The 72,089-nt window shown below is 41.3% G+C and overlaps 2 protein-coding genes and 1 long non-coding RNA gene across 4 annotated transcripts in view; 2 read left to right on the top strand and 1 right to left on the bottom strand.

The window, feature by feature from the left end:
- The first annotated feature begins 649 nt into the window (after nucleotides 1-649).
- Nucleotides 650-13,654, top strand: LOC120882400 (allergen Bos d 2-like). 2 transcript variants are annotated; one of them, XM_040266386.1, is made up of 7 exons: nucleotides 650-805; nucleotides 1,279-1,418; nucleotides 8,658-8,728; nucleotides 10,471-10,581; nucleotides 11,527-11,628; nucleotides 11,824-11,870; nucleotides 13,450-13,654. In XM_040266386.1, the coding sequence occupies exons 1-6, from the start codon at nucleotides 716-718 to the stop codon at nucleotides 11,844-11,846; spliced, it is 537 nt and encodes a 178-aa protein (XP_040122320.1). In that variant the 5' UTR covers nucleotides 650-715; the 3' UTR covers nucleotides 11,847-11,870; nucleotides 13,450-13,654. The 2 variants fall into 2 exon arrangements, with proteins under 2 accessions (XP_040122320.1, XP_040122319.1); XM_040266385.1 differs by having other exon boundaries at nucleotides 650-817.
- A 24,211-nt stretch (nucleotides 13,655-37,865) lies between these two features.
- On the top strand, nucleotides 37,866-43,839 carry LOC120882399 (odorant-binding protein-like). Its single transcript, XM_040266383.1, has 7 exons — nucleotides 37,866-37,988; nucleotides 38,482-38,621; nucleotides 39,487-39,557; nucleotides 40,382-40,492; nucleotides 41,658-41,756; nucleotides 42,057-42,096; nucleotides 43,642-43,839. The coding sequence occupies exons 1-6, from the start codon at nucleotides 37,908-37,910 to the stop codon at nucleotides 42,062-42,064; spliced, it is 510 nt and encodes a 169-aa protein (XP_040122317.1). The 5' UTR covers nucleotides 37,866-37,907; the 3' UTR covers nucleotides 42,065-42,096; nucleotides 43,642-43,839.
- Nucleotides 43,840-70,840: 27,001 nt separating this feature from the next.
- Nucleotides 70,841-72,089, bottom strand: part of LOC120882398 — a 2,035-nt gene continuing 786 nt past the window's right edge. The window contains exon 2 of the long non-coding RNA XR_005725497.1: nucleotides 70,841-71,048. This is a non-coding gene — a long non-coding RNA (uncharacterized LOC120882398). The remainder of the gene's footprint in view (nucleotides 71,049-72,089) is intronic.

Below are 72,089 nucleotides of genomic sequence, written 5' to 3'. Positions count from 1 at the left end.
AGTCAATGAGTGAATGATACATTACAGATTGGATGGGTAAAGGGGTGTCTTCACAGGGAGAGATGAAAATGTATTGCTGACATAGCCTCTCAGAGCATGGTAAGGCGCACTGCTCAGATCATGCCCCTGTTTACAAGGAGGACAGAGTCTGCTCTGGAGCAGGAGAAGGTGATTAACTTCGTGCCGATGTCCTCCTAACTGCAGAGAAGCAGCAGGCTTTCTAAGGTTCTCTCAGGAAATCACTTAACTACATGAAACCACACACTCAATCTCACTTTAAGAAAATAAATTTTGTACCACTTGCTCAGTGTTAAGGAAACAATGGGAAGCAACACAGGAGTGGGGGATGTGTGTCCTGGACAGTTTATCCTGTTTTGGATCTCAATACACAAAGGAAAATAAATCCTCCGGACCTGACATATTGGAAGTGTATTATGATTTCTCAGTCACCCTAAAGGACAAATGTCCAGATCCACTCAACCTTCTCCTAAAGCAATCTGCATGATTAAAATCATGAAATGTCATTGAAGGTCATCCCTACCAAGTAGGATATTGAAGATGACTTCTGTGTAACCCTGGGCTTAGGAGGAACAACCATTGGTTCATGACGTCAAGCCAACATAACGATCCTGTAAAAAGTGGCACCAATTCCCACCCTCTCCAACCACTGGGACACCCTCAGCCTCGACAGAAGAAGGACCACAAGAGGCACAAGATGAAGGTTGTGTTCCTGACTCTTCTCCTTGGTCTGGTTTGTTCTGCTCAAGAAGAGGATGCTGCGGATGCTGAGAAAATTGTCTCAGAAGTAGCAGGGAAGGTCTGATCTGGGAGGACATCTCGTGTGTGTGTGAGTGTCTGTGTGTGTGTGTGTACTTTCTCTGGGTTTGTTACATTGATCTATAAGCACGTTGTGTCCCTCCCACGCAACACTGCTCCATTCACGGGCTCTATGCCTGTTCTGTTTGCTGTATCCTCTCTACTGTGTATTAATTGACTCGTGCATTTTTACTGCTCTTGTAACAGAGAAACGGGATCAGAAAACTACTGTTGGATTTGAGATCTTGCATTTGACCTCAGAACTTAACCTATCTCTGAAATGTCTCAATTCCTTCTTTCACTCTGACTTCCGTTTTTACCTTATTTTATAAATTCTGTTTCATTCAGTCAAGTTAGATAATGTGTGCTGATTTGCACAAGGGGTGGGAAACCCTAGAGGGAGGACTCTGGATGAAATAAAGAGACAAGGAGGAAAATCTCTAAGGTGAGTTTTCTTGTTAGCTTTCAGGACAGTGGAGCACCACACACATTGCATCCAGTAGCCTAGTGAAAGCCAGTCAGAAAGTTTTCCTCATGCCTCACAGGATTTATATTGTGTTTTGCAAGAATTGCTTCATAATAATGTTCTACGTTTATGACTGGTAAGTAAAAATAACCTGGAAAGAACACACACATAAACCCGAGCCTGAGGGAGGGTGTGGCTTCCCCATCTGCAGGGAGCTGTCTGGGTGATGTTGAGAGCCGGACGCCCTGAGCTGTGGGGCTGAGCAGGGTCTCTGAGCTCGGGGGCAGTTCCCCTGAGCCTCCAGGTGATGTCCTGGAGCTCACAGTCCCCACAGGGGCTTGACTCTTCCTGCAGAATTTGTAAGAGATGGTTCCCACTAAGCGCAGATGCCGAGGGCAGGGTTGGGGTGGGGGAAGGTGGGTGGGGTAAGGTGGGTGGGTAGGTGGGAGGGAGGTGGGGGGCAGATCACACAGAGAGCTCTGCCCAGGGCTTCCTTACAGGAGGTTTCATCACCATTGAGTGTCCCAAAGCCTCACTGTCCCAAGGACCACTCAGGGAGGGTTATACTGCAAACACTTCACTAAGAACGTGGATGTATATTGAGGAATAAACATATTAATAAACAAGGAATTATTATATAGCACAGGAAATGCAGCTCAATATTCTGTCATAATGTAAATGGGAACAGAATTTAAAAAAACAACAGATTCATGTATATGCATGATAAATGCTGTCCTGAAACCTGACACTATCAAAAAATCCTTGATCAATTATGCTGCAGTATAATTAAAAAATTAGCCTTCCCAGGTCCCAGGTCATGCTAGAGGTAAAGAATCCGCCTGTCAATACAAAAGATATATGAGGTGCAGGATCGATCCCTAGGTCAGGAAGATCCCTCGAAGGAAGTGATGGCAACCTACTTCAATATTCTTGCCTAGGAAAGCCCATGGATAGAGGTGCCTGGCAGGCTACAGTCCATAGGGTTGCAAAGGGTCGAGCATGACTGAAGACAGGTAGCCTGCATGCATAAAAAATAAATAGAAAAATAAAAGAACTGAGAGGGTTATGCCAGGAAAGACTGGTGTATAAATGTATCTATAATTCATTATTTGTCACACATGGTATACAGTTGGGGCTTCCTAGATGGCTCATTGGTTAAAAAAAAAAAAAAATTCTGCCTGCCAATGCTGGAGATGTGGGTTCGATCCCTGTGTCAGGAAGATCCCCTGAGGAAGGAAATGGCAACCCATTTCAGTATTCTTTTTTTTTAAAATTATTTTTTAACGGAAGGATAATTTCTTTACAAAAAATTGTTGTTTTCGGTCAAACCTCAACATGAATCAGCCATAGGTTTACATATATCCCCTCCCTTTTGAAACTCCCTCCCATCTCCCTCCCCATCCCCTCTAGGTTGATACAGAGCCCTGTTTGAGTTTCCTGAGACATACAGCGAATTCTCATTGGCTCTCTATTTTACATATGGTGATGGAAGTTTCCATGTTACTCCCTCCATATATCTCACCAGCTCCTCTCCTCTCCCCATGTCCATAAGTCTGTCCTCTTCGTCTGTCTCTCCATTACCACCTGTAAATAAATTCTTCAGTACCATTTTTCTAGATTCTATATATATGTGTTAGAATATATTTACTTTTCTCTTTCTGACTCACTTCACTTTGTATAATAGGCTCTAGGTTCATCCACGTCATTAGAACGAACTCAAAAATGTTCATTTTTGTGGCTGAGTAATGACTTCACTTTCCCTTTTCACTTTGATGCATTGGGGAAGGAAATGGCAACCCACTCCAGTGTTCTTGCCTGGAGAATCCCGGGGATGGGGGAGCCTGGTGGGCTGCCGGCTATGGGGTTGCACAGACTCGGACACGACTGAAGCGACTTAGCAGCAGCAGCAGCAACATTCCATTGTGTATGTGTACCACAACTTCTTCATCCGTTCATCTGGCGATGGACATCTGGGTTGCTTCCATGTTCTAGCTACTGTAAATAGTGCTGCAGTGAACAATGGGATCAGTTCAGTTCAGGTCAGTCGCTCAGTCGAGTCCGACTCTTTGCGACCCCATGAATCGCAGCACGCCAGGCCTCCCTGTCCATCACCAACTCCCAGAGTTCACTCAGACTCACGTCCATCGAGTCAGTGATGCCATCCAGCCATCTCATCCTCTGTCGTCCCCTTCTCCTCCTGCCCCCAATCCCTCCCAGCATCAGAGTCTTTTCCAATGAGTCAACTCTTCGCATGAGGTGGCCAAAGTACTGGAGTTTCAGCTTTAGCATCATTCCTTCCAAAGAAATCCCAGGGCTGATCTCCTTCAAATTGAACAATGGGATACATGTGTCTTTTTCAATTTTGGTTTCCTCAGGGTCTATGCCTGGGAGTGGGATTTCTGGGTCATATGCAGGTTTTATTCCTATTTTTATTAAGGAATCTCCATACTGTCTTTCATAGTGGCTGTATCAGTTTACATTCCCACCAACAGTGCTAGAACATGCCCTTTTCTGCACACCCTCTCGTGCATTTATTGTTTGTAGACATTTTGATGATGGCCATTCTGACCATTATGTGACCTCATGTGAGGTGATATTTCATTGTAGCTTTGAGTTGAATTTCTCTAATCATGAATGATATTGAGCATCTTTTCATGTGTTTGTCAGCCATCTGTATGTTTTCTTTGGAGAAATGTCTTTTTTAGGTCTTTTTCCATTTGATTGGGTCATTTGTTTTTCTGGTGTTGAGTTGTATGCTTTTTTTGGAAGTTAATCCTTTGTCAGTTGTTTCATTTGCTATTATTTTCTCCCATTCTGAGGGTTGTCTTTTCACCTTGCTTATAGTTTCCTTTGCTGTGCAAAAGCTTTTAAGTTTAAACAGGTCCCACTTGTTTACTTTCACTTTTATTTCCGTTATCTAGGAGGTGGGTCATAGAGGATTCTGCTTTGATTTATGCCATCAAGTGTTCTGCCTATGTTTTCCTCTGACTTTTATTGTTTCTGGTCTTACATTTGTTTAGGTCTTTAATCCATTTTGAATTGACCTTTGTGTCGGGTGTTAGGAAGTGTTCCAATTTCATTCTTTTCCATGTAGCTGTCCAGTTTTCCCAGCACCACTTACGGAAGAGTCTGTCTTTGTCCCATTGTATATTACTGCCTTGTTTGCCAATAATAAGGTACCCCTGGGTGCATGGGTTTATTCCTGGCCTTTCTATCTTGTTCCATTGGTCTGTATTACTGTTTCTGTGTCAGTATCATACTGTCTTGATGACTGTATCTTTGTAGTGTAATCTGAAATCAGGAAGGTTGATTCCTCCAGCTCCACTCTTCTTTCTCAAGACTGCTTTGTGTATTTGGGGTCTTTTGTGTTTCCACCTGAATTGTGAAACTTTTTGCTCTAGTTCTGTGACAAATGCCATTGGTAATTTGAGAAGGATCACGTTGAATCTGTAGATTGTGTTTGGTAGTCTAGTCAATTTCACAATATCGAGTCTTCCCACCCAGGAACATGGAATATCTCTCCATCTGTTATGTCATCTTTGATTTCTTTCATCAGTTCAGTTCAGTTCAGTTCAGTGCTCATTTGTATCCAACTCTTTGTGACTCCATGAACTGCGTCATGCCAGGCCTCCCTGTCCACCACCAGCTCCTGGAGTTTACCCAAACTCACGTACATTGAATCAGTGATGCCATCCGACCATCTCATCCTCCGTCGTCCCCTTCTCTTCCTGCCCTCAATTTTTCCCACCATCAGGGTCTTTCCCAATGAGTCAGCTTTTGCATCAGGTGGTCAAAGTATTGGAGTTTCAGCTTCAACATCAGTCCTTCCAATGAACACCCAGGACTGGTCTCCTTTAGGATAGACTGGTTGGATTTCCTTGCAGTCCAAGGGACTCTCAAGAGTCTTCTCCAATACCACAGTTCAAAAGCATCAATTCTTCAGCACTCAGCTTTCTTTAAAGTCTAACTCTCACATCCATGCATGACCACTGGAAAAACCATAGCGTTGACTAGACAGACCTTTGTTGGCAAAGTAATGTCTCTGCTTTTCAATATGCTGTCTAGGTTGGTCATAACTTTCCTTTCAAGGAGTAAGTGTTTTTTTAATTTCATGGCTGAAGTCACCATCCTAAGTGATTTGGAGCCCCCAAAAATAAAGTCAGCCACTGTTTCCACTTTTTCCCCATCTATTTGCCATGAAGTGATGGGACCAGATGGCATGACCTTAGTTTTCTGAATGTTGAGCTTTAAGCCAACTATTTCACTCTCCTCTTTCACTTTCATCAAGAGGCTCTTTAGCTCCTCTTCACTTTCTGCCATTAGGGTGGTGAAATATGCATATCTGAGGTTATTGATACTTCTCCCAGCAATCTTGATTCCAGCTTGTGCTTCTTCCAGCCCAGCGTTTCTCATGATGTACTCTGCATATAAGTTAAATAAGCAGAGTGACAATATACAGCCTTGACATATTTCTTTTCCTATTTGGAACCAGTCTGTTGTTCCATGTCCAGCCCTAACTGTTGCTTCCTAACCTGCATACAGGTTTCTCAAGAGGCAGGTCAGGTGGTCTGGTATTCCCATCTCTTTCAGAATTTTCCACAGTTTATTGTGATCCACATAGTCAAAGGCTTTGGCATAGTCAATAAAGCAGAAATAGATGTTTTTCTGGAACTCTCTTGCTTTTTCCATGATCCAGCAGATGTTGGCAATTTGACCTGTGGTTCCTCTGCCTTTTCTAAAACCAGCTTGAACATCTGGAGGTTCATGGTTCATGTATTGCAGAAGCCTGGCTTGGAGAACTTTGAGCACTACTTTACTAGCCTGTGAGATGAGTACAATTGTGCGGTAGTTTGAGCATTCTTTGGCATTGTCTTTCTTTGGTATTGGAATGAAAACTGACCTTTTCCAGTTGTGTGGCCACTGCTTAGTTTTCAAAATGCTGGCATATTGAGTGTAGCACTTTCACAGCATCATCTTTCAGGATTTGAAACAGCTCAACTGGAATTCCATCACCCCCACTAGCTTTGTTTGTAGTGAATCTTCCTAAAGCCCACTTGACTTCACATTCCAGGATGTCTGGCTCTAGGTGAGAGATCACACTATTGTGATTATCTTGGTCATGAAGATCTTTTTTGTACAGTTCTTCTGTGTACTCTTGCCACCTCTTCTTAATATCTTTTACTTCTGTTAAGTCCCTACAATCTATGTGTTATTGAGCCCATCTTTGCATGAAATGTTCCCTTGGTATCTCTAATTTTCTTGAAGAGATCTCTAGTCTTTCCCATTCTATTGTTTCCCTCTATTTCTTTGCATTGATTGCTGAGGAAGGCTTTTTTATCTCTCCTTGCTATTCTTTGGAACTCTGCATTCAGATGGGTATATCTTTCCTTTTCTCCTTTGCTTTTCACTTCCTTTCTTTTCACATCTATTTATGAGGCCTCCTTGGACAGCCATTTTGCTTTTTTGCATTTGTTTTTCTAGGATAGGTCTTGATTCCTGTCTCCAGTACAATGTCATGAACCTCTGTCCATAGTTCATCAGGCACTCTGTCTATCAGATCTAGTCCCTTAAATCTATTTCTCACTTCCACTGTATAGTCATAAGGGATTTGATTTAGGTCATACTTGAGTGGTCTAGTGGTTTCCTCTACTTTCTTCAATTTCAGTCTGAATTTGGCAATATTCAGCATATCCCAAATCAAGATATAAAAATGATCCATCATTGCCAAAGTGTCCTTCTTTCCTTTATCATTAAATGTCTTCCCCTCCAGGCACAGGTAACAGTGGATCTGATGTTTATCACCTAGACCCTCAGAAAACCTCATTTTCCCCTGCTTCTATGACTCAGCTCATTTGGGAAATTTATCCACAGGACGGCCGACACAAGGAGTCATTTATTTCAAAGCCATGTGAAAGGACTTGGCAGGCTTATATAAGACTTTGTACATTTTCTATTTATTGGACAACGGTTTTCTTCCCACTGTGGCTGTTTTGAGTAACTCTGATGCAGTTCCCTAATGACTAGTAACAAGTCATTCAGCGCTATTCATTACGGCCAATCTCTTGCAATGTGTCTCCTCAGTTCAGTTCAGTTCAGTTCACTTCATTCACTCAGTCGTGTCTGACTCTTTGTGCCCCCATGGACTGCAGCAGGCCAGGCTTTCCTGTCCATCACCATCTCCTGGAGCTTGCTCAAACTCACATCCATTGAGTCAGTGATGCCATCCCACCATCTCATCCTCTGTGGCCCCCTTCTCTTCCTGCCCTAAGTCTTTCCCAGCATCAGGCTCTTTTCTAAGCTCTCAGTCTCTTCAGTAACTTATCCAGTTCTTTCCTTTTGAATATATGTTTGGTGTTCAATCTTCATATGTGCCAAATATATGTATTTTTCTCACGTATGTGTAGGAAGAGATATATAAGACCACAGAGTTCTTTGTTATACAGGTGATACACACATAATTATCAGATATTTGACTATCATTTACTGTGTGAAATGTCATATGTACTTTGTATGTCTGTGTGTGTATAATGTGTCTGTACACACAGGTGTGTATAATAAGTCTGTACACACAGACGTCCTTTCATGTTAATTCTTCTTAAGCTGTTTTATTTATTTATTTTAAATTATTTTAGTTGTGCTGCGTCTTTGTTGCTGCACCCGGGCTTTCTTTAGTTGCATTGAGCGGGGGCTACTCTCCTGTTGTGATATGCAAATTGCTCACTGCATTGGCATTGCTTGTGGTGGAACACAGGTATAGGCAAGCTGGCTTCAGCAATTGTGGTGCCAAAGGTGTAGTCTGTCCTGCAGCTTATGGGATTCTCTCTGACCAGGGTCAAGCTTGTGTCCCCCGTGTTGGCCGGTGGATTCATATCTACTGGACCACCATTGTGGTTCTCTTCTGCTGTTTTATACAAGAAGAGTCTGTTTCTGATAAAATTTAGAAATGTTTCCTCTAATTTCTTGTACTTTTGTGCTATTATATCATCAAAGAATACATGGAAAGGGTTGAGAGTTAACTAAGGTCTGTCTAGGTATCTGTGCATCTCAGGTTCAAGGAAAGGATTACAAGCAAGGTGTTAACTTTTTTTTCTTCTTCCTTCCTAAAATTCTGGATCTCTTCATGTTTATTTGTTTGTAAACATGACTTAGTTTGTATTTGCAGTTAATCTTTGGAACTATGCTCAGATTTAATGTGTTCACATGACAGCCTTGTCATTTGATACTTGATGTTACACATATTTCTTCTCTGGTGAATGTCATACTGTTCAGAGACACAAACACGGTACATGACATGGGGCGTCAGAAGGGTGAAACGAATGACTTGTCACATTTTTATCAGTTTCATCCACCAACCTAAATATCTTTTGTTTTTAAGCAACTGTCACGTGTGGAGACCATTATTCATTTGTGGAAAACTGATAAAACCCTATATTTACACATATGAATGTAAGTATGAGCATTTCAGTGGTAAGCAAATGTTTGGCTGGAAATCTTGGTTTAGCTTCCCTCAGGAACTCCATATTTCTAGGTGTACTAACAATTACAAGTTGCGCCAGGTGCTGGTCCTAAATCTTCTGACCATCTCATTTGTCATGAACACAGGGTCCAATCACAGAGCTTGGACGGCCCCTTACAATGATGAGGGACCTGTTGCTGTTGTCCTTTAGTCCCTGAGTCATGCCCGACTCTTTGTGACCCCCTGGACTGTAGCCCAGCAAGCTTCTCAGTCCATGGGATTCTACAGGCAAGAATAATGGAGTGGGTTGCCATTTCCTCTTCCAGGGGATCTTTCCCACCCAGGGATCGAAACTGCCTCTCTTGTCTCCCACCACGTTCTTTACCACTAGCGCCACTTGGGAAGCCCATGAGCAATCTGAGGACATGCATAATCCAACTTAAATTGTCCTGACGTGACCCAAGTCTCATAGACTCACTGCGGCCTTGGGCAAGCTGCATACACCTTGTCTGGGGCTATGAGACTATAAAGCGGCTTCAGCTACTAATTTTCTCTCTCTCAAGTAGACTAGTGAGTGTGTTTATACCCTGACCAGTGCTGTTTCCATATTTCGGGAACACAGGTGGGCGGTTTTTCCTCCCATCTTGTCTAGTGATTGCAGGAAGGTGTGATGGAGGCCAGGAGAGAGAGAATGGATGTAGAGGGTATAGAGGTGATACGCAGTAGGTCAGAGTTGCTTCTTGTTCAGATACATGGCATTAAGTAGACGGGCAGTGCAGAGAGGAGGGGCGGCCTTTCAGGTGGGGATGGAGCTCACCGCTAGCAGGTCACTGGCTGCATTTCCCAGCAGGTAAAATGTCTTCACACCAACAGAGAAGGCTGCGGGCTCTGTCATACCCCAGAATGAGGGGCAGGGAAAACACAGCAATTAAAACAAAGTGTTCAGAAGCTTGCCTGGTCCAGTGTAGGCATGCAGGAACACAAGGTTATGAATGGTAAATTGATTTTGGTCAGGAGAAATCAATCTCATGCCTGAGAAATAGAAATACAAAGACCTTTTGAACTGGGTTTCGATAATATGCTCATGCTGTTTAAAAAGCTGTTGGGGACTTCCCTGGTGATGCAGTGGTGATGAATCCACCTGCCAGTGTAGGCGAGACAGGTTGGATCCTTGGTCTGGGTCGATCCCATATGACTTGGGGCAATTAATCCCGTGCACCACAACTACTGATCCTGTGGTCTAAATCCCGGGAGTTGGGAATACCGAGCCCCAATCCACAACTATTGAAGCCTACAATGCCTAGAGCCCGTGGTCCACAACAAGGGAAGCCACCGCAAGGAGAAGCCTGGGCACTGCAGCTAGAGAGTAGGCGCTGTGCGCTGCTCGTGGAGAAAGCCCACACAGCAGCAAAGGCCCAGGAGAGCCAAAAAGAAACAGACTAATTGAAGATATTTTTAAAAAACCTGCTAGGTCCATTACACCACATGTTCTAGAAAGCATCCTAGAAGATAGCAAGAAGTAACTTGTTAACTGTGGGATTAGGTGGGGATGAGGAAATATATCGCCTGCTCTCCTTGTTGTCATAAGAATGGTAGTGTTCAGAGCACCCACGAACTGACACACACATCAACACAGCACGGACTGTTGTTAATGCCTGAAACATGTGACAATACATCTAAATGAGAATAAATTAAGGCGGTTGTGTGTATGTAACTTTTCTCTCTCTCACAGATAATGGTACAAATACAATTGAATTTATTCACATTTCCAAAAATGCTCTGATAGCAGTTAATGTCAACGAGGATGAAACAGGCAATAAGACAGAACAAGTTCTACTATTCGGTATGTATGACATCCTATAGTTCTCATAGTCATTATCACAGAACAGGTCCACTGTCAGGACTTTCATTCAGAATCTCAGGAGGTTCTGACAGTATTCAGTATTCAGTGTATAAGACCTGCATCTTTCACAGTTAAGGATCCGGGAAGGTAATCTACCAAGAAACAGGTCATAGGGTTTGTATGTCACATATTCAAACATTTCTAAATAATTCCTACCTGTTGAAACAACAACAAAAAAAAATTGATTGCTATTAGAAGTTGTTTTTAACATGTCAATTAATTGCAAGCTGTGACTGTAATGAGTCTGACCTCACTGGCTTTATTTTATATAAGTTTCCCTATGCACTCTAAGCCTTGGAATAAAACCTTTTAAAATTAATCTTTATCCTGTTAAATTATCCACATACATTGTCTTGTCCATACTGACATCATCTCAAATAACTACAAAGAAGCACTAAGTGCTGTGTGAACCAATAGGCTATCAGGTATCTATACCAGAAAAGGTACTGGGTAGAATGGTGCAGTATTAAAGAATAAATCATCTCCCATTATCTTCTGTGATGTAGTAAATATGTCTGTCAGGGGAGAACCCTGTTTCCTATTTATTTGGATTCAGAACAAGACCCGAGTGGCAGGTACAGACACTAGTAAGTTGGTCTAGGAGTAAGTTGGTTCCTCACCATTACAGAAGGACCCCCAAATTCACGGAGCTCTATGAGTCTTTGAGGTTCTGTTTCTGATGCTGGGGTGGGGGACTAGTTACAGAGCTGGACAGGGGATAATTTTTCAGACAAACACCAGACATCTGTGTCATGGGAAATGGTAACTGAGACTTCTTAAACTATTCCAAGTGAAATCTGATAGGCATGTTGTTTTTATTCAGTATGAAGACAATTTTAGGACTTCTAACATGTAAATTTCTGCCTCTTGCATGGTGATATTCAGGCAAAGAAAATGACGTTGATGAGGAGTACTTAGAGATATTCAAGAAGGAGACTCTAACTCGGAAGTTTTCAGAAGAAAACATTAAGGATTTAACCGAACCTGGTAATGGAAGTATATTTTTTTCTGAACATACCTTTCGCCTCATATGTAACTATGCTGTCAGGAAACAAATCAAATTATTGACAATATGTTCTTCCATAAGTAATCATTTATATAATCTCTAAAAAAAAATCCAAAAACACTTGCAAAACTTAGGGAATGGTATTAATTGGTGGATTTTTCATTTTGTTCCCCCAGATAAATGTCTTGCTGTGGCATGAAAATAACTTCGAAACGCCCTAATTGTAAGTAAGCATAATCTGTTATAAGCGCTGTTTCATCAACTAAATCACCAAGTAAACTTTGTGATTTCATACCTTCCAAATTTTGCAGGTAACACTTTTTTGGTGCCAATAGCTTTCTTTCTATCACTAGTGACGTTTCTCTTACATTAGATAATTTCTCTTCTCCTGAGCCATATTAAATAGCAAAAGAGTTGGTTGATTTTTGCTAAGTAGCTGTGGTGGGAAAGCCTTCACATGCAGGAATCTTGCAGACTAGACTCATCAGAGAGAAGCAGGAATGGCCACAAGCTGGTGAAAACTAACTAGTATTACTGTCAGGACTAACCTCATGGTTGTTCACACACATCCCTCCTTCAGGAGAACTGAAAATAAAGAGCGCACGTTTTCTGCAACACCTGTGTGTAATCTCACATGATTCTGACAGAACCAGTAAAGTCCTTCCACCTGGACTATCTGAAACATGCATTTGAATTATATTCCCATTTAGAAGGTGATTTTCCTAAAATGAGATCTTTAAACTTTCTCAACTAAGACAGCCTCAGAAAAACAATACTGATAAGGCTAAAGTGTGGCTTATAAGTTTCTGTGGAGAAAGAAAAAGAACAAAGAAAAATCCTCACTTCCATGTGAATATAATAAGAAAGGTGTGGTACATATATATTCCATGCACTACTACTCAGCCACAAAAAGGATGAAATCATGCCATTTGCAGCAACATACATCATCCTAAGAGACTGTCATACTAAGTGAAATCAGTCAGACGGAAAGACAAACACCATATGATGTCACTTATATGGGGAACCTAAAATGTGACCCGAAGGACCATATTTACAACACAGAAAGAGATGCACAGACCTAGAGAAAACACTCGTGGTTACCAAGGGGGAAGGGTAGGGCAACAGAAGGATTGCGAGTTTGGGGTTATCCGATGCAAACTATTCTATGCAGGATGGAAAGACCAAAAAGGCCTGCACTATAGCACAGGGAAGTATGTGCAATACTCTGAAAAAACCTAATTGGGAAAATCATCTGAAAAAGAATAGCTATATGTATGCAGAAACTTCACATTGATGAACACCTAAAACAAATACAACATTAATAACCAATTAGACTCCAGTGTGGGCTTCCCTGAGAGCTCAGTTGGTAAGAATTGACCTGCAGTGCAGGAGACCCTGGTTCAGTTCCAGGGACAGGAAGATCTGCTGGAGAAGGGATAGGCTATTCACTCTAGTGTTCTTAGGCTTTTCTTGTGGCTCAGCAGATAAAGAAGAGTTAAAAAATAATAATTCTTGAAGACCCAAAAGACAAAACGTGGGTGATTAGAGGCATGTATTCTGAAATCAGTACTCCTAGAATCCATCCCAAATGGGAAAGGTTGCCCCATATGTACTTCCTGGCGAAATTCTATATGGACCCCCACCTACATTGTTGAGATGTGGAGTAAGAGGTCCACCAGGATTCTGAGGTTGGATTACCTACCAGCTCCTGTACCCTGGACGTCGACTGTGTGAGGCTCATTCCTGTCAGCCATCACACAGCCAACTCTACTAAAGCTCTGGTTCTGTTTTGTCCCCTACAGAGAGAGTCACTGAGACCAGACACGTCCTCTTCCCCATGGAATCAAGATCAACAACATGAAGATGACTTTCCTGTTTCCTGATTATCATGATCCTTCTCTCTTCACACTCACACTCCTTTCCCATCTCATCTCTCCTGGTCAATAATCACGTCCTGTGTGGCGGTATATGATTTCTGAGCGTTTCAATAAATTGGTTTAATATAAACTGGATACACTTGAGTCTTTACTGAATATCTCTGTTTTAAAACACACAAATATGCACAGTAAATTTAACTCTCTGGAAATATATGCATTTCCTAAGATAGGTGTTTATCAGAGACAGTTCCAAGAAGGATGAACTGGACATGCGCTAGAGGTGTCCAGGGCAGAAGGAGAAAAAGGACTAAGCAATCATGGGTCACGGGACAGGGTTCTGATTCTCATACTGTAATGGGAGGGGGCAGTCTGGTCAAGAAACACGTCCCTAGAGAGCATCTCATTCATAACAGGGTGGGAACCTGAATTCCAGTCTCTGAGCTTCATAGAGAGGAAGCGTAAGAATCCATGGGCCACAACTGAGAAACGTGTGTATTCTGAGAGCACCAGCACTTCTGCAGTTGAGCTGAAGGATGGATACTTCTTGACCTTTGGGTCACTGGGCATCAAAGGTGGAGCAGCCCCTGGGCCTTGGTCAGTTCACAGGACCACGACTCAGGGCAGTGTTCACAGGTAAAAGATGGCTGACAGCGCAGTCAAGAGGTTGTGAGTCTTCATAACATTTAAAGATGGTCTTCCAGCCTCTTATGTGTCCAACGCCTGTGGATGCTAGGATTTCCAAGGACCGGCATTCCCAGTGTCATGGACAGAAGATACCGGTCAGCTCCCCATGGTGGTTGAGCTGTTTGCAGTCTACAAGAACTAGCCCCCTCAAGATGTAGAACTGATTCCAAGGGTTGGGGCCACAGCTCCGATATTTGATCTAAGAGCTGGGAAAATAATACTAGAAGTAACATAACAGAATAAATGTTTTAGATGTTACATAGATATTGGCCTCCAAATGGGCTACAACTGGCCAATGTCAAAGCACCACTATGTTTTCTTGGCTTACTGTTTAGTAATGGAGGTCAAGGACAATGTTTAATTGTATAGCAGATTGTATGCAGTTGGAATTGTGACTCTGGTCTTCACAGAATGTCTGGAAATCCTGGACTGGATGAGTGGATACACAGAGAGGTAACTGAACACACATAGAGGGGGTGAATCTTTTAAGAAAATTTAAAATGAAAGACCTGGCATGAACAACTCAACAGTTCTGAAACATTATATACACACATTTGTATATTTTTGGTATATATATATATACATATACTTATACATACATAAATATATACCTATACATATTTGTGTGACTGTGTGTATATGTAAAAACTATATTAATAGAAATGGGTTATTACCACCAACTCAAAAGATAAAGAGTATAGGGAAGCTATGAACAGAATTGTGTTTATGAAATTAGTACTCCTGATGAAATGTACAGATTATTTGCACAACGTACTAAAAAAATTAATATATTTTAAATCCCCAAATTTCTAATGTCCTTTACTGCAGGGGTTAATAGTCAGCCACCCGTTGCTCTGGCTAAGTCATGAAAAAATCACCATGGAAAAAGAATAAAAGCAAAATACAGCAATACGGCATAACCCAAATAAAAGTACATCAGGTTGATTCGTTGGGGTCGGCATATCCTGCTAAGCTAAGGGAAAACGTATAGTGTCGACCTTGGAATGCTGGGGCCAGCGCAAGTTCAGAACACTGCTTGTGAACACACTAAGATGTTTTCCCAAGGCATATGCAGGCCAATGACCTCCAGCTAGGTGACAGTCCTTGTACAACAAAATAACAAGGATAGTTTAAAGTAATCAGTAAAATGGGAGGCGTGACCGGGGACACCTGAGCCCAACGTCATTGTAGCACAACAGAACTTTCTGTGGGTCAAGACACTAAACGTGGCCCCAAGGAACAAGGTTCTTGATCCAACAGGTCTTGAGTCCCCTGGCCCCGTCTTAAAAACTACAATTATATCTCTAGTTTCTTTCTCCCAAACTGTGTGTCACCACTTTCGATGCCTACCTGCTGAACTGGCTTCAGCCCTTTGGCTATCAAAGACATTGAGTAGAAATGTTCCATAAATTTGCAGGTCAAGAAGAGGTAATAGAAAATTATTGAAGAAGTAAAGAAGAAATATCATTGAACTTAGAGAAAGCCGTCCATAGACACAGGATCATAGTTCAGTTCAGTCACTCAGTCCTGTCTGACTCTTTGCGACCCCATGGACTGCAGCACACCAGGCCTCCCCGTCTGTCGCCAACTCCCAGAGGTTACTCAAACTCATGTCCATCGAGTCAGTCATGCCATCCAATCACCTCATCCTCTGTCGTCCCCTTCTCCTCCCGCCTTCAATCTTTCCCAGCATCAGGATCTTTTCAAATGAGTTAGTTCTTAGCATCAGGTGGCCAAAGTATTGGAGTTTCAGCTTCAGCATCAGTCCTTTCAATGAACACCCAGGACTGAGCTCCTTCAGGATGGACTGGTTGGATCTCCTTGCAGTCCAAGGGACTCTCAAGAGTCTTCTCCAGCACCACAGTTCCAAAGCATCAATTCTTCGGTGCTCAGCTTTCCTTATGGTCCAACTCTCAGATCCATACATGGCCACTGGAAAAACCATAGCCTTGACTAGACAGACCTTAGTTGGCAAAGTAATGTCTGTGCTTTTAAATATGCTCTCTAGGTTGGTCAAAACTTTTCTTCCAAGGAATAAGCATCTTTTAATATCATGGCTGCAGTCACCATCTGTGGTGATTTTACAGCCCAAGAAAATAAAGTCTGTCACTGTTTCCACTGTTTTCCCATCTATTTGCCATGAAGTGATGGGACCAGATGCCATGATCTTCATTTTCTGAATGTTGAGCTTTAAGTCAACTTTTTCACTCTCTTCCTTCACTTTTATCAAGAAGCTCTTTAGTTCTTCTTCACTTTCTGCCATAAGGGTGGTGTCATCTGCATATCTGAGGTTATTGATATTTCTCCCAGCAATCTTGATTCCAGCTTCTGCTTCCTCCAGCCCAGAGTTTCTCATGATGTACTCTGCATATAAGTTAAATAAGCAGGGTGACAATATACAGCCTTCACGCACCCCTTTTCTTATTTGGAACCAGTCTGTTGTTCTATGTCCAGTTCTAACTGTTGCTTCCTGATCTGCATACAAATTTCAGGTGGTCTGGTATTCCCATCTCTTTCAGAATTTTCCACAGTTTGTTGTGATCCACACAGTCAAAGGCTATGGTACAGTCAGTAAAGCAGAAATAGATGTTTTTTGGAACTCTCTTTTTCTATGATCCAGCGGATGTTTGCAGTTTGATCTCTGGTTTCTCTGCCTTTTCTAAAACCAGCTTGAGCATCTTGAAATTCATGGTTCATGTGTCGTTGAATTCTGGCTTAGAGAATTTTGAGCATTACTTTACTAATATGTGAGATGAGTGCAATTGTGCGGTAGTTTGAACATAATTTGCATTGCCTTTCTTAGGGATTGGAATGAAAATTGGCCTTCTCCAATCCTGTGGCCACTGCTGAGTTTTCGAAATTTGCTGGCATATTGAGGGCAGCACTTTCACAACATCATCTTTCAGGATTTGAAAGAGCTCAACTGGAATTCCATCACCTCCAATAGCTTTGTTCATAGTTATGCTTCCTAAGGCCCACTTGACTTCACATTCCAGGATGTCTGGCTCTAGGTGAGTGATCATACCATCATGATTATCTGGGTTGTGGAGATCTTTTTTGTACAGTTCTTCTGAGTATTCTTACCACGTCTTCTTAATATCTTCTGCTTCTGTTAGGTGCAGACCATTTCTGTCCTTTATTGAGCCCATCTTTGCATGAAATGTTCCCTTGGTATCTCTAATTTTCTTGAAGAGATCTCTAGTCTTTCCCATTCTATTGTTTTCCTTGATTTATTTGCACTGATCATTGAGGAAGATTTTCTTATCTCTTCTTGCTACTCTTTGGAACTCTGCATTCAGATGCTTATATTTTTCCTTTTCTCCTTTGATTTTCATTTCTCTTTTTTTTCCACAGCTATTTGTAAAGCCTTCTTAGACAATGATTTTTCATTTTTGCATTTCTGTTTCTTGGGGATGGTCTTGATCCCAGTTTCCTGTACAATGTCATGAACCTTCATCTGTAGTTCATCAGGCACTCTGTCTATCAGATCTAGTCCCTTAAATCTATTTCTCACTTCCATTGTATAATTATAAGGGATTTGATTTAGGTCATACCTGAATGATCTAGTGGTTTTCTCTACTTTCTTCAATTTCAGTCTGAATTTGGCAATAAGGAGTTCATGATCTGAGCCACAGTCTTCTCCCAGTCTTGTTTTTGCTGACTGTATAGAGCTTCTCCATCTTTGGCTGCAAAGAATATAATCAATCTGATTTCGGTGTTGACAATGTGTAGAGTCTTCTCTTATGTTGTGGAAGAGGGTGTTTTCTATGACCAGTGCATTTTCTTGGCAAAACTCTGTTAGCCTTTGCCCTCTTTCATTCTGTACTCCTAGGCCAAATTTGTCTGCTACTCCAGGTGATTCTTGACTTCCTGCTTTTGCATTCCAGTCCCCTATAATGAAAAGGACATCTTCTTTGGGTGTTCTAGAAGGTCTTGTAGGTCTCATAGAACTGTTCAACTTCAGCTTCTTTAGCATTACTGGTTGGGGCATAGGCTTGGATCACCGTGATATTGAATGGTTTGTCTTGCAAACAAACAGAAATCATTCTGTTGTTTTTGAGATTGCATCCAAGTACTGCATTTCAGACCCTTTTGTTGATTATGATGGCTACTCCATTTCTTCTAAGGGATTCTTGTTCACAGTAGTGGATATAATGGTTGTCTGAGTTAAATTCACCCATTCCAGTCCATTTTAGTTCGCTGATTCCTAAAATGTTGACATTCACTCTTGCTGTCTCCTCTTTGAACACTTCCAATTTGCCTTGATTCATGCACCAATATTCCAGGTTCCTATGCAATATTGCTCTTTACAGCATCGGACCTTGCTTCTATCATCAGTCACATCCACAGCTGGGTGTTGTTTTTGCTTTGGCTCTGTCCGTTAATTCTTTCTGGAGTTATCGTCACTGTTCTCTGGTAGCATATTGGGTACCCACTGACCTGGGGAGTTGATCGTTCAGTATCCTATCTTTCTGCCTTTTCATACTGTTCATGGGATTCTCAAGGTAAGAATGTTGAAGTGGTTTCCATTCCCTTCTCCAGTGGACCACATTTTGACAGAACTCTCCACCATGACCCGTCCATCTTGGTTGGCCCTACACGGAATGGCTCATAGCTTCATTGAGTTAGACATGGCTATGGTCCATGTGATTAAATTGGTTACTTTTCTGTGATTGTGGTTTCAGTTTTTCTCCCTCTAATGCCCTCTCTCAGCGCCTACCGTCATACTGGGTTTCTCTGACCTTGTATATGAAGTATCTCCTCTCAGCCACTGCTCCTGATCTTAGACGTGGGGTATCTCCTCTTCACTGCTCGCAGTTCCAGCATCACGCACAGTTGCTCTCCATGGTGGTGATTTAACACTAAGTCCAACTCTTGGGCCCATATGAGTTTGTATTCAAGTACTTTCCATTTTAATTTGCTAATTAATCCTTTAGACAGAATTAGGGCCTTCCAGCAGATTTGTTTATACTCTTTATACTCAGAGAAGACCATAATTCCAAAATGTATATGCACGCCACCATACAACAGCACCTTTTACAATAAACAGGACACGGAATCACCCTAAATGTCCATCCACAGAGAAATGGAAAAAGATGTCATTGTTTTTGTTGCTGTTTACTCATCATGTCATCTGACCATGACCCCATGGACTATAGCCCTCCCGCCCCAGGCACCTCTGTTCATGGGATTTCCAAGGCAAAAGTACTGGATATACACAATGGAATGATACTCAGTCATTTGCAGAGATCTGCATGGAACTTCAGACTGTCAGACAGTGAAGGAAATCAAGAACAGAAACAAATATCAGATAATAATGCATGTATGTGGAATCTAGAAAAGTACACACACACCGAATTCCAGGGAAGAAGTAGAGACTTGGATATAGAGAACAAACTTATGGACACCAGTGGGGAAGAGGAGGCTGGGATGGATTTGGAGATTGGGATTGACACATATACACAATTGATGTTGTTGTTGTTTAGTCACTAAGTCATGTCCAACTCTTTGTGACCCCATGGACTGCATCACGCTACATTTCCCAGTCTTTCAATATCTCCTGGGGTTTGCACAAAGTCATATCACTGAGGCGGTGATCTCATTCTCTGTCGACTCCTTCTCCTCCTGCCTTTAGTCTTTACCAGCATCTTTCTCTTTTGTCTTTTCATACAATTGATACTATGTTCTCTATCTATTTTATAGAGAACTATGGAGAACCTCCTGCATAGCACAGGGAACTCTACTAGGTGATATTTGGTGACCCAATGGGAAGGAAATTAAAAAAAAAAAAGTTGATATATGCACGTGATCAGTCACTCAGTTGTGTCCAACCCTGTAATTCTATAGACTGTAGCTTGCCAGGCACCTTTGTACATGGGGATTCTCCAGGCAAGAATACTGGAGTGGGTTGCCATGACCTCTTCCAGGGGATCTTCACAACACAGGGATTGAACCCAAGTCTTCAGCACTGCAGGCAGATTCTTTACCATCTGAGCCACCAGGGAAGCCAAGAATACTGAAGTGTGTAGCCTATCCCTTCTCCAGGGGAATCTTCCTGACCCAGGAATCAAACTAGGGTCTTCTGCAGTGCAGATGGATTCTTTACCACCTCAGCTACCAGGGAAGCATATGGATAGCTGATTCACATTTTGTAAGCAGAAACTAATGCAGCAATCTAAAACAACCATACTCCAGCAAAAATTTAATAACAATTCTATACACATATGCCTGCTTTCTTGTTACTGCACAGACACAATAGCATACCAGAGAGCAGTCTTTGTTTTACACATACACGAGAATTAAATATAAAGAACATTGTATTTCTGTTTATTTCAAATACTAACAATTTTACAGATTGGGTTGATTCACGGAGAACTAATTTATGAATAAAAATTCCTTTATTTTCCACTATGAATGTTGGAAAATCCCATGGATGGAGGAGCCTGGTAGGCGGCAGTCCATGGGGTCGCTAAGAGTTGGACACGACTGAGTGATTTCACTTTGACTTTTCACTTTCATACATTGGAGAAGGAAATGGCAACCCACCCCAGTATTTTTGCCTAGAGAATCCCAGGGATGGGAGAGCCTTGTGGGCTGCCGTCTATGGGGTCACACAGTCAGACACACCTGAAGTGACTTAGCAGCAGCAGCGGCAGCCTAAATGTGTAATAACTATGAGATTGTTAAATTTATTTCTAAATGTTTCAACATCACAATCAACAAACCAGTTACTGGTTTTTGTCTGTATGGATTGTCTCATAATTCCTTTAAATGGAATGCCTTATCAAAGTGAGTAAACTTCTAGGGACTACCTACACGTCCAGAGATGAGGACTTCACTTTCCAGTGCCCAGGGTGTGGGTCTGATCCTTTGTTGGAGAGCTAAAATCACACATGCCTCAGCGGCAAAAAACCAAAAGATACAACAGAAGCAAAACTGCAACAGATTCAAAAAACAGTTAAAAAATGGTCCCCATAAAAATTTGTGTTTTTTTCTTTTAATTAATTAATAATTTTTTTTTACTTTACAATATTGTATTGGTTTTGCCATGCATCAACATGAATCCTCCATGGGTGTACACGTGTTCCCAATCCTGAACCCCCCTCCCACTGCCCTCCCCATACCATCCCTCTGGGACATCCCAGTGTACTGAACAAACTGGTAGAATTGTGAGAGACAGAAGCAACCAAGGCAACCTTTCAAAACACATTTGTACTTTGTGCTGTTGAGTCGTGCTGTGTTATTCTCACAGATACACGCTAAACTCTCTCTTCCAACTATCCTCAGGGCACCACTCAAAACCTTCTCTATGATTGTATTTCTTCCTTCCAAAATAGGATTCAAACACACTCTAAGTTCCACCATCTTTATCCTTCATCCCACAACTTATAAACAGTGATTTATTCGGCAACTCTTTCTTAGCTTATATTAATATGTATTGACTCCTTTCACAGAAAGGCTGTTCACTGGACGATGTTCTGACTGCTTCCTGCTGGATTCTGAGGCTTGGACTCTTGTTGGCACTAAATCAGTATTTACTGAGTTCAGAACAAAGGGTGGACATGAGGAATCTTACAGAACACTCGTTCTTTACGATGCACGTGTAGGTAACCTTTTACAGCATGTGGTACTGAACTGATTCTCCAGTCCGTTCCTGTCAGATAAAGGAGAAATCAAGACCTTGTGCAAAGAACGAAATGCTTCTTTCACTCGTGCACCCACCTTGAGAAGGGCGGGTCTCAGATTTACTGCTTATATTGGCTCTTGTTTCCAACCTAACATTAGTTAAGACTCACCCTTTATTACATAGGTTGGAGGGGTGGAAAACTTACATCTCTATCAGTTCAGTTCAGTTCAGTCACGCAGTCATGTCCAGCTCTTTGTGACCCCATGAATTGCAGCACGCCAGGCCTCCCTGTCCATCACCAACTCCCAGAGTTCACTCAGACTCGCGTCCATCGAGTCAGTGATGCCATCCAGCCATCTCATCCTCGGTCGTCCCCTTCTCCTCCTGCCCCCAATCCCTCCCAGCATCAGAGTCTTTTCCAATGAGTCAGCTCTTCGCATGAGGTGGCCAAAGTACTGGAGCTTCAGCTTTAGCATCATTTCCTTCCAAAGAAATCCCAGGGCTGATCTCCTTCAGAATGGACTGGTTGGATCTCCTTGCAGTCCAAGCCAGTGGATATTAATAACACACTTGGATCAAGGAGTGAGTCAAGAAGCAGACTGACTGAAATATCCACAAAGAAATTAACTGATCATAATTCAGTAAAACTAACACACGTGATGCAAAGAAAACAGACATTGACAGATAATCATCGATACTGGAACATAGAAACAAAGGTGTCCTGTGGTGAGATACAATCGGACTTTTATCTGTGGTACCAGTCCTTTCTGACATGTGTAGGAAATTTCCTCCTGCCCATGTCAACCTAAAAGTTTCCAAAGGATTAGGAAGCTCATGGATTTGTCACTTTTCTTTGTATTCACATCTCTCTGTCCCTGTCTACCTGGAGAGCTTCAAGAAGTTCTCAATGGCAATACGAGCTCAAAGGAAGCTCCGTGTGGTGAGAATTTCTAGCAGAAACCCTGAGATAAAGTATAGATGTTACCTGCTCTGTTCATATTGAGTGCTGATCTGTCTTTTATTGGACTGTGTGCACCTCAAAGTGTTTCCTTGACATTTAGTGGAAAACATGATAACTCTGTCCTTAGACTAATGGGGGACCCTTGGGAGTTATGCTGAAATGTTCAACCTGGGTAACCATCAGGGCAAACTCTACTCTGTATTAACATGCTTCTAGGTGGGGACTCCCTAGAGAACAAGATGGATGTCTTCCTTCTGTCCTTATACAATCCTGTTTGTCTAACTGGGCTTCCCTGGGTGCTCAGATGGTAAAGAATTTGACTGCAGTGCAAAAGACCCAGGTTAGATCCCTGAGTTGGGAAGATCCCCTGGAGAAGGGAATGACTACCCACTCCAGTATTCTTGCCTGGAGAATCCCAAGGAGAAGAGCCTGGTGGAATACATTCCATGGGGTTGCAAAGAGTCAGACACAACTGAGGGACAAACAGTGTCACTTGTCTAACTGAACCTTGATGACTGGTGTCACAGGTCTCAGGGACAATCAGTCACTCTCGGGGTGCTGGGTGTCTTCTAGAAACTCCTGGGCCAGTGTCCCCAGCCTTCTAGATCCTTCTTCCCTGACCACTGGACAGAGCCGACCAGGACCCCTACTTTTGAATCCACACTCCCTTGTGTGTGACTGAATGAACCTTGGACATGGCTCTGGATTCAGAGTCCTTCACACGTCCTTTAGTCTTTCTTTTCACCAAGAGATGGTCAACCCATGGTTGCCCAAATCTGCCCATCAAGAACAAACCCCCCAGGAAACACCCTGAATCAGGACTGCCCTGGTGGTCCAAGGGTGAAGACACCACACTTCCATTGCAGAGGCTGCTGGTCACATCTCTGGTCAGGGAACTAAGATCCCTGGTTGAGAAAATGAGTAAGAACAGATTCTTTGTTTGAGTGTGACCTTGAAAATAACTAGGCATTTAGAATTAGGAGTTTTTTTTTTTTTTTCCCTTCAAAATCCTAGATATTACAAGAACTACTGTCTTGCTTTCTCACTTGCCTGAGAAATAACTGAATCAATGAGTGAACAATACATTACAGATTGGATGGATTAAGGAGTGTCTGGGAAGAGAGAGATGAAAATGCTTTGGGGACATATCCTTTCAGAGCATGTTAAGGGGCACTGGTCAGAGCGTGCTCTTGGTTACAAGGAGGACAGACCCACTGTTGGGAAGGAGGAGGTGATTAACTTTGTGCTGAAGTCCTCCTCACTTCAGAGAAGCAGGAGTCTTTGTAAGGTTCTCTTAGGAAATCATTTAACTTCATGAAACCACACACTCAGTTTTACTTTAAGGAAGTAAATTTTAAACCACTTGCTCAATGTTAGGGAAAAAATAGGAAGCAACACAGGAGTGGGGGATGTGTGTCCTGGACAGTTTATCCCATTTTGGATCTCAAGATACAAAGGAAAATAAATCCTCCTGACCCAAAATATGGGAAGTATATTGTGATTTCTCAGTCACTCTAAAGGTCAAATGTCCAGATTCACTCAGTTCAGTTCAGTTCAGTTGATTTCAGTTGCTCAGTCATGTCTGACTCTTTGTGACCCCATGAATCACAGCATGCCAAGCCTCCATCACCAAATCCCGGAGCTTGCTCAAACTCATGTCCATCGAGTCAGTGATGCCATCCAGCCATCTCATCCTCTGTTGTCCCCTTCTCCTCCTGCCCCCAATCCCTCCCAGCATCAGGGTCTTTTTCAATGAGTCAACTCTTCGCATGAGGTGGCCAAAGTACTGGAGTTTCAACTTCAGCATCAGTCTTTCCAATGAACACCCAGGACTGATCGCCTTTAGGGTGGACTGGTTGGATCTCCTTGCAGTTCAAGGGACTCTCAAGAGTCTTCTCCAACACCACAGTTCAAAAGCATCAATTCTTCTGTGCTCAGCCTTCTTCACAGTCCAGCTCTCACATCCATACATGATTACTGGAAAAATCATAGCCTTGACTAGATGGACCTTTGTTGGCAAAGTAATGTCTCTGCTTTTGAATATGCTGTCTAGGTTGGTCATAACTTTCCTTCCAAGGAGTAAGTGTCTTTTAATTTCATGGCTGCAAACACCATCTGCAGTGATTCACTCAAACTTCTCCTAAAACAATCCTCATGATATATGACAAAATGCCATAAAGGTTCATCCCTGTGAAGCAGGATGTTGAAGATGACTTCTGTGTAACTTTGGGCTTAGGAGGGACGACCATTGGTTCATGAAATCACACCAACATAGTGATCCTATAAAAAGTGTCACAATTCTCACCCTCTCCAACCACTGGGAACCCCTCAGCCTTGACAGAAGAAAGTCCACGAGAGACCCAAGATGAAGGTTCTCTTCCTGACTCTTCTCCTTTGTGTGGTTTGTGCTGCCCAAGAAGAGGAAGGTGAGCAAAGTCTCTCAGAGGTACCAGGGATGGTCTGATCTGGGAGGTCTTGTGTGTGTGTGTGTCCCTTTTGTGATTTTGTTATGTGAATCCATAAGCTGAACCATCTCCCTCCAACTCAGCTCTGCTCCATTTCCTCTTCTATTTGGTCTCTGCAGCATCTCTACTCTGTATTAATTGACTCTCATGCATTTTTCCTGCTGTTGTAACAGAGAAAGATGATCAGCCAAACAGCTGTTGGAGTTCTTGCATTTGACATCAGAGCTCAAGTTATGTCAGAAATGTCTTAATTTTTTCTTTCACTCTGAGTTCAGTTTTAAATTTATCAGTTGCTTTCTTCAGTCAAGTCAGATAGCATGTGCTGATTTGCACAAATGGTGGGAGATTCACGAGGGATGATTCTGGATGAAATAAAAAGACAAGGACTGAAAGATGCGCCTTTCAGGGTTTACTTGTATTTGATGATACAAAGAGCGCAGTAGACTTCTACTTTTTTGTCAGGTAAGTAGAAATAACCCAGAGGGGAGACACCTACCAACCCTGAGCCTGAGGGAGAGTGTGTTTTCCCATCTGCAGGGAGCTCTCTGGACGATGTTGAGAGCATGACGCCATGAGCTGTGGGGCTGAGCAGGGTCTCTGAGCTGGGGGTGGGGGCGGGGGGAGCAATTCCCCTGAGAGCCTCCAGGGAATGTCCTGGAATCTTTGCTTACAATAAGGATAGGGGGGTCCCAGAAGCTCCACTTTCATCAACTCATTGAAGGAAAGAGGGACAGAGCAGAGGGAAGAGGCTCGTGTCCTGGAACCCACAGTCCCCACCAAGGACTTGACCCCTTCCTGCAGAATCTGTAAGAGACAGTTCCCACTGAGCCCAGAAGCTGAGGACGGGGAGAGATCACACAGTGAGCTCTGCCCGTGGGGCATCCTCATGGGAGGTTTCATCACCACTGTTTACCACAGCCCCAAGGACCACTCAGGGAATGTCCATTACACTGCAGACAGTTTACTAAGAACATGCAAACTCAGGGATGTATAGGGAGGAATAAACATATGAAGAAAAAAAAACAACTAAGAGATTTTTGCTTGGAGAGATTGGTTTAGAGACATATTAACATAAATTTTATATATCATATATTGCATATGTATATGTCTCTAGTACACTTGCAAACAAACTACAACCACACACGCAGATATACATATAGATATAGACGTCCATATATTCTATGTCAGGAGATGTAACAGTCTGTTTTCACTAATGTTTTTAAGAATACCACAGTATCTTTCTCCATTGTTTTTGCAAGTTTTGAGTTTTATGTTTCTATTTGCATGAGGCTGCTCTTTCTGAAATTCGCTTTACTGAAGTGTATTTAGGTGTTATTATATGGGCATAGTTCATTGTTTTTTATCAGAAACACAGCTTTTTCATGACCTCCACAGTCCAGATCTGAAATTCCGCCATCTTTGCCAAAAATCTCCTTTTCCTCGCCATTAAATATCTACCCCTTGGGCCACAGGTAATAATGGATCTAACTCTCCTCTTCTAAAACTTCAGATGACAAGATTATGAGCCCTGCACCATTTTCCCCACCAGCATGAATATTTAAAAGTTTTTCTCTGTGTCTGCATAGGTAGGGAGTCACATTTTTCAAGCCGAGTGAAAGGATATTGCTTGCATAGATAACATTTTGTATATTTTGCGGTTATAGCAAACTGGGTTTTTTCTTCCAAATTTGGTTATTTTGGGTAACTTCAACGCCGTCTCATAATGAGTAAGAACAGTGAACACAATTCCTTGTGGAAACTATTTTCCAAGGTATCTGACCAAAAGTTAATCCAATTTTGTTGGGTTATTGTCTGTTTAATATTTGTTTCACGTGTATGCTAGGTGACAAATACACCTTTTTTCACACATGATATATATGAAGTGAAAGTCTTTTGTTATATAGTGACAATATATATTTATCATATATTATTCATACATGTTTCCTCATGTCATATAAGCATATCAAGTGTGTTTGTGTGTTTGTCTGTTTTTGTCAATGTGCATGTATACATACAAGTGACTTTCAATATTTAACCCTCTTATGGTGTAGTGATGGAAGAATAGTGTGTGTTTTGATAAAATTAAATGTTTCTTTCTCTAATTTTTATGATTTTTTTCTCAATATATTCTCTGATGAATCACTGCCTGGGTTGTGAGAACCCACAAGGTCTGTCATGGGGGCGATACATGTCTGTTTCCAGGGACTCATTTTTAGAAGGTGTTTTCTGTTCATTTTTTCTTAACAGTCTACATTTCTCCATGTTCATTTGGCTCTCAACACGACTTGCTTTGTATTTGCAATTTATCTTTGGAACTGCTGCTCAGATTTAATGTGAGCACACAAACCATCCCTGTCACTTGATAGTGACTTGACCTTAGAGAACATATTTCTTCTCTTTGAAAAGGTCATATTGCTCACAGGCACTCTGGTGACACCTCACACATAATCTTTGAGGAGAAACAAAGAAAATTCTACTTATATGTCAAATGTTTTCATGACGCTGACTAACCACATTGCATATGTGTTGTTTTTAAGGGTGAATGGAGAATGGGTAGAAAAATATGTCAGGGGAACAAAGAAAGCCAGCAACACTTAAACTGATGAGTATATGTATGAGTGTTTCATTGGGGAAAGCATGTTTGGGTGGAAATTTTGGCACAACTATATTCAATAAGCTCACACCTCTGAATTCTACTAACAGTCACAGGGATGAGCAGGCTGCAGTCCCTAAGATTTCCAATCAATTTACTTTGGCATGAGACCAGGGTTCAAACACACTGCTTGGAGGTCTCCTCCCAGTTATGAGTGTCACTCATTAAGAATAACTTGTGCAGACCTCTATTTCCTTTGGTTCTCATAGACAATTTACAACGGCTTTACAAACTGACATCTCAAGAGTCCATTACAAGTCTGCCTGTCATTGTCATTCACTTTTTAAAAACAATCTTAAAATATCTTCATCCATCCAAGGGAAAGTGAATGAACCTGAGCCCAAGGAAATCATCCTGAGTTCAACCAAAAAGGTAGCTTCTGTTCAAAGCCATGGGAATGCTGGCTAAGATTTATATCCCTAAGTTCTTTCTAATGACATAAACAACATTCCTAATTTTACATGGCCTAAGGAGTACATATTTCACTACAATTTACGTGTATCAGGTCAATTGTATGAGAAGGTGGAATAAAAAAGTCCGTGATGTCATAACAATTGCAGCATTCAGCCCACACATGGAGTGAGACACAGATCAGTACAGGATATACCATTGCTAATATCCTCACTTTGCCACCATAAATCTGATTGACAATAAATGAAGGTAGGGTCATATATATGTATCTTTTCTCGCTCTCACAGATGCGGGTGCAAATGTATTTGAAATTGTTTAAAGTCCAACAAAGTTTCAGTAGCATGTATTGACAATGTGTATAAAGATGGAAAGACAAGATTTGCAAAGACAATATTTGGTATGTATGATACTGTCTTATTCACATCGAAATCCTCATGTAACATTTCCATTGCCAGTACTTTTATTCAGAATATCAATGTTTGGTGAAAATATCCATGATGCAGTCTACAAGGCCTGCCTCTTTGTTCAGTGAGTTAAGGACCCTGGAACAAAATCTACCAACAAAAAGGAGCTTGTACAGACGGGGAGACTCAGATCATCAGCCATTTCTAATAATTTGCACTCTCAATATTAAAACATGAAAAATTAACTTTTACTAAAAATATTATTTTTTTTTATTTTTAATAGGATAATTGCAATACTGTGTTGGTTTCTAGTTTTTCCTTTTTAACACTCTAATTTCAATGATGGCGACAATGAGGCTTCTCTCAGTTTCTTCATGTTATACCACTGTTCCAGTGCACTCTAAGCCTTGGAACAGAAACTTTTATAATAAATCTTCATCCTGATCAATTTTTTCAAATGCATTGTTCTTATAAACATTGACATCACCCCACATAACCACATAGAAGTACTGAGAAGTGTGAATACCAGTGGCAGAAGATTAAGCTATTTCTGAACAGGTATTGAGGCATTAGTTAATTAACCAATAAATTATCTACCATTATTACGTGTGACATGGTGAGTGTGGTTCTGTCAGAGCAGAATGGTGTTTCTTATTTATTTTGGTTCAGAACAAGACCTGCATGGCAGATACAGATATTAGGAAGTAGGTCACAGAGCAAGTAGGATCCATCCTGTGATGGATGGAGCCCCAAATTCATTGAGCTCCTTTGAGCCTTTGGGGTCCTGCTGTTGATGCTGGTGGGAGTCTAGTTAAAGTTCGACAGGGCTTAATTGCTAAGACAGGTAGCAGACATCTGTGTCATAGGAAATGGAAACTGTTTGAGGCTTAATTTACATCAAGGGAAGATCTGACTTGCACACTCAAGTTTCTGTTCTGCGTTCAGAAGTTTCTCTGGGTTCTAAGGGGCAAAAATTCTGCTTTCTGTGTGATGCTTTTCAGTTAAGGTAAATGATATTGAAGCTGAAGCCTTGGAGAAGTTCAATGAGTTAGTAAAAGAAAAGAAGATTGAAGATAAAAATATTTTGAAGATCACTGAGACTGGTAATGGAATTATACTTTTTCCTAAATATATAATTTCCTTGACATGTAAATATACTAACAGGAAACAAATCAATTTATTCAAATTTTCTTTGTTCATAAATTATGGTTTTTATAATCCCTTATTTAAAAAAAAAAAAACAGCCTTGGAAATCCAGGGCAATGTTAGTAATCGGTGGATCATTTCTTTCTGTCCTTTTGATTTTCTGCTAGGTGAATGTCCTTCCTGCGCAAAACTACAGAGTTCAAAACAAGCAGAGTGTAAGGAAAAATGGTCTGTTACTAATGTTGTTCCACTAAATAAGTCAAAAAGCACACGTAGTGATTTCATACCTAGCAAATTATTCAGGTAAGGATTATATCCCAAACACATTCTACCCTAAAGAACTTTGTCTGTTACATTAATTAATTCCCTGCTCCTGAGCCATATTAAATTGTGAACGGATTGGTTGATTACTGCTGAGCAGCTCTGGTGAGAGAGCTTTATGCTGCAGGAATCTTGCCGAGCAGTCATCAGAGAGAAGCAGGAATCCCCACAAGCTGGGGGAAACTGATTAGTGTTCCCGTCAGTCCTGACCTCATGGTTGCCCACACACTCCCCTCCTCCAGAAGAAGCAGGATTGAAGAGAGCTCAGAATTTATTTCTACAAGATCAGTGTTTAATCTCACATGATCTGACAGAATCTAAAGGCCTTCCAACCACACTGAAACATGGATTTGAATTCTATTCCTCTGTCAGGGGCTTCCCTGATAGCTCAGTGGGTAAAGAATCCGCCTGCAATGCAGGACACCCTGGTTTGATCCCAGGGTTGGAAGAACCCCTGGAGAAGGGAAAGGTTACCCTTTCCAGTATTCTGGCCTAGAGAATTCCATGGACTCTTTACTCCATGGGTTAGCAAAGAGTCGAACACAACTGAGTGACTTTCACTTTCCCTTTAAGGAAGTGATTTTCTTAAAGTGAGATCTTTAAACATTTTAAACTAAGACAGCCTCAGAAAACCACACTGATTTAGACTAAACTGTGGCTTTTTAAATTTCTGTTGAGAGAAAATTTGACCAAAAAAAAAAAAAAAGCAAAAGAAAACCCACTAGCTTCCAGATTAATATGAAAAAAAAAAAGTGCTTCATATATACAATAAAACATTCAGTCCAGTTCAGTTCGGTTGCTCAGTCGTGTCTGACTCTTTGCAACCCGTTGAATTGCAGCACGCCAGGCCTCCCTGTCCATCACCGACTCTCAGAGTTCACTCAAACTCATCAATAAAACAATACTCAGCCATAAATAAGAATGAAATCATACCGTCTGGAGCAACGTGGATGGACCTTCAGATTTTCAACCTGAGTAAGTCTGAGAGGGAAAGACAAGCGTCTCGTGATATCACTATGTGGCATCTAAAATATGGCACGAAGAGACTTATTGACAATACAGAAGTAGACTCACAGACATGGAGGGCAGACTTGTGGCTGCCACGAGGGGGAGGGGCTTGGTGAAGAGAAGGTCTGAGAGTTCGGGATACGCAGATGCAAAGTAATATATACAGGGTGGAGAGACAGAAAGATTTTATTGTGTAGCACAGAGAACTACATGCGATATTCTGAGAAAACGTAGATAAGAACAGACTCAGAAAAAGAGTAGATATAAATGGGTTTATGTTTAAACTAATCACATTGATATACCCCTGAAACTAACAAATCATAGCTAATCGACTATAATCCAAGGTAACATAAATATTAGAAAATGAATTCTTGATGAATCCATCAAAGACGAGACTCGAGTGACTAGAGGCATGTGCTCCACTTACCGAGCCTGAACATGTATCCTGAAATCATTACACCTACAATCAATCCCCAATGGTAAAGGTCACCCCATATGGACATCTTGGGGGAGATTCCACATGGACACCCACCTATATCACAGAGCTGTGGAGTAGTGAAGTCCACCAGGATTCTCACATTGGATCAGCTACCAGCTCCTGTACCCTGGACAGCCTACTGCCTGAGGCTCACCCCGTCAGCCGTCACACAATCAACTCTACTAAACCTCTGGTTCTGTTTTATTCACCTACAGAAAGAGTCTCAGACCAGACACGTCATCTTCTGTGTGGAATCGAGATCAACAACAAGAAGACGACTTTCCTGGTTCCTGATGAACATGATCCTTCTCTCTTCACACTCATGCTTCCTCTCCCATCTCATCTCTCCTGGTCACTAATCATGTCCTGCTTGGTGGTGTTTGATTTCTGAGTGTTAAATAAGTTGGTTTAATACACACCTAAGTTATGTGTGTCGGTACCGAAAGCCCCCGTTTTAAAACACGCAAATAAGCACATTAAATTTAACCACCCAGAAACGTATCTCTTCAAAAGACAGGCGCTCCATCAGAGACAGTTCTTAGGAGGAGTAAAAGGAGATGTCCTAGTGACGTCCAGGGGAGAAGGAGAAAAAAGACTAAACCATCACGGGACAGGGGACATGGTTATGGCTGCTCTTACTTCAGTGAGACAGGACAGTCTGCTCCAGAACAATGTCCCTAGGAAGCATCTTATTCATTACAGGGAAAGGAGCTTGTGTTCCACTCTCTGATCTTCACAGAGAGAAAGTGGAAGATACCATGGGCCAAGACAGGATAAATCAGTATTCTGACAGCACCAGCACTTTGGCAACTGAACTGAAGGACGGATGTTTCTGACCTTTCAGATCACTATGAATCGAAGAAGGGCAGGAGCTCAGCCTTGGTCAATCCCTAAGACCATGCAGTCCATGCAGTGTCTGCAAGAACAAGATGACTGACTGATTCATACAGGAGGCTGTAACTGTTCACAGTATCTGAAGGTCGTCTTCCATCCATTATCTTCCATCCTTCTCAAGATGAGAAGCGGATGCTAGGATTTGCAAGCACTGGCCATCCCCACTGTCATGGACAGAGGATGCTGCACAGCCCCCGTGGTTTTCGCGATGCTTACAATCTAAAATATCACCCACCCCCAGGATTTAGAACATACTCCAAGGGTTGGATGAAAGCTCAGAGATTTGGTGCAAGTCCTGAGAAAATAACACTAGACCTGAGTGATATTTAGCAGAATACATATTTTAGTTTCTGCAAAGACACAGTCTCCAGATGTCTACAGCACTACTGTCAAATGCACCAGCAGTAAGTGTTTCTATGCTTTAGTGCATAGTAAGGGAGGTCACGGGCTTTCTTTAAGTTCTCCCACATACATAGCAGAGTGCATACAGTTGGAGTTCTGACTTTGTCTTCACAGTATGTCAGGAAGTGCTGAATTGTATGGGTGGATACATGCGGAGGCAATTGCACAGAGTAAAGGCATAAAACTCTTTAGGGATATTGAAAGACAAGACCTCATGTATACAAGACAAAAATACTGATATATCTTATATATATAAATGTATATTGATATATCTTATATATATATATATACACTGATATATCTTTATATATATACACACACACATATGTGAGTGACTGTGTGTATTTAGATAACTGTATTTATTTAAAAAAATGAAATTTCACCACATACCACACAGATAAAGAGGGTGAGAAAACAATAAACAGGTTTATGTTATTGGAATTAATGCTCCTGATGAAATGGACCCATTACTGAAATTCATACGTGATAAACAGAAAATTTCTACACCCCTTTATCTATTAAAGAAATTTAGTAGAATGCTCCACAAAGTTGAAAATTAAGATGACTGAACTCAAAACCAAGAATTAAAGAAGAATTATCATGAAGCTTCTAGAAAGCCAGCCCTAGACACATGATCATATGAGTTCATGAATTGTTTTCCATTCTAATTTGTTCCTTAATTCCCTAGACAGATGTAGGTAATTCTGACAGGTTTGGTAAAATTCTGTATGCCGAGAGAAAACCGTCATTCCAAAATGTACATGTACCCCCAGTATGCAGCAGCAGTATTTACAATAGCCAAGACATGGAAGCAATCTAAATGTCTACCAGTAGAGGAATGGATAAATAGGTGGCTGTTGTTGTTTAATCACTAAGTCATGTCTGACTCTCTGTGACCCCACGGACTGTAGGCGACCAGGCTCTTCTGTCCCTGTGATTTCCCAGGAAAGGATACCATACATACTCAGTGGACTACTACTCAGCCATTTGCAGAGATGTAGATGGAAGTATAGACTGTTATGTAGACAGAAGTAAGTTAGAAAGAGAAAAACAAATATAATATATTAACTCATGCATTAGATGTGGAATCTAAAAAAGTGGTAGAGAAGATCCTAGTTCCAGGGCACAAATACAGACACAGATGCAGAGAACAAATCTATGGACACTTAGGGGGAAGGAGAGGGTGGGATGGATTGGGAGATGAGGATTGACACAAATACTCTGTTGATATTATGCATAAAATAGGTAACTAATGAGACTCTGTGAGAGCACAGGGAACTCTACTCAGTGCTCCATGGGGACTTAACGGGGATGGACATTAAAAAAAAAAAAAAGAGTATAGATGTACATGCAACTTTGCTGCACAGCAGAAACTAACACAATAGCATAAAGCAATTGTACTCAAACAAAAGTCTTATAACCAGTCTATATACATATGCATGCATTTTCATTAATCCACAAATGAATGCAGTGAAGAGCAATGCATGAGAGTTAAACTATAAAAAGAATCATATCTCCCCTTAGGTACTATATTTCTACAGATTCTATTGACTTGGAGGTGGACACGACTGAAGCGACTTAGCAGCAGCAGCAGCAGAGATCTAATTTATGAATCCAAGATCTGTATTTACCGTTACGAATGTATCATAGCTACAAGATGGTTAAATTTATTTCTAAATGTTTCAACACCACAATCAACACACCAATGAATGGTTTTTTTTTTCCTTTATATTAACAACTGTGTCGTAATGTCTTCAAATGGAATGCCTTATCAAAGTGAACACACTTCTGTGGACTTCCCTGATGGTCCAGTCATTAGCATTTTGCCTTCCAAAGTAGGGGGTGCTGGTTCGATTCCTGATTGGTGAGGTAAGATCCCATATGCCTCACAGCCAAAACACCAAAATATAAAACAGAAGCAATGGTGTAGCAAATTCCACGTGTGTGTGTGATGTTAGTCACTCATTCACCTCTGACTCTTTGTGACCCCATGCACTGTAACCTGCTAAGCTCCTCTGTCCAGGGAGAATTCTCCTGGCAAGAATACTGGAGTGGGTTGCCATTTCTTTTTCCAGGGAATCTTCCTGATCCAGGGATAGAAACTGTGTCTTTGGCATTGCAGGCAGACACTTACAGTCTGAGCCACAGGGAAGCCCATCAAACAAGATTGGGCACGTTCAGGGTGGGAGGTCCATAGAGTTCTGATAGATACAACCAACCAAGGGGACATTTCAAAACAATCTGTATTTTCTCTCGAGTTGTATTGTGCTCTGCTCACTGCTTCATACTTTACTCACCCTTCCAACTATCCTCAGTTCAGTTCAGTTCAGTCACTCAGTTGTGTCTGACTCTTTGCGACACCATGGGCCACAGCACGCCAGGCTTCCCTGGCCATCACCAACTCTTGCAGCTTGCTCAAACTGATCAGGTGGCCAAAGTCTCAGAGCTTCAGCTGTGGCATCAGTCCTTCCAATGAATATTCAGGACTGAGTTCCTTCAGGATGGACTGGCTGGATCTCCTTGCAGTCCAAGCGACTCTCAAGAGTCTTCTCCAACACCACAGTTCAAAAGCATCAGTTCTTCAGGGCTCAGCTTTCTTTATAGTCCAACTCTCAGATCCATACCTGATTACTGGATCAACCATAGCTTTGACTAGATGGACCTTTGTTGGCAAATTAATGTCTCTCTTTTAATATGCTCTTTAGTTGGTCACAGCTTTTCTTCCTCAGGGCATCACTCAAAACCTTCTCTATGGAAATATTCCCTCGTTATCAAACAGGAGCCCAAACACACTCTAACTTTCCACTTTCCTTTTTTTCTTTTTTTTAAAAATTCTCATCCTACAACTTCTAAAGAGGGATTTACTTGGCAATTCTTTGTTAGCTTGTATTCGTATGCATCTGACTCCTTTCACAGGATGCAGCTCACTGGATGATATCCTGAGTCTGTCTGCTTCCTGCTGAATTCTGAGGCTCAGCTCTTCTTGGCACTAAATCTGTATTCACTGAATTCAGGTCCAGGTGTGGACAGGAAGAATCTTACAGAACACACGTTCTTTATGATGCCTATATAGAGGTAAATGTTTACAGCACACTGTACTGAACTTATTTCTTGTCTGCGACTGTCAGAGGAATTAGAAATCAAGACCCAGTGCAGAGAAATGAAGCTTTTCTCTGCTTCTTTGCACACAGCTTCAGAAGGGCCAGTCAGGGGTTTACCGTTGCTGATGATGGCTCTTGTTTCTAACCTAACATCAGCTAACACTCACCCCTTATTACAGTAGGGTGGAGGAGGTGCAAAACTCCAACTCCTATATGACTGATGTTAACAACACACTGTGATCAAGGACTACGTCAAGAGGCTGATGGATTGAAATATCCAGAAAGGAAGGAAGCATCCATCATTCAGCAAACTAACATGTATGAGAAAAAAGAAAACAGACACCGATTGACAAATAGCAATATGGGAACATACAAACAATGGTTCAGAATGGTGAGATACACTGGGACCTTTCTCTGTGGGACCAGTCCTTTCTGATATTTGTAGGAAATTTACTCCTCCTCAAGTCAACCTGCAACAAGCCAAAACGTTTCCACAAGTATTAGGAAATTTATAGATGTGTTACTTTTTTCCTTTTCCTATCTCTCTTTTCCTCTTCTCCTGGAGAGCTTCGACAGGTTCTCAGTTGAAAACATGAGCTCAAAGGAAGCTCCGAGTGGTGATGATTTTTAGCAGGATCACTTGAGGCAAAGTAGAGATATCACTGCCGCCACTCACACGGAGTGTTGATCTGTCCTTAACAGGGGCTCTGTGCACCTCAAAGTGTCTCCCTGACATTTAGTAGCAAACGATTAATTTTTCCTGAGTCAGACTAATGGGGCACCCTTGGAAGCTATGCTGAAAGCTGCAGCCTGGGTTGACTATTGAGAGGGGCCCTTCCTCTGTGTTACCTTGCTGCTAGGTGGGGACTCCCTAGAGACCAACACGTATATCTATCTTCCATCTCTGTACATTCGAGTTTATCTAACCGAGCCCCGATGGCTCTCTTTCCCTAACACCACAGGTCTCAGGGACAAACAGTCACAGAGTTGGGGTGTGGGGTGACTTCTAAACTCTCTTGGGGCCAGTGTACTCAAACCTTCTATCCCTTCTTCCTTGACGAATAGATGGTGTTAACGAGGACCACTTCTGCTGAAGCCACGTGCCCATGTGTGTGACTGAATGACCCTTGGCTCTGGATCCAAGATCCTTCACAGGCCCAGCCGGGAATAAATTGGTGACAAACTTCCTCAGGCATGAGGTTAAGGAACATTGATTAGGTGAGGTTAAGGAGCGTTGATTAGGTCCTCTTCCTAGTTATGAGAAGGACAGAGGCCTCTGTGAGGCTGGAGGAAGGGATAAAGACTTTGTTTTGACGTGTTTGTCATCCCAGAGAAACAGGAGGCTTTCCAATAGTCTCGTGGGAAATATTTTTAAGTGTATTAAATGACACACTCAATTTAATTTTAGAAAATACATTTTAAACTAAATGTTAACGAAACAATACAGGAATGGGGGTGTATGTACCTTGGACAGCACATCCCAGGTTGATGTCAGAATATACAGGAAAATAAATATTCCTGACCTTGAAATATCGGATGTGTTTTGTGAATTCTCATTCACTCTAAAGGTCAGATGTCCAGATTCGCTCAAGCTTCTCCTGAAACAGTCGTCATGATAACAATGACAAAATGATATAAAAGATGGCTCCTGCCAGGCAGGTTACTGAACATGACTTCTGTGCAACCTTGGTCTTAGGAGGAGCAACCATTGGTTCATGACGCATCACGCCAACATATCAGTCCTATAAAAGGTGGCACCAGCTTCCATCCTCTCCAGCTACTGGGATCCCCTCAGCCTCGACAGAAGAAAGACCACGGGAGCCTCAAGATGAAGGTTCTGTTCCTGAGTTTACTACTTGGTGTGATTTGTGCTGCCCAAGAAGAGGAAGCTCAGCCAAGTCTCTCAGAGGTACCAGGGATGGTCTGATCTGGGAGGATGTCTTGGAGTGTGTGTGTGTGTGTGTGTGTGTGTGTGTGTGTCTGTGTGTGTCTGTGTTCCTTTTGTGATTTTGTTATCATCGATCCATAATGTGAGCCACCTCCCTCCATCTCAACTCTGCTCCATTTACGGGCTCTATGCCTGTTCTGTTTCATCTCTACTGTGTATTAGTTGCCTCTTATGCATTTTTTTTTCTGCTCTTGTAACAGAGAAAGAGGATCAGCCAAACAGCTGTTGGATTAGAGATCCTGCATTTGACATTAGAGTTCAAGCTCTCTCAGAAATGTCTCAATTGCTTCTTTCACTCTAACTTCACTTTTACTGTATTTTATAAACCCTCCTTTGTTCAGTCAGTTTTGATTATGTCTCTGATTTGCACAACTGATGGGAAACTCATGCCTGATGAGGCTGGATGAAAGAGAAAGACAAAGACTACAATTTCTAAGGGGAATTTTGCTGTTAGCTTTCAGGGCAATGGAGAACTGCGTACATTGCATCCAGTAACCTGGGGAAGATCAAGCCCAACGGGCCATTCAGGGTTTACCTCCACAAACTTCTGTTTGATGATGAACAGGGCACAGTAGACTTCTACTTTTATGTCAAGTAAGTAAAAATCACCCAGAAGGAAAACACATGTAAACCCTGAGCCTCGGGGAAGGTGTGTCTTCCCCGTCTGCAGGGAGCTCTCTGGATGTGTTGAGAGCATGACTCCCTGAGTTGTGGGGCTGAGCAGAGTCTCTGAGCTGGGGGTGCAGTTCCCCTCTGAGCCTCCAGGGAATGTCCTGGAGCTTTTGCTTGGGGGAAGGGTGTTCCAGAAGCTCCACTCACATCAGCTCATTAAAGGACAGAGGGTCACATATACAATCTCCTTGTGTCAGATAAGCATATCGCGTACTCGTGTGTCTCCTTGTGTGTGTATAACGTGTTAACATTTGTGTCTTTCAGTGTTTAATCCTCTTATGGTTCTGTGATGGAATAACAGTGTGTGTCTTCATAAAATTAAATATTTATTTTCCTAAGTGGGTGATTTTTTTCCCCTATTATTTAATCAATCATTGCCCAGGTTATGAGAACACCCAAGACCTGTCATGTTGACCACAACTATCTGTTTACAGGAAGTATTAAAAAAAAACAACCAGGTATTCTTTTATTTTTCTAAAATTCTAGATTCTTCCATATTCTGCTTTAAATATGATTCACCCTGTGTTTGAAGTTTATGTTTGGAACTCTGGCTCAGATTTAATAGACAAGCCCTCCTTGTCACTTGATGTGACTTGCCCTCAGAGAACATGTTTCCTCTCTTTTGAAGGTCACATGACTACAGGCACTAAGCTTACATGTCACACTTAATCTTTGGGAATAAATAAAATCCTAATTTTATATCATTTTTTTTCAGTCATTTTACATTTTTACAGTCATTTTTTTTCATGACTTTAATCCACCTGCTTGAATGTGTTTTGTTTTTAAGACACAAGGGGAAATGGGAATATAAACACATCACAGGAATAAAGCAAGATGATGGCACTTTTGCTGTTGACTGTGAGTATGAGTGTTTCACTGGTCAGAGCATGTTTGGATGGAAATCTTGGCACGACTTCCTTCAGTAATCCCACACAGCTGAATTCTACTCCTACAAATAGTCAGAGGAGTGAGCATCCTCCTGTCCCTAAGATCTCCAAGCACTTTATTTTGTCACGAGACAAGGGTTCAAACATACGGCTTGGAGGTCTCCACACAATTATGAGTGTTACCCAATGATATAGCATGTAGAGACCTGTATTTCATATGGTTCTCACACATAATTTACAACAACCTTATGAACTGATGTCTCATGAGTCTAAAGTATGTGATCAGTATCATTCACTCAAAAAAAAATATTAAAACATCTTAACCATCCAAGGCTCAGTGGATGAACATAAATCCAAGGAAATGATCCTGAGTTTAATCAAGGCAGCTTCTGTTGAAAGCCATGGGGATGCTGGCTAACACTTATATCCCTAGGTTCTTTATAACAGCCCCAAAATACATTCCTATTTTTACGGGGTCTAAAGGTTACATATTTGACTACAGCTTGCTGCTGCTACTGCTGCTAAGTCACTTCAGTCGTGTCCGACTCTGTGCGACCCCATAGACGGCAGCCCACCAGGCTCCCCCATCCCTGGGATTCTCCAGACAAGAACACTGGGGTGGGTTGCCATTTCCTTCTCCAATGCATGAAAGTGAAAAGTGAAAGGGAAGTCACTCAGTCGTGTCCGACTCTTCGTGACCCCATGGACTACTACACTCAAAATGTCACAATACATCCAACTGACAAGACATTAAGGCAAGGTTGTACATATGTATCTTTTCTCTCTCTCTCACAGATGAGGGTGAAAATGTATTTGCGGTTACTCATGCATCCAGAAACATTCTGGTAGCACATAACATCAACGTGGATGATCACGGCAAGAAGACAGTACTCACTGGACTCTTTGGTATGTATGACATCCTCCTACTCACAAGGGCAAGATCATGTAACGTTTCCTTTGTCTGTATCTTTGTCCATAAAATCAGTATATGGTGACTATCTCCATTACTCCGTCTACGGGACCTATTTCTTTTCGTTCACGGTGTTGGGGACTCTGGAAAGTAATCTACCAGGGAAGAGGAGCTTGTAGGGGTATGGGGATCAGATCATCAGGAATTTAAAAATAATTCTCACCTGTAGAAATTTCGAAATAAACTAAATTTTACTAAAAACAGCTTAAATTTTTTAAAAAATTTTAATGGGAACGCATGTACACCTGTGGTGGATTCATGTCAATGTATGGCAAAACCAATACAAAATTGTAAAGTAAAATAAAAAATAAAAAAAATAAATAAAACATCCTAACAAGAAAAAAAAAAAGAAAATTACAATGTTTTTTGGTTTCTAGTTTTTCTGTTTGATTTGTTTTTTTAAACACCTCAATTAAGGTCAAGCCATGGCTAAAATGAGGCTACTCTCAATTTCCTCAGTTGATATCAGCTTCTCAATACTCTCTAAGCCTTGGAACAGAAACTTTTATAATAAAACTTCATCCCTTTCAAACTTTCAAATGCGTTGTTGTTATGAACACTGATAACACCCCCAAATAACCACACAGAAGCACTGAGAAGTTGCAGAGTTATGTGAACCAACAGGATATCAGGTGTCTACTCCAAGAAAGGTGTAGGGTAGAACGGTGTATTATTACAGAATAGTTTGTGTCCCATTACCATTTGTGACGCAGTGAACACATCTCTCTGTCAGGGGAGCACCCTGTTTCCCATATATTTGGGTCCAGAACATGACCTGAGTGGCACCTACATATGCTGGGAAGCTGGTCATGGAGCAGGTCATTTCCTTATTGTGATGGATGGGCCCCCAATTTATTGAGCTACTGCGAGTCTTTAAGGGTCCTGTTACTGATACCGCTGGGGATCTAGTTATACAGCTGGACAGAAATTAATTCTTAAGACAGACAGCAGATGTCTGTGTCATGGGAAATACAAATTGTTTCAGGCTTAATTTGTAACAAGTGAAGATCTGACTTGCACACTCAACTACTTTTTCTGCACTGAGAAATTTCTCTGGGGTCTCAGAGGTAAACATTCTGCTTTCTGCATGTTATTTTTCAGTTAAAGTAAATATTGAAGAGGAAGGCTTGCAGAAGTTCAAGGAGCTGACGCAAGAGAAAGGGATTGAAGAGGAAAACGTTCTGAATTTCATCGAAACTGGTAATGGAATTATGCTTTTTCCTAAATATATCCTTCTGGTATATCATTACCGATAGGTAATGATAAATATATCATTATCCTATAAATCATTTATCATTATCATATAAATATATCACTACCGATAGGCAAATGTTCGATTAGTAAACAAATCAACTTATTTAAAATTTCTTTCTCCAGAAATAATCTTTTCCATAGCCTCTTACTTAAAAACAAACAAACAAACAAAACCAGCCTTGTAAATCCTTTGGAATGGTCGTAATCTGTGAATCTTTATTTCCGGTCCTCTTCATCTTTCCCCAGATGACTAGCTTCCTTGAGGAAAACTATACATTTCAAATCAGGGTAAGTGACAAACATCTGTTATTAATGTTGCTGCATTAAGTAAATCCATAAGGACACATGGGGACTTCATACCTCTCACATTTTGTAGGTAATGGTTTTGTTGCCCCAACAACTTACATTCTATCACTAGAGAACTTTTATTCTTACATTAGCTTACTTCTCGTATCTTGAGACAGTTGGAATTACAAACTGTTTGCTTGATTACTGCTGAGCAGCTTTGGTGAGAGAGCCTTATCCTGCAGGAATCTTGCAGACCAGAGCCATCAGAGAGAAGCAGGAATCGCCACAAGTTGGGGGAAACTAACTAGTGTTCCTGTCAGTCCTGACCTCATGGTTGTCCACACACTTCCCTCCTCCAGGGAAACTGGGATTAGAGAGAGCTCACGCTTTCTGCAAGACTAGCATTTAATTGCATATGTTTCTGACAGAACCTAACAGGAGAACTGGGATTAGAGAGAGCTCACACTTTCTGCAAGACTGATGTTTAATTGCATATGTTTCTGACAGAACCTAAAAGGACTTGTCACCATGTGTCTGAAGCATGCATTTCAATTATATTCCCCTTCAGAAGGAGATTTTCTTAAAGTGAGATCTTTAAATTTTCTAAACTAAGACAGCTTCCAAAGTTGCCACTGATCTCATGTAAAGTGTGGCTTCTAATTTTCTGTTGAAGAAAAAAATGAAAGACAAAAATCAAAGAAAAACTCTAGCTTCTTAGTGAGTGTGATAAGAAAGATGCGGGGCATATAGTCAGTAGAATATCACTCAGTCATAAAAAAGAATGAAATCATGCATTTGCACCAACATAGATGGGCCTGGAGATTGCCATACCAAGTGAGGTAAGTCAAAAGAAAAAGATAAATATCATATGATATCACTTATATGTGGAATCTGAAACATGACACGGAGGAACTTACAAAACAGACGCAATGACGTGGAGAAGAGACTTGTGGCTGTCAAGGGGGAGGGGGCTAGGGAAGAGAAGGATGGGGAGTTTGGGATTAGCAGATGCAACTATTATCCATAGGATGGATAGACAACAAAGTCAAACAGTATATTACAGTGAACTATCTGCAGTACTCTGTAGAAACCTACATAGGAAAGGAATCTGAAAAAGAATAGATGTTTATATGTGTACATACAAATTAATCAGTTTGCTGAACTCCTGAAACTAAGATAGCATTGTCAATCAAATATACTCCAATATAAGATAAAAACTGAAAATCTGATTCTTGAAGACTGAGAAGATAGAACTTGCGGCATCAGAGACGTGTGCTCCAATCACAACCCTGAACGGGCATTCTGAAATGGTAGCTCCGAGACTTGACCCAAATGGGAAACGTTACCCCATAGATACCTCCTGGGGAAAATTCCATATGGACCGCCACCTACATCAGAGAGATGTGTGATATTCATGTCCACTAGCCTTCTGTCCATTGGATCAGCAACCAGCTCCTGTACCACGGACAGCCTACTGCCTGAGGCTCGCCCCTGTCAGCCGTCACACAGTTGACTCTCCTAAACCTTTGGTTCTCTTTTACTCACCTACAGAAAGAGTCCTTTGTCTCCATGGAATCAAGATCAACAACATGAAGACCACTTTCCTGGTTCCTGATTAACATGATCCTTCTCTGTTCACACTTACACTCATCTTTCCCATCTCAAATCTCCTGGTCTGTAATCCCATTCTGTCTGGTTGTATGTGATTCCTGAGGATCTAAGTAAATTGATTTAATACACACCTGAATTATGTGTATCTGTAGAGAAAATCTCCTTTTTAAAAAGATGCACCTTAAATTTATCCGGAAACATATGCCTTTAAATGGATAACTGCTCCATTAAAGATACTTATGGAGTAAATAGACATGTCCTAGAGGTGTCCAAGGGAGAGAAGAGAAAAGACTAAGTCTTCATGGGACAGAGGACAGGGTTCAGGATCCTCTCACTGGAGGGAAGGGGACAATCTGATCGAGAAAGATGCCTCTAGAAAGCATCTTTCTTCATTACAAGGAAAGGAGCAGATATTCCACTCTCCGAGCTTCATGGGGAGAAAGTATAAGATGCCAAGGGCCACAACAGCGTGAGTGGGTATTCTGACAGCACCAGAAGGTCTGCAGTTGAGCTGAAGACCTTGATGTTTCTTCCCTTTTGGATCACTACGAATCCAAGGTCGGCAGGCATCGAGCCTTGGCCCATTCACAGGACCAGGCAGTAGGTGCAGGTTCTGCGGGAGCAAGATGATTGACAGGTCAGGAAGGAGTCACAACTGTTCACAGCATCTAAAGGTGGCCCTCCAGCCTCTTCTACTTCGAAGAGCAGGGGGTGTTAGTGTTTCCACCCACTGTCCCTGGGGGAGTACACTGATCAGCTCCCCACGCTGTTCGAGGGGTTTACAGTCTACAAGATCAAGCAGCCTCAGGATGTAGGACTTATTTCAAGGGTTGGGCCAAAGCATAGAGATGCAGCTTAAGAGCTGGCAGAGTAAAACTAGACCTAAGTGATACGTAGCAGAATTAATGTGTTAGTTCCTACAGAGACTTGACCTCCAAATGAGCTACAGCTCAGTTTAGTTCAGTTCAGTCACTCAGTCATGTACGACTCTCTGCGACCCCATGGACTGTCACACGCCAGGCCTTCCTGTCCATCACCAATTCCCAGAGTGTACTCAAATTCATGTTCATTGAGTCGGTGATGCCATCCAATCACCTCATCCTCTGTCAGCCCCTTCTCCTCCTGCTCCCCAATACCTCCCAGCATCAGGGTCTTTTCAAATGAGTTAGCTCTTTGCATCAGGTGGCCAAAGTATTGGAGTTTCAGCTTCAGCATCGGTCCTTCCAATGAATATTCAGGACTGATCTCCTTTAGGATGGACTGGTTGGATCTCCTTGCAGTCCAAAGGACTCTCAAGAGTCTTCTCCAACACTACAGTTCAAAAGCACCAATCCTTTGGTGCTTAGCTTTTTTTTATAGCCCGACTCTCACATCCTTACATATGACTACTGGAAAAACCATAACTTTAACTAGATGGACCTTTGTTGGCAAAGTAATGTCTCTGCTTTCTAATATGTTGTCTAGGTTGCTCATAACGTTTCTTCCAAGGAGTAAGTGTCTTTTAATTTCATGGCTGCAGTGACCACCTTCAGTGATTTCGGAGCCCAAAATAATAAAGTCTGTCACTGTTTCCTTTGTCTCCCCATCTATTTGTCATGAAGTGATGGGGCCAGATGCGATGATCTTTTTTTTTCCCCTCAGGATATAGGACTTTTTAAAATAGTTGAGCCAAAGCATAGAGATTCAGCTTAAGAGCTGGCAAAATAAAACTAAACCTAAGTGATATGTAGCAGAATTAATGTTTTATTTCCTGCAGAAACTTGGCTTCCAAATGAGCTACAGCTGACCAATGTCAAAGGCACCAGTAATGAAAGTTTCCCTGGCTTAGTTGGTAGTAACAGAGGTCAAGGACAAGGTTTAAATTCTCCTGCTTGTATGGCACAGTGTATGCAGTTGAACTTCTGACTATGATCATCATAGAATGTCTGGGAATGCTGGACTGATGGGTGGATACACACAGAGGCAACTGAACACCACGGAATGGGGTGAATCTCTTAAGAAATTTTGAAGGACGAGATGTGTCATGAACAAGTCAACAATTCTGAAATATCATATACGCATATATGTATTTATGTGTGTATATAGCTGAGCGCTGAAGAATTGATGCTTTTGAACTGTGGTGTTGGAGAAGACTCTTGAGAGTCCCTTGGACTGCAAGGAGATCCAGCCAGTCCATTCTAAAGGAGATCAGTCCTGGGTGTTCTTTGAAAGGAATGATGCTAAAGCTAAAACTCCAGTACTTTGGCCACCTCATGCGAAGAGTTGACTCATTGGAAAAGACCTGGATGCTGGGAGGGATTGGGGGCAGGAGGAGAAGGGGACAACAGAGGATGAGATGGCTGGATGGCATGACTGACTCGATGGACGTGAGTCTGAGTGAACTCTGGGAGTTGGTGATGGACAGGGAGGCCTGGCGTGCTGCGATTCATGGGGTCGCAAAGAGTCGGACGTGACTGAGCGACTGAACTGAACTGAACTGAACTGATATACACATACACATATATACTCAAATATGCATGTGTGTGACTGTGTGTATCTGTGATAACTATATTAATAAAAAATGGATTATCACCACCAAGTCAAAAGATACAGACTATGAGGAAACTATAAACAGAAATAAGTTTTTTTTGGAATTAATACTCCTGATAAAAATATACACATTATATGCATGATGGGTTATAAAAATTAATATATAATAAATCCAAACTTTTCTAATATCATTTATCTATAAAAGAAATGGAGAAGACTGTTCCTTAACTTGCAGGCCTAGTATATTTAATAGAAAATTTGGAAGAAATATCACTAACTTTAGAGAAAGCCGTCCATAGATACATGATGGTATGTGGTGATGGTTGTGGTTCAATCGCCCAGTTGTTTCCAAATCTTGGGACTGTGTGAGTTCATAGTAAAGTTTTTTTTTTAATTTTCCATTCTAATTTGCTACTTAATTCTTTAAATAGAATTAGGTACCTGTCACAGATTTCTTTAAGCTCTATAAGCCCAGGTGTGCTGTGTTTAATTGCTCAGTCGTGTCCAGCTCTTTATGACCCCATGGACTGTAGCCCACCAGGCTCCTCTGTCCATGGGGATTCTCCAGGCAAGAATACTGGAGTGGGTTGCCATGCCTTCCTTCAGGGGATCTTCCCAACCTAGGAATCAAACCCAGGTCTCCCACATTGCAGGTGGATTCTTAACCATCTGAGCCACCAAACCCATAGAAAAAAATTCCAAAATGTACATGCATGCCACTGGTTAGCAGCACGGTGACCAATAGTGAGAACATGCAAGCAAGCAATATGTTCATCAACAGAGGAATGGAAAAAGATGTCAATACTTTTGTTATTGTTTACTTGCTAAGGCATCCGACTCTTTGTAGCCCACTTGGCTCCTCTGTTCATGGGATTTCAGAGGCAAAAATACTGTATATACACTATGGAACACTATTTAGTCATTTGCAGAGAGGTGGGTGGACCTACAGACTGTCAGAAAGAGTGTAGCAAGTTAGAAACAGAAAAAGAGATATTGTCTATTAACACGTGTATGTGGATTCTAGAGAAGTGGTACAGATAAACTGAATTCTGGAGCAGACATAGAGACACAGACATAGAGAGCAAACATATGGATGTCTAGGGAGAAGGGGAGGATGGGATGGATTAGGAGATTGGGACTGACAATGTACACTATTGATGTTGTTCGGGCACTAAGTTGTGTCGACCTCTTTGTGACCCTATGGATTGTAGCACACCAGGTTTTGATGTCCTTTGCTATCTCCTTAACTAGATGAGAGGACTAGACTAGCCATCTAGTCAAGGCTATGGTTTTTCCAGTGGTCATATATGGATGTGAGAGGCTCAGTTATGTGGGAGGAGAAGGGGTTGACAGAGGATGAGATGGTTGGATGGCATCACCGACTCCATGGACATGAGTTTGGGTAAACTCTGGGAGTTGCTGATGGACAGGGAGGTCTGGAGTGCTGCAGTCCATGGGGTCGCAAAGAGTCGGACACGACTGAGCGACTCAACTGACTGAACTGACTTGCTATCTCCTGGAGTTTGCTCAAAGTCATGTCCACTGAGGCGGTGGTACCATTCAACTATCTCATCCCCTGTCAACTCCTTCTCCTTCTGCCCTCAATCTTTCCCAGCATCTTTCTCGTCTTCTTTCTTTTGATACTGTTGCTGCTACATATAAAATAGAGAACTACAGAGAACTGTTGAGCACAGGGAACTCCCCTCTACTTAGTGCTCTGAGGTGACCCAATGGGAAGGAAATCTGAAAAAAAAAAAAGTTGATATATGGATATGGATAACTTATTCACTGTACTTAAGCAGAAACTAACAGAGCAATGTAAAGAAACTGTACTCCAACAAATTTTATCACAATTCTCTATACATATTCATGCTTTCTCATTATTGCACTAAGGCACAAAGACACCGGAGAGCAGTTGTTTGCTTTACACACAGGTGAGAATCAAAATATAAAGAGCACCATCTTTCTGTTTATTTCAAAGAGTCGTAATTTCACAGACTGTGTGGACTCACAGAGAACCTATTTATGAATCCAATTTCCTATATTTTCCACTATGAATCTGTGACAACAACGAGACTGTTAAATTTTTTTTCTAAGTGTTTCAACACCACAATCAACAAACCAGTTAAGGCTTTTTGTCTGTATGAATTGTCTCATAATTCTTTTAAGTGGGATGCCTTATTAAAGTGAATGCATTTCAAGGGACTTCCCTGATGGGTCCAGAGGTGAGAACCTTTCAATGTGGGTTCGATCTGTGGTTGGGGAGCTAAGATCACACATGCCTTGGAGGCAAAAACAAACAAACAAACAAACAAACAAAAACCCAAAGGATGAAATAGAAGCAAATATGCAACCATTTTAAAGTTTTAAAACACAGTCTGTATAAAAAATAAAAATTCTTTTAAAAAAGTGAACACACTTGTAGAATTTTGAGAGATACACCCAACCAAGGTGACCGTTGAAAACACATTTCCATTTTCTGTTCTCAGGTTGTATTGTGTTCGCACAGATACAAACTAAACCTACTCCTCCAATTATACTCAGAGCAGTATACTGACACATATATATGGAATTTAGAAAGATGGTAACGATAACCCTGTACGTGAGACAGCAAAAGAGACATAAATGTATAGAACAGACTTTTGGACTCTGTGGGAAAGGAAGAGGGTGGGATGATTTGGGAGACTGGCATTGAAACATGTATAATATCATGTAAGAAATGAATTGCCAGTCTAGGCTCGATACAGGATACAGGATGCTTGGGGCTGGTGCACTGGGAAGACCCAGAGAGATAGTATGCGGAGGGAGTTGGGAGGGGCTTCAGGGTTGGGAACTCATGTACACCCATGGTGGATTCATGTTGATGTATGGCAAAATCAATACAGTATTGTACAGTGAAATAAAAAATATAAAAAAATAAAAAGTAAACACGCTTGTAGAATTTTGAGAGATACACCCAACCAAGGTGACCGTTGGAAACACATTTGCATTTTCTGTTCTCAGGTCATATTGTGTTCGCACAGATACAAACTAAACCTACTCCTCCAATTATACTCAGAACATCACTCAAAACCTTCTCTATGAAAATATTCCTTCTTTCCAAAACAGGACCTGAAACACACTCTAAGTTCCCATCTTTGCTTATTCTTCACCCTGCAATGTATAAGCAGGGATTTATGCGGCAATTTCTTGCTTCTTGTATTGATATATATTTGTGTTCTTTCACAGGAAGACAGCTTACTGGATGCTGTGCTGAGTCTGTCTGCTTCCTGCTGAATTCTGAAGCTCAGGCTCCTGTTGGCACTAAATCTGTATTTATTGAATTCAGACCAAAGCGTGGACAAGGAGGAACCTTACAGAATGCACTTTCTTTACAATGCACCCGAGAGTACGCTTTTACACATCATTGCACAAAAAATTATTCTCTAGTCTGGTGCTATCAGGTAACAGAGAAATCAAGACATTCTGCAGAGATTGTAACTTTTCTCTCACTCGTCCCCACACGTTGAGAAGTGCTGGTCTGAGGTTTGCCATTGTTGATGCTGGCTTTTGTTTCCAACCTAACATTAGCTAACAGTCACCCATTATTACATAGGGTGGAGGGTGGAAAACTCTAATTCCTATATAATTGATATGAATAATAACACACTTTGAAAAAGGACTAAGTCTAGAGGCCGACTGATTCAAATGCCCACAAAGGAATTAAATTGTCCATCATTCAGTAAAACTAACATACACGATGGAAGGAAAACAGACGCTGATCAATAAATTCCAGTACGGTAACAGGAAAACAAAGATGCCCAATGGTAACAAATAATGGGACCTTTCTCTCTGGGACCTGTCCTTTCTGATATTTACAGGAGATTTTCTCCTGTCCACATCAACCTGCAATCCTAAAAGTTTCCACAAGTATTAGCAAGGTCATGGATACACCAGCTTTCTGTTCCTCTCCACCTGGAGGACTTCGAGAGGTTCTTAATGGCAATACGAGCTCCACAGAAGCTCCGAACGGTGAGGATTTCTGGCACGAAAACTTGAGACAAACTATAGGCGTTACCTCCTCGGCTAACATTGAGTGTGTATCCTTTGGGCTGTGTGCATCTCAAAGTGTCTCTGTGACATTTAGTGGAAGAACGATCAGTCTTTCCTGAGTGAGACTAATGGAGCACCCTTGAAATCTCTGCTGAAATGTACAACCCGGGTAACTATTTAGAACAGTCCCTGCCCTGTCTAACGCTGCTTCTCGGTGGACAGTCCCTAGAGAACAAGAGTGGATATCTTCCTTCCCTTCTTCCACATTCCTGTCTGTCTGCCTCGGCTTTCCTGGCTCAGGCAGTAAAGAATCTGCCTGCAGTGCAGGAGACTGGGGTTCTATCCCTGGGTTGGGAAGATCCCCTGAAGAAGGGAATGGCAACACACTCCAGCATCCTTGCCCAGGGCTCCTTCTTCTGAACCTACACTCCCATGGATGTGACTGAACAAACCTCGGAAAACGGGTGTGGATTCTAGTCCTTAACAGGTCCTTTGGTCTTTCTTAGCACCAAGAAATGCTCCTGTTATACACATAGTTGCCCAAGTCTGCCCGTGAAGGACAAAAACTGTCCCCAGAAAACAACCTGAGTCAGGACTACCCTGGTGGCCCAGTTGTTCAGACTCCACACTTAACAATGCGAGGTGTGCTGGTTCCATTTCCAGTTGGGGAATTAAGATTCTTGGTTGAGGGGAAAAAAAAAAAAAACAAAGAAGAGATTCTTTGACTTTTTGAGTAAAATAACTAGGCAATGAAAATAGTTGAAATGCAGTTGTTAAAGCATCTGCCTGCAATGTGGGAGACCTGGGTTTGATCCCAGGGTCGGGAAGAACCCCTGGGGGAGGAAATGGCAACCCACTCCAGTATTCTTGCCTGGAGAATCCCATGGACCGAGGAGCTTGGTGGGCTACAGTCCACGGGTCGCAAAGAGTCAGACACGACTGAACTACTTCACTTTCACTTTCAGGCATTTAGAGTCAGGGAAAAAAATTTTTTTTTTTCCTTCAAAATTCTAGAAGTTGCAAGAACTACTGTCTTGCTTTCTTTCTTGCTTGAAAAACAAGTCAGTCAATGAGTAAATGATATGTTACAGATTAGATAGGTAAAAGTGTGTCTCGAAAAACAAGTGATAGAAATGATGTACGGACATGCCATCCTCAGATGCGGTGAAGGGGCATTTGAATGGATTGTCTTCTTAGTTATAAGGAGGACACAGCCCACTGTGAAGCAGGAGGAGGTGATAAACACTTTGTGCCGATGTGTTCCTCAGCTTAAGGGAAACAGGAGGCTTTCCAAGTGTCTCTTAGGAAATATTTTTAACTTTGTTAAAACACACACTCAACTTCAGTTTTAGGAAGTACATTTTAAACCCTTGCCTCAACGTTAAGGAAACACTACAGGAGTCAGGGCTATGTCTCCTGGGCAGTTTGGATCTCAGGATGCAAAGGGAAATAAATATCCTAATCTTGAAATATCAAATGTGTATTGTGATATCTCACTCAGTGTACAGGTCAAATGTCCAGATTCAGCTGAGGTTCTCTTAAAACAGCTGACCTTTGCCAAGCGGGATATTGAAGATCACATCTCTGTAACTGTGATCTTAGAAGGGGCAACCACGGGTTCATGATGTGTCACACCAACGTAAGGACCCTATAAAAAGTGGCACCGACTCCCATCCTCTCCAACCACTGGGACACCCTCAGCTTTTCCAGAAGAAAAACCACGAGAGACACAAGATGAAGGTTCTGTTCCGGACTCTTCTTGATGTGGTTTGTGCCGCCCAAGAAGAGGAAGCTGAGCAAAGCGTCTCAGAGGTACCGGGGATGGTCTGATCTGAGAGGAGGTCTTGGGGTGTGTGTGTGTGTGTGTGTGTGTGTGTGTGTGTGTGTGTGTGTGTCTCCCTTTGGTAGATTTCTCATGTGGATCCATGAGCTAATCCACCTCCTTTCAACTCAACACTACTCCATTAGCTGACTCTATACCTGTTCTCTTTGGTCTCTGCATCATCTCTTGTGTGTACTAACTGACTCTCATGAATTTTTCCTGCTCTTGTAACAGAGAAAGAGGATCAGCCAAACAGCTGTTGGAGTGCTTGCATTTGACATCAGAGCTCGAGCTCTCTCAGATATGTCTCAATTCCTTCTTTTCCTCTGACTTCATTTATTTGTGTACATTATTTCACACATCCTGCTTTGTTCAGTCAAGTTAGATAATCTGTGCCTCTCTGCACAAGGGATGGGAAACTCGTGCCAAATGATGTTGGGTCAAATAAAAAGACAAGGATGAAAACTATAAATAGGTGTTCTTCCTTTAGCTTTCAGGACAATGGAGAGCAGTGCACACTGCATCCACTAACCCAGAGAAGATCCAGGAGAATGGGCCATTCAGGGTTTACTTCTGTCAGCTTGTGTTTGATGATGTAAAGGACACCTTAGACTTCTACTTTTGGGTCAAGTAAGTAAAACAATGCGGAAGGAGAACACCTATAAACCCCGAGCCTGAGGGAGGGTGTGGCTTCTCCATCTGCAGGGAGCTCTCTGGATGGTGTTGAAAGCATGACCCCCTGAGCTGTGGGGCTGAGCAGGGTCTCTGAGCTGGGGTGGGGGGCAGTCCCCCTGTGAGCCTCCAGGGAATGTCCTGGAGTCTTTGCTTACTGGTGGGGGTGGGGTCCCAGAAGCACAGCATCCCACTCCCACTGCATCAACTCATTAAAGGAAAGGGAGTACATTGCAGAGGGAAGAGGCTCATGTCCTGGAAGCCACAGTCCCCACCAGGGGCTTGACCCCTTCCTGCGGAATTTGTAAGGAACAGTTTCCACTGAGCCCAGAAGCGAAGGGCAGGGTGGGGAGAGCACACAGCGAGCTCTGCCCTCAGGACATCCTCATGGGAGGTTTCATCACCACTGAGTTTACTAAAGACTCACAGCCCTGAGGACCACTCAGCGAATGTCCATAACACAGCAAACCGTTTCCGAAAAATATGCATTTTAGGCATGTATTTTAAGAAAAAACAACTAAGAGTCTTCTGCTTGGAGAGACTGGTTTACATATATATAAATGTATAAACGTTGATATTATATATCGTATATGAATAGAATCGGTACTAAACTTGCAATCAGATTGCAACTACACGTTCGGATACAGATACACACACACACACACATTGTATCTCAGGAGATATACCTGTCCGATAACACTAATTTTTTAAAGAATATTATATTATCTTTCTTTTGTTGTGTTTACTATTTGGTTTGAGCTTTGTTTCCCTGGTTCAGAATGTAAAGAATCTGCCTGCAATGCGGGACACCTGGGTTGGATCCCTGAGTCAAGAAGATTCCTTGGAGGACTGCATGGCCATTCACTCTAGGATTCTTGCCTGGAGAATCCCCATGGACAGAGGAGCCTGGCGGGCTACAGTCTATGGGGTCACAAAGAGTCGGACAGGACTGAGCATCAGCAAACACACGCAGATGCTTGAATTTTCATGAGTCTATGCTTTCTGAAATCAACTGTACAGAAGTGAATGTATGTGTAATTATATGCATCCTTGTGGGGGGAGGATAGTTCAGTGTGTTTTGACAGGTGCACACCTTTTTTACAATCTCCATAGTACAGATACAAAATTCCTCCACCTCTGCCAAAAATCTCCTTTTCCTCGCCATTAAATGTCTACGCCTTCAGCCATGGGTAACAAGGGAACTGTTTAATCTCTCCTCTCCTAGAACTTCAGACAATAAGATTATGAGTCCTGCTTCAATTCCCCAGCTTTGATCACTCAGCATAATATTTAAAAAACTTATCTCTGATCTGCTTATGCAGGATGTCACATTTTGCAAGCCAAAGGAAAGGATATTCTTTGCGTATATAAAATTTTGTAAATTTTGCAGAATGGGGAAATGGTCTTGCTCCCACATTGCGGTTGTTTTGAATAAATTTAATGAATTTTTGCAGTGCTAATGACAGTGAACACAATGCATTGTGGAAATAATTTCTAAGATGTCTGTTAAAAAATTGATCCAGTTCTTGTTGGTTTATTTCCCTATTAATATTTGCTTTGGGTGTATGCTTCCTATGGGCCAAATATAACTTTTTTCACACATCACAAATATGAAGTCAGTCAAAGTCTTCTGGTATTTAGTTGACAACATACACTTATCATAAATTTTACATACATATATATATACACATATGACTTCCTTATGTCATAGAAGCATATCATGTGTACTTGTGTGTTGACTCCTGTGTGTGTGTGTGTCAATGTGTGTGTACACATACACCTGTCATTCAGTGTTCAATCCTCTTAGGTATTGTTATGCAAGAAGAATGTGTGTTTTGAGAAAATCTAACATTTCTTTCTCTAATTTTTTATGATTTTATTTTTCCTATCATAGTGTCTAAAGAATCATTGTCTACACCTCTCTGTTTACAAGAATTATTTTTTGTAAAGGCTTATTCTTTTAATTTCTCCCTAAAATTCTAGGTTTCTCCATGCTTCAGTTTAGTTCAGTCGCTCAGGCGTGTCCGACTCTCTGCGACCCCATGAATCGCAGCACGCCAGGCCTCCCTGCCCATCACCAACTCCCGGAGTTCACTCAGACTCGCGGCCATCGAGTCGGTGATGCCATCCAGCCATCTCATCCTCTGTCGTCCCCTTCTCCTCCTGCCCTCAATCCCTCCCAGCATCAGGGTCTTTTGCAATGAGTCAACTCTTTGCATGAGGTGGCCAAAGTATTGGAGTTTCAGCTTTAGCATCAGTCCTTCCAAAGAACACCCAGGGCTGATCTTCTTTAGGATGGACTGGTTGGGTCTCCTCGTAGTCCAAGGGACTTTCAAAACTCTTCTCCATGTTTACTTGGTTTTAAACATGGCTTGTTTTGCATTTGTAGGTTATCTTTGGAAAAAGTGAAAGTGAAAGTCCCTCAATCGTGTCCGACTCTTTGCGACCCCATGGACTACACAGTCCATGGAATTCTCCAGGCCAGAACACTGGGGTGGGCAGCTATTCCCTTCTCCAGTGAATCTTCCTGACCCAGGAATCAAACCAGGGTCTTCTGCACTGCAGGCAGATTCTTTACCAGCTGAGCCACAAGGCAAGCCCAAGAATACTGGAGTGGGTAGCCTCTCTCTTCTCCAGCTGATCTTCCCAACCCAGGGATTGAACCCAGGTCTCCTGCATTGCAGGAATATTCTTTACCAGCTGAGCCACCAGGGAAGCCCGTATCTTTGGAAGTACTGTTCAGATTTAATGTGTTAGACAAGCCATCCTTGTTCCTTGATAGTTACTTGATCTTAGAGAACATATTTCTTCTCTTTTGAAAGTCAAATTGCTCACAGGCACTAAGGTGACACCTCACATTTAATCTTTAGGGTAAAACAGACAAAACCCTAATTATATGTCAAATTGTTTCATTATTTCAACCACCTTGCATATGTTTTGTTTTTAAGGCAGGATGGAAAATAGAAATATGTACACGTCACGGGAATGAAGCAAGATGATGGTACTTATGCTGTTGACTGTAAGTATGAGTGTTTCACTGGTCAGAGTATGCTTGGGTAGAAATCTTGGCACAACTTCATTCGATAACCCCACATACCTGAATTCTACTCTTACTAACAATCAGAGGGGTGACCAGGCTCCAGTCCCTAAGATCTCCAAGCACTTTGTCATGAGACAAGAGTTCAAACACATGGCTTGGAGGTCTCCCCGCAATTATGAGTGTTACTCAATAACTGGTGTAGACCTGTATTTCATAGGGTTCTTACAGATGACTTACAACAGTCCTACAAATTGACATTTCAAGGGTCTATTTTGAGTTTGCACTTCATTGTCTTTCACTTTTAAAAACAATCTTAAAATATTTTAATCCATCCAAGGTCTAGAGGATGAACTTGAATCCAAGGGAATCATTCTGAGTTCAGCCATAAAAGTAGCTTTCATTCTAAGCCATGGGGATGCAGCTAAGATTTTTATCCCTAAGTTCTTCATAACAGCCCTAAGCAACATTTCTCGTTTTACGTGTCCTAAGGGATACATGTTTGACTACAATCTAAGTGTTATCAGGTCAACTGTATGAAAAGGTTAGAATAAAAATGTTCTAGCTACTTTCCTTGCTGACATTGCAACTTTAACATTCAGTCCACCCATGGAGTGAGACACAGATCAATTCAAGAGGAGCTGTTGCTAACGCTCTCAATTTGCCACGATCAATCGTCCTGACAAAAAGTTAAGGTGGTGTTGTGTATAAGTGTATTCTCTTTCTCACAGATGAGGGTAAAAATATATTTGAAGAAATGACAACCCACTCCAGTATTCTTGCCTGGAGAGTCCCATGGATGGAGGAGCTTGGTGGGCTACAATCCATGGGCCGCAAAGAGTCGGACACGACTGAGCGACTTCACTATGCATCCAAAAAGATCCTGGTAGCACATACTCACAACAAGGATAATGATGGCCAGATGACAGAGTTGGCGGGAGTATTTGGTAAGGGTGACATCTTCATATTCACATCGACATTGTCATGAAACATTTCTACTGTCAGCACTTTTATCCATAAAGTCAGTAGGTGGTGATGCTGATTATGCAGTCTACGGGACCTAGCCTTTTTATGTCAACTGAGTTAAGAACCCTGAAAGGTAATCTACCAAAAGAGAGGAGCTTATAGAGGTGGGGAGGATCAGATCATCAACATTTCTAACTAATTGCCACCTGTTGACATTAACAAATCAAAAATTGAGAGTTACTTTGAAATACTTTTCAATTTTTTTATTTATTATTGGAGGACAAATGAAATATTCTGTGGTATGTATATTTTTTAAACTTTAATTTCTAGCCATGGCATAATGGAGCTACTCTCAATGTCTTCAATTCATACCAGTTTCTCAATACACTCTAATTCTTGGAACAGAAACTTGTATACTAAATCTTCGTCCTGTTCAACTTTTCAAATGCATTGTTCTTATGAACACTGACATCGCCCCCAAGTGACCACATAGAGCCCCTGAGAGGTGTGAAAGCCACTGGAACAACGTGTGTATATTTCAGGAGAGGTACTGGGGAGAACAGTGGGTTAATTAAACAGTAAATCAACTCATGTTATTATATATGACATGGTGAGTATGTCTGTCATGGCAAAACCAGGTTTCTTATTTTTTTGGATTCAGAACAAGACATGAGTGATAGGTACAGCATTTAGGAAGTAGGTCACAGAGCAGCTAGATTCCATACTGTGATGGATGGAGCCCCAAATTCATGGAGCTTCTGTAAGTCTTTGGGGTCCTGCTGGGGATGCTGAGGGGCAGTCTATTTACAGAGTTGGGTGGGTTTAATTCTTAAGTCAGAGAAGCAGACATCTGAGTCATGGGAAATGGTAGCTCTTTGAGACTAATTTCTATCAAGTAAAGATCTGTCTTGCACACTCAACTTCTTGTTCTACATTCAGATATTTTTGGGGAGTTCTAAGAGGAAAATGGAGAAGGCAATGGCACCCCACTCCAGTGCCCTTGCCTGGAAAATCCCATGGATGGAGGAGCCTGGTGGGTTGCAGTCCATGGCGTCGCTAGGAGTTGGACACAACTGAGTGACTTCACTTTCACTTTCACTTTCATGCATTGAAGAAGGAAATGGCAACTCACTCCAGTGTTCTTGCCTGGAGAATCCCAGGGATGGGGGAGCCTGGTGGGCTACCATCTATGGGGTCGCACAGAGTCGGACACGACTGAAGTGACTTAGCAAGGGGCAAATATTCTACTTCCTGTGTGGTGTTTTGCAGTTAAAGTAAATGATATTGAAAAGGAAGCATGGCAGAAGTTCAAGCTCTGACAAGAGAGAAAAACATCAAATTAAAAAATATTGAGAATTTCTTTGAAAGTGGTAATGAAATTATATATATATATATAATTTTTTTTTTTTTTTACTAAATGTATCATTCCCCTGATAGGTAAATATACTATCAGGAGACAAATCAATGTATTTAAATATTCTTTTTCCATAAATAATCTTCTTTATAATTCCTCACTTAAAAAAAAAAAGTCTTGAAATTCCTTGGGAGTGGTAGTAATCGGTGGATCATTTTTTCCCCTATCTTTTTGATCTTTCCCCAAATAGGTATCATCCCTGTGGAAAAGAGACTTCAATCACCTCAGAGTAAGTGAAAACAGGTTACAAATGTCACTCCAGTCAATAAATCAATAAGGACACAGGGTGATTTCATACCTGCCAAATGTTGTAGGCAATGGTTATTTCTCTCAACCACTTACATTCTATCCTAGAGAGCTTTGTCTGTTACATTAGGTACTTTCTCTTCTCTCAAGCCATATTAAATTGTGGATTTGTTGCTTGATTCACACTGGGAGCAGCTTTGGTTAGTGTGCCTTAACCTGCAGGAATCTTGCAGACCTCACTCATCACAGAGAAGCAGGAATCCCCACAAGTTGGTGGAAACCACTTGGTGTTCCTGTCAGTCCTGACTTCATGGTTGTCCACACACATCCCTCCTCCAGGACAACTGGGATTAGAGAGAGCTCACGTTAACTACAACATCAGTGTATAATCTCACGTAATTCTGACAGAACCAGTAAAGGCCTTCCAATCACACTGTCTGAAACATGCATTTGAACTATATTCCCTGTCAGAAGAGGATTTACTTAAAGTGAGATCTTTAAACTTTCTACATTAAGACAGCCTCAGAAGATAACACTGATTTAAGCTAAAGTGTGGCTTTTAATTTTCTTTTGAGGAAAAAAAAAAAAAAGGAAAGAAAGAAATAAGTGAAAGACAACTAGCTTCCAGGGGAATATGATAAGAAATATGTAGGACATATGTTCAATGGAATATTACTCAGCCATGAAAGACAATGAAATCACACCATCTGCACCAACATGCATGGACTTATAGACTGTCATACTAAGTGAAGTAAGACGAAAGAGAAAGATAACTATACACGATACTACTCAAATGTGGAAACTAAAATATGGCATGAAGGAACTTACTTACAAACCAGAAACAGACTCACAGACGTAGAGAACAGAGTTCTGATTCATAAAGGAAAGGGGTTGGGGAAGAGAAAGATTAGGTGTTTGGGGTTAGTGGATGCAAAATGTTGTATACAGGATGGATAGAAAACAAGGTCAAACTCCATAGCACCTAGAACGGCCGGGAGCTGCCACGGGAGATCCCACCCATGACAGGGTCATGTGGAAGAGAATTGTTAAGCAAGGCTTCAGAACTCAAGGGGCTCCCTAGGCTTTCTCAAGCATTTACCCCAAAACCAGAATCTGTCTGTTTTACTATTTCATGACTTTTTCCAACTCCTCTGACATTAACAAGGGGCTAACCCTGACTACCTTTCTCTGGAGAAAGTCAACTTAGGGCTATAGCTAATAAGTCTCTTGGACATGAGAGGAATATTTCAAATCAAACCCCCTCTGTTAGCATTCTAGCTTGCTTGGCAGGTTTATCCAGACTCTTGCAGCTACGTATGTGATTATTTACAGCCTCCCAACTGTGAGAGGCACGGAAAGCCTAAAACATAGAGCCTTCGAAAGAGTTAAAAGTTATTAGAGTAGTGCTAGTGCTGGTGTAGGATTTCATTATTGGGCCAATGCTTGTTGCTAAGTTCCCATATCTCTTATCCACTGTGCACCTGGGAATGCATTAGTTAACATAGTGAGAAGGCTAGAAAAACAAGTGTAGCCTTGAAATTAACCACATCAGACTTTTGAGTTAATTGGTTCTTTCTTGTAACTCACTGCACCTTTATTCTGTGAAATGTAACTCTGGCATTTTCTGAGGTGACATAGATTAGAAATATAAAGAAAAAACACTTTGAGGGAAAATAAGTTTTCTGGTTGAGCAGCCTTTATCAAAAGAGGGTCATAAAATGTTCACAGGCCTCCAAGGCCCGAAGATACTGTACACAACATCATTTATGGGAAAGGTATGAAGAAAAAACCCTGGTTTCGATAAGGACAAAACTGCTGGAATGTTTGGGCTGACTCTGTATGACCTTGCATCTTTCATTTCCCTCTATGTATAAGGCAAGGTATAAAAGTACCTTTTGAAAAATAAAGCTTTTGGGCCTCACTCATCGAAACAGCTTAGTCTCCCCGTGTCAATCATTTTCTCTCTTACTTTCTTTTTCAGGTTGATCCTTTGGAGCATAGAGGCTCCCTGCGTTTGCTTATCTGCCCAGGTTTCTAAGACCTGAATGGGAAGATAAACCAAGGAATACCAGCCTCTTTCTCTCCTCTATTTTCTTATCTTCAACATTCTTTCCTTATTTCTCTGTCTAAATCAATCGCAATCACCGACGCTGTTCCTCCTTCGGGTTTCCCTGGATCCTGCGGGGGCTGGACACCGGTATGGAACCATACTCAATATTCTGTAAAAGCCTAAATAGGAAGGGAATGTGGAAAGAACAGATATTAATATCTGTATGCATAAATTAATCACTTTATGGCATGCATGGAACTAGTGCAACACACTAATCAAGTGCACTCCAGTAAAAAATAAATGATTGATTCTTGAAGACCCAAAATAAAAAGTTTATGGGATTACCGACATGTGCCAATCACAGAGTCTGAACATGCGTTCTAAAATCATATTTTGTAGAATCCAACTACAGTGGGAAAGGTCTCACCAAATGTACATCCTTGGGAGAACTCCCCCAACTTCATCACAGAGATGTAAAGTGTTGAGGTCCACTGGGCTCCCGACATTGGATCACCTACCAGGTCCTGTACCCTGCACAGCCTACTGCCTGAGGCTCACCCCTGTCAGCCGTCACACAGTAACTCTACTAAACCTTTGGTTCTGTTTTGTACACCTACAGACATAGTCCCTGAGACCAGGCACATCCTCATCTCCATGGAATCAAGGTCAACAACACGGAGATGACTTTCCTGCTTCCTGAGTAATGCCATCCTTCTCTCTTCACACTCACCCTCCCTTTCCCATCTCATCTCTCCTGGTCGCTAATCACGTCCTGTCTGATGGTGCTTGACTTCTGAGAGTTTAAATAAATTAGTTTAATATACACAAGACTCAGGTGTGTCTTTACTGAAAGTCTCCATTTTAAAACAAACAAATGTGCACATTAAATTTAACTACCTAGAAACATATACCTTTAATAGTATAAGTGTTCATCAGAGACATTTCTGAAGTTAATTAATTACAGATGCCCTAGAGGTGTCCAGGGCAGAAGGAGAAAAAGGACTAAACCATCATGGGACAGGAGACAGGGTTATGGATCCTCTTGCTACAGTGGGAGGGGAGATTCTGGTCAAGAAAGTTGTCCCTAGTGAGCGTTGTATTCATCACAGGGAAAGGAGCTTGTGTTCCATTCTCTGAGCTTCATAGAGAGAAAGTGTTAAGATGCCATGGGCCACAACTGAGGGGAAAAGGGTATTCTGACAGCACGATTCCTTCTGCAACTGGGCTGAAGGATTAATATTCCTTAATGATTGGATCACTACGAATCAAAGAGGTGGGCAACAGGTGACCCTCGGTCCATTAGTAGCACCACAAAGTAGGTGCATTGCTTACAGGAGCAAGATGACTGACAACTCAAGTAGGAAGCTGTCACTGTTCACAACATTTAAACCATGGAAAGCATGGTCTTCCGTCCTCTTATGTTGCAAGTAACAGTGGATGCTGGTAGTTTGAAGAAGAGGCCATTTCCATGGTCATGGGCAGAGAACACTGAGCAGATACCCATGGTGTTTGAGCTGTTTACAACCTATAAGATCCAGCAAATACTCAAGACGTAGAACTTATTCCAAGCATTGGGCCAAAGCCCAGAGATCCAGTCCAAGTCCTGGGAAAATAATACTAAGCCTAAGTTATTAACTGAATATGTGCTTTAGTTCCTACACAGATATGACCTCCAAATGGGCTATAGCTGGTCAGTGTCAAAGGCACTAGGAATGAATATTTCCTGGGTTAGTTGGTAGTAATGGAGGTCTAGAACAACATTTAAATTCTCCCACTTGTATAGCAGAGTGTATGCAGTTGGACTTCTGACTCTGGTCTACACAGTCAGTTTGGAAATGCTGGATTGGATGGGAAGATACTCAGTTCAGTTCATTTCAGTCACTCAGTCATATCTGGATCTTTGCTACCCCATGGATTGCAGCAGGCCAGGCCTCCCTGTCCATCAGCAACTCCCAGAGTTTACTCAAACTCATGTCCATCGAGTTGGTGATGCCATCCAACTACCTCATCCTTTGTTGTCCCCTTCTTCTCCTGCCTTCAATCTTTCCCAGCATCAGGGTCTTTTCAAATGAGTCAGTTTTCACATCAGGTGGCCAAAGGATTGGCGTTTTGGCTTCAACATCAGTCCCTTCAATGAATATTCAGGACTGATTTCCTTTAGGATGGACTGGTTGGATCTCCCTGAAGTCCAAGGGACTCTCAAGAGTCTTCTCCAACACCACCACAGTTCAAAAGCATCAATTCTTGGAACACTTAGGGAAATGATTATTGGCTATATTGGTCTCTCCCCTTTTGACTCCCTTTCTTCTCCTGCTGGTCACCTCTATCTCCCTCCACCCTCTTCTCTTTTCCATGAAACTCTGTGAACCTCTCTGGGTGTCCCTCACTGAAGAATCTTTTCACCATTAACCTAGAAGTTTTTATCATCTATGGTCAATGGACAGAGAAGTCTTGAGGCTACTGTAACAATAAGAATGAAAGCCAGAGGCAGGAGGCTTAAATCCAAAACTTGAGAATATCAGAAAACTTCTGACTCCAGGGAACATTAATTGACAAGAGTTCATCCAGAAGCCTCCATATCAACACTGAAACTAAGCTTCACTGAAAAGCCAACAAGTTCCAGAGAAAGACATTTCATGCTAATTCTCCAGCAACACAGGAACCCAAATGTGAGCATTAAAATACAGGCTGTCCAAAGCCATGCCAAACCCAGAGACACCCCAAAATTCACTGCTGGGCACTTCATTGTTCTCCAGAGACAAGAGATCCAGCTCCACCCACCAGAACACCCATGCAAGCATCCCTAACCAGGAAGTTTTGACAAGCCACTAGTCCAAACCCACCCACAGGGAGCAACCTCCACAATAAGGAGGAACCACAAACTTCAGCCTACAAAAAGGCCACCCCAAACACAGCAATCTAAACAAAATGAAAAGGCAGAGAAATATTCAGCAGGTAAAGGAACATGATAAATGTCCACCAAACCAAACAAAAGAGGAGGAGATAGGGAGTCTATCTGAAAAAGAATTCAGAATAATGATAGTAAAGAATATCCAAAGTCTCGAAAACAAAATGGAGTTACAGATAAATAGACAAGAGGCAAGGATTGAGAAGATGCAAGAAATACTTAACAAGGACCTAGAAGAAATAAAAAAGAAAGAAAGAAAGTGAAAGTGAAGTCGCTCAGTGATGTCCAGCTCTTTGCGACCCCGTGAACTGTAGGCTCCTCCGTCCATGGGATTCTCCAGGCAAGAATACTGGAGTGGGTTGCCATTTCCTTCTCCAGGGGATCTTCCCGACCCAGGGATCAAACCCAGGTCTCCCGCATTGCAGGCAGGCGCTTTAACCTCTGAGCCACCAGGGAAGACCTAAATGAAAAAAGAGTCAATCGATAATGAATAATGCAATAACTGAGATCAAACGCACTCTGGAGGAAACCAACAGTAGAATAACTGAAGCAGAGATAGGATAAGTGAGGTGGAAGATAGAACGGTGGAAATACATGAAGAAGAGAGGAAAAAAGAAAGAACTGAGGACAACATCTGACACCTCCAGGACAATGTTAAACACCCCAACATTCAACTTATAGGAGTCCCAGGAGAAGAAGACAAAAAGAAAGGTCATGAGAAAATACTTGAGGAGATAACAGTTGATAACTTCCCTAAAATGGGGAAGGAAATAGCCACCCAAGTCCAAGAAACCCAGAGGGTCTCAAACAGGGTAAACCCAAGGAGAAACATCCCAAGACACATATTATTCAGAATTATTCAAAATAACAGAGATCAAATACAAAGAGCAAATATTAAAAGCAGCAAGGGAAAAGCAACAAATAACACACAAGGGCATTTACATAAGGATGATAGCTGATCTTTCAATAGAAACTCTTCAGGCCAGAAGGGAATGAGAGGACATACTTAAAATGATGAAAGAGAAACCTACATCCAAGATTACTATACCCAGCAAAGATCTCATTCAGATATGAAGGAGAAATCAAAAGCTTCACAGACAAGCAAAAGCTGAGAGAATTCAGCACGACCAAACCAGCTCTTCAACAAATGCTAAAGGATCTTCTCTAGACAGGAAACCCAGAAAAGGTTTATAAACTCAAATCCAAAACAACAGAGTAAATGGCAATGGAATCATACTTATAAATAATTACCTTAAGTGTAAATGAGTTGAATGCTCCAGCCGAAAGACAGACTGGCTGAATGGATATAAAAGAAGACGCCTATATATGCTGTCTACAAGAGACCCACCTCAAAACAAGGGACACATACAGACTGAAGTGAAGGGCTGGGAAAAGGTATTTCACGCATATGGAGACCAAAAGAAAGCAGGAGTAGCAATACTCATATCAGATAAAATAGACTTTGAAATAAAGGCTGTGAAAAGAGACAAAGAAGGACACTACATAATGATCAAAGGATCAATCCAAGAAGAAGATATAACAATTATAAATCTATATGCAGCCAACATAGGAGCACCACGATTTGTAAAGAAATGCTAACAAGTATGAAAGGGGAAATTAACAGAAACACAATAATAGTGGGAGACTTTAATACCCCACTCACACCTATGGATAGATCAACTAACAGAAAATTAGCAAGGAAACACAAACTTTAAGTGATGCAAAGGACCAGTTAAACCTAATTGATATCTATAGGACATTTCACCCCAAAACAATGAATTTCACCTTTTTCTCAAGTCACACAGAACCTTCTCCAGGATAAATCACATACTGGGCCATAAATCTAGCCTTGGTAAATTAAAAAAAAAAAATGAAATCATTACAAGCATCTTTTCTGATCACAATGCAGTAGATTACTTGTCAACTATGGGGGAAAAAACCCTTAAGAATATACACTTATGGAGGCTAAACAACACACTTCTGAATAACCAACAAACCACAGAAGAAATCAAAAAGAAATCAAAATATGCATAGCAACAAATGGAAATGAAAACACAGCAACCTAAAACCTATGGGATTCAGTAAATGCAGTGCTAAGGGAAAGTTCATAGCAATATAAGCTTACCCCAAGAAACAAGAGAAAAATCAAATAAATAACCTAACTTTATGCCTAAAGCAACTAGAAAAAGAAGAAATAAAGAACCCCAGTGTTAGTAGAAGGAAAGAAGTCATGAAAATTAGGGCAGAAATAAATGAAAAAGAAACAAAGGATACTATAGCAAAAATCAACAAAACTAAAAACTGGTCCTTTGAGAAGATAAATATAATAGACAAGCCATTAGCCAGACTCCTCAAGAAGAAAAGGGAGAAGAATCAAATTAAGAAAATTAGAAATGAAAATGGAGAAATCACAACAAAGCACAGAAATACAAAGGATTGTAAGAGACTACTATCAGCAACTATATGCCAATAAAATGGACAACTTGGAAGAAATGGATGAATTCTTAGAAAAGTATAACTTTCCAAAACTGAACCAGGAAGAAATAGAAAAACTTAACAGACCCATCAGAAGCACAGAAATAAAAACGGTAATCAAAAATCTTCCAACAAACAAAATCCCAGGACGAGATGGCTTCACAGGTGAAATCTACCAAAAATTTAGAGAGGAGCTAAAACCTACCCTACTTAAACTCTTCCATAAAATTGCAGAGAAAGGTAAACTCATTCTATGAGGCTACCATCACCCTAATACCAAAACCAGATAACAATGCCACCAAAAAAAAAAAAAAAAAGAAAGAAAGAAAGAAAGAAAACTAAAGGCCAACATCACTGATAAACATAGATGCAAAAATTCTGAACAAAATTCTAGCAAACAGAATCCAACAACATATTACAAAGATCGTACATCATGACCAAGTGGGCTTTATCCCAGGGATGCAAGTATTCGTCAGTATTCATGAATCAGTCAATGTGAACAAATTGAAAGATAAAAACCACATTAACAAATTGAAAGATAAAAACCATCTCAATAGATGTAGAGAAAGCCTCTGACAAAATTTAACATCCATTTATGATAAAAACTCTCCAGAAAGCAGGCATAGAAGGAACACACCTCAACATAGTAAAAGCCATATATGATAAACCCACAGCAAACATTATCCTCAATGGTGAAAAATTGAAAGCATTTCCCCTAAAGTCAGGTACAAGACAAGGGTGCTCACTCTAACCACTACTATTCAACATAGTTTTGAAAGTTTTAGCCACAGCAATTAGAAAAGAAAAAGAAATAAAAAGAGTCCAGATTGGAATAGAAAAAGGAAAACTCTCACTGTTTGCAGATGACATGATACTCTACATAGAAAACCCTAAAGACACCACCAGAAAATTTATAGAGCTATTCAATGAACATAGTAAATTTGCAGGCTATAAAATTAACACACAGAAATCCCTTCCATTCCTATACACTAACAATGAAAAAGAAAACAAACAGAAAAAGAAATTAAGGAAACAATTCTATTCACCATTGCAATGAAAAGAATAAAATACTTAAGAACAAATCTACCTAAAGAAACAGAAGTGTGATATATAGAAACCTATAAAACACTGATGAAAGAAATGGGAAATTACACAAATAAATGTAGAAATATACCATGTTCATGGATCATATGAATCAATATAGTGAAAATGAGTATACTACCCAAAGCAATCTATAGATTCAATGCAATCCCTATCAAGCTACCAATCTATTTTTCACAGAACTAGAAGAAATAATTTCACAATTTGTATGGAAGTACAAAAAAACCTCTACTAGCCAAAACAATCTTGAGAAAGAAGAATGGAACTGGAGGAATCAATCTTCCTGACTTCAGACTATATTACAAAGCTACAGGAATGGTGGTACTGGCTCAAAGACAGAAATATAGATCAATGGAATAAAATAGAAAGCCCAGAGATAAATCCATGCACATATGGATAACTAATTTTTGACAAGGGAGGCAAAAATATACAATGGAGAAAAGACAATCTCTTTAACAAGTGGTGCTGGGAAAACTGGTAAACCACTTGTAAAAGAATGAAACTAGAACACTTTCTAAAACCACACATGAAAATAACTCAAAATGGATTAAAGATCTAAATGTAAGACCAGAAACTATAAAACTCATAAGAGGAAAACACAGGCAAAACACTCTCTGACATAAATCACAGCAGGATCCTCCATGACTCACCTCCCAGAGTAATGTAAATAAAGACAAAAATAAACAAATGGGACCTAATTAAACTTAAAAGTTTTTCCACAATGAAGGAAACTTTAAGCAAGGTGAAAAGACAGCCTTCAGAACGGGAGAAAATAATAGCAAATTAAACAACTGACAAAGAATTAATCTCAAAAATATACAAGCAGCTCATACACCTCAATTCCAGAAAATTAAGTGACCCAATCAAAAAAATGGGCCAAAGAACTAAACAGACATTTCTCCAAAGAAGACATACAGACAGCTAACAAACACATGAAAATATGCTCAACATTACTCATTATCAGATAAATGCAAATCAAAACCACAATGAAGTACCATCTCACACCACTCAGAATGTCTACTATCAAAATGTCTACAAATAATAACTGCTGGAGTGCGTGTGGAGAAAAGGGACCATTCTTACACTGTTTATGGGGATTCAAACTAGTACAGACACTATTGAGAACAGCATGGAGATTCTTTAAAAATCTGGAAATAGAACTGCCATATGACCCAGCAATCCCACTGCTGGGCATTCACACCAAGGAAACGAGAATTGAAAGAGACACGTGTACCCCAATGTTCATCACAGCACTGTTTACAATAGCCAGGACATGGAAGCAACCTAGATGTCCATCGGCAAATGAATGGAAAAGAAAGCTGTGGTACATATACCTAATAGAATATTACTCAGCTATTAAAAAGAATGCATTTGAATCAGTTCTAATGAGGTGGATGAAACTGGAGCCTATTATACAGAAGGAAGTAAGTCAGAAAGAAAAACACCAATACAGTGTATTAACACAAATATATAGAATTTAGAAAGATGGTTATGATGATCCTATATGTGAGACAATAAAAGAGACACAGATGTAAAAAACAGACTTTTGGACTCTGTGGGAGACAGCGAGGGTGGCATCATTTGAGAGAATAGCATTGAAACATGTATATTACCATATGTGAAATAGATCACCAGTCCAGGTTCGATGCACGAGACAGGGTGTTCAGGGCTGGTGTACTGGGATGACTCTGTGGGATTGTATGAGGAGGAATGTGGGAGGGGGGTTCAGGATGGGGGACACATGTACACCCATGGCAGGGTCATGTCAATGTATGGCAAAAACCACTACAATATTGTAAAGTAATTGCCTCCAATTAAAATAAATAGATTAATTAAAGAGAAGAAGAAGAATTCCCTACTGTCAAAACCCATTCCACAATCTTGTGAAAAAAGAGGGCAACAACCTTTCTGCTTTGCCAGATGGATCTTTCTACGAGTGTCTCCCATCGGTGCCAGTGTTTTATATGTTGGATTTCTCTTCTTTTTGTTTGTTCCTGTAAAGTCTCTGCTGCTGTCAACTTAAAAATACTGAACTTGAAATCCAGGAGGCAGAATTTCAAGTTACGGACTTTAGCACTTTTCCATGTATGGAAAGGTGCAAGAGTCAGGGCTCATTACAAACATTTTCTTGCTATGTACCTCAGCCATCTGAGGGCCTGTAATCCTGTTCTCAGTGTTTCCTCTGGGTTCACCATAGGGAGTTGCTGTAATCTGATGGCTGCTAGATGGCAAGTATTCTCCTTCCTCAGGGCTCACCAGCTCATGCGGGAGGTCTGCAGTTGCTGATTCCATTTCTCAGGTCTTCCCCTCTTGGTCAAGAATTTGACCAATATTTCAGAGACGTTTCGTGATTAACTTTTATCCCATGGCACTGGGAGGCTCATCCTAGTCCACAGAAAAATTCTTGATATGCCACTCCAGGTGTTAAGTTTTGGACGAGGCCCCATCAATAATTAAAAATACTCTGGGTTTTGTTTAAGTATAATCTAGGATTTAAACTGTGGAAAATTCTGAAAGAGATGGGAATACCAGACCACCTGACCTGCCTCTTGAGAAACCTGTACGCAGGTCAGGAAGCAACAGTTAGAACTGGATATGGAACAACAGACTGGCTCCAAATAGGAAAAGGAGTATGTCAAGACTGTATATTGTCACCCTGCTTATTTATGTTATATGCAGAGTACATCATGAGAAATGCTGGGCTGGAAGAAGCACAAACTGGAATCAAGATTGCTGGGAGAAATATCAATAACCTCAGATATGCAGATGACACCACCCTTATGGCAGAAAGTGAAGAGGAACTCAAGAGCCTCTTGATGAAAGGGAAAGAGGAGAGTGAAAAAGTCGGCTTGAAGCTCAACATTCAGAAAACGAAGATCATGGCATCTGGTCCCATCACTTCATGGGAAACAGATGGGGAAACAGTGGAAACCATGTCAGACTTTATCTTTTTGGACTTTAAAATCACTGCTGGATGGCATCACTGACTCGATGCACATGAGTTTGAGTAAACTCCAGGAGATGGTGATGGACAGGGAGGCCTGGCGTGCTGCCATTCACAGGGTCAGAAAGAGTTGCACACGACTGAGCGACTGAAGTGAGCTGGAGTGTATATTGTCACCAATATAACAGAAAAGTTTGGGTGACTTTTTTGGGTCTCTGTGCATGTACATGAGAAAAGGTGTTATTTGGTACATAGTACATGTGTACACAAAACCAATAATAAAGGGCAAGACAAATTGGATTAATTTTTGAACAGACACCTTGGGAAAGAATATCCAGAATGGACTGAACTCACTCTTGTTAGTCATTTGGTAAGTGCATTGAAATTACTGGAAACAACGTAACATGGGAACGAAATAATTTTCTAATAACTGCAAATACACAAAACTTTATCTATGCAAACAAGTCCTTTCATTTGGCTTAAAAAACATGACTCCTTGAATATGCAGACATGAAGAGGCATGTAGTCTTAACTGCATCTAAAGGACCGAGGGAGATCCTGTCTCCTGTCTCCATGGTTGTTTAGTCTTTTTTCTCCCTCTCTCCTGGACACCTGAGTGCATCTCTATCAAATCCTCATCAGAACTGCCTCTGATGAACACCTGTCTTATTAAAGGCATAGTTTCCTGGGGCTTCCCTGGTAGCTGGTAAAGAATCCACCTTAAATGATGAAGACCTGGGTTCAGCCCCTGGGTTGGGAAGATTCCTCGGAGAAGGGAAAGGATACCAATCCCAGTATTCTGGCCTGGAGATTTCAATGGACTATATAGTCCATGGAGTCGCAAAGAGTCAGACATGACCGAGTGACTTTCACATTTCCTGGATATTTAAAGTGGAAAATTGTGCATTTGAAATCAAGTGACTTTTGCACAGACACACATTTGCAGGGCAGATATTAAATCAATTTATTTAAGCCTTCAGAAATCAAATGCTACCAGACAGCACATGACCAGGAGAAATGAGATGGGAAAGAGAGTTTGTATGTGAAGAGAGAGGGATCCTGTTAGTCAGGAAGCAAGAAAGTCGTCTTCGTGTTGTTGATCTTGGTTCCATGCAGAAGAGGATGTGCCTGGTCTCAGTGACTCTGTAGGTGAATAAAACAGGACCAAAAGTTTAGTAGCGGTGACTGTGTGATGGCTGACAGGGTTGAGCCTCAGGCAGCAGGCTGTCCAGGGTACAGGAGCTGGTAAGGGGATCCAGTGGACAGAATCCTGGTGGACGTCGATACTTCACATCTCTGAGATGGCAGGTTCCCTGTGGAATTTTCCCCAGAATGTACATAAGGTGGGAGATTTTCCATTTGGGATTTGAGGAGTAATGATTTCAGAATGCATGCTCATGGTGAATCTTCATCTAAAGGTGGTTTACTGCCAATGTGATTGAGTTACACTCTTCTCCCAATTCCACAAATTTTATCTCTTGGGTCTTCAAGAAATAATTTTTGTTTTATTTTTAATTTCTTTTTGGAATATAAGTGACCATCAATGTAGTGTTAATTTCAGGGATACTGGAACCTGATTAAAGTATACATACATATATTAATATTGATTGTTTTTCACATTCTTTTCCAATTTAGGTTTTTACAGAATATTGCATTTAGTCCCCTGTGCTATGAAGTTGGACATTGTTCTCTATCCATCCTGTACATGAGTTTGCCTCTGTTGACCCAAACTCCCGATACATATTGTTCCCAAATCCTTTCCCCTTTGCAACAACAAATCTGTTCTCTACGTCTGCGTCTATTTCTGTACCGTAAATAACCTCCTCCATCTCTTACTTTTTATTCCATGTATAAGTGACACATATTGCATTTGTCTACTTCTTTCTGACTTACTTCACTCAGTGTGACAATCTGTAGGTCCGTACACGTTGCTGCACATGGCATGATTTCATTCTTTTTTAGGGCTGAGCAATATTCCATTGAACATTTGCAACTTTTTTAAAATCATATTCATCTGCAAGCTGATGTTTTTCTTTCCCTTTTTTCTTTCTTTTTCTTATTCTCAACAGGGGAAATTAAAACCACATTTAGCCGAGATCAGTGTCATTTTCTGAGGCTGTCCTACTTCTGAAACCTTAAAGATTCCAGTAACAGAAATTACCCCCTAAAGGGGAATATGATTCA

The sequence above is a fragment of the Oryx dammah genome, unplaced genomic scaffold, assembly GCF_014754425.2.
Source record: "Oryx dammah isolate SB20612 unplaced genomic scaffold, SCBI_Odam_1.1 HiC_scaffold_23, whole genome shotgun sequence".
Taxonomy (NCBI): domain Eukaryota; kingdom Metazoa; phylum Chordata; class Mammalia; order Artiodactyla; family Bovidae; genus Oryx; species Oryx dammah.
The sequence above is the reverse complement of the archived record's forward strand: the minus strand, read 5'-3'. Positions and strand labels throughout refer to the sequence as shown.

Excerpts from the sequence above, each read along its gene's own strand:
- LOC120882400 (XM_040266385.1), top strand. The coding sequence starts at position 716 with ATGAAGGTTGTGTTCCTGACTCTTCTCCTTGGTCTGGTTTGTTCTGCT. Across the intron at positions 818-1,278 it reads TCTCAGAAGTAGCAGGGAAG|CTTTCAGGACAGTGGAGCAC; the intron begins GTCTGATCTGGG and ends TTTTCTTGTTAG. Across the intron at positions 11,629-11,823 it reads TAAGGATTTAACCGAACCTG|ATAAATGTCTTGCTGTGGCA; the intron begins GTAATGGAAGTA and ends TTGTTCCCCCAG.
- LOC120882399 (XM_040266383.1), top strand. The coding sequence starts at position 37,908 with ATGAAGGTTCTGTTCCTGAGTTTACTACTTGGTGTGATTTGTGCTGCC. Across the intron at positions 38,622-39,486 it reads GACTTCTACTTTTATGTCAA|ACACAAGGGGAAATGGGAAT; the intron begins GTAAGTAAAAAT and ends TTTGTTTTTAAG. Across the intron at positions 39,558-40,381 it reads TGGCACTTTTGCTGTTGACT|ATGAGGGTGAAAATGTATTT; the intron begins GTGAGTATGAGT and ends TCTCTCTCACAG.